The sequence below is a fragment of the Cupressus sempervirens genome, chromosome 6 (genome assembly GCF_028749045.1).
Source record: "Cupressus sempervirens isolate cs-2001-9-10 chromosome 6, ASM2874904v1, whole genome shotgun sequence".
NCBI lineage: Eukaryota > Viridiplantae > Streptophyta > Pinopsida > Cupressales > Cupressaceae > Cupressus > Cupressus sempervirens.
In genome coordinates this window covers 624,462,029-624,534,117 of record NC_143123.1, presented here as the reverse complement: position 1 = coordinate 624,534,117, position 72,089 = coordinate 624,462,029, and the positions used below count along the sequence as shown (strand labels likewise).

General features: G+C 35.3%; 1 protein-coding gene across 2 annotated transcripts; it reads right to left on the bottom strand.

The window, feature by feature from the left end:
• Positions 1 to 22,391: 22,391 nt before the first annotated feature.
• LOC149553778 (uncharacterized) lies at positions 22,392 to 54,241 on the bottom strand. 2 transcript variants are annotated; one of them, XM_089789134.1, is made up of 2 exons: positions 54,161 to 54,241; positions 22,392 to 23,602 (listed from the first exon to the last, which is right to left on the bottom strand). In XM_089789134.1, exon 2 carries the CDS (start codon positions 23,525 to 23,527, stop codon positions 22,664 to 22,666), a length of 864 nt encoding a protein of 287 aa, XP_089645260.1. In that variant the 5' UTR covers positions 23,528 to 23,602; positions 54,161 to 54,241; the 3' UTR covers positions 22,392 to 22,663. The 2 variants fall into 2 exon arrangements, with proteins under 2 accessions (XP_089645260.1, XP_089645261.1); XM_089789135.1 differs by lacking the exon at positions 54,161 to 54,241 and adding an exon at positions 24,227 to 24,338.
• Positions 54,242 to 72,089: the final 17,848 nt, after the last annotated feature.

Genomic DNA, 72,089 nt, shown 5'->3' with positions numbered 1-72,089 from the left:
TACTAATCCAAAAGAAAATCATGTGATGGCAATAAAGATAATCATGAGGTATCTAAAGGGTACTAAAGATTATGGTTTGTGGTATAAGAAAGGAGACAACTTTGAATTAAAAGAATTCATTGATGTTGATTGGGTAGGAATCATTGATGATAGAAAGAACACTAATAGTGAAGCATCTTTCTTGGAAAGAGACTACTGTCTTGGAAAAGCAAGAAGTAGAACTATATCTCTTAGTCTGTAGGAGAAGAAAAATATGTTGTAGTAGCAGTCAATTGTTCAAATATTGTTTGGTTCAAACAACTATTGACAGGTATGAAGGAAGAAATCAAGGATCTAGTTGTTGTTTTCTATGATAACACCAGTGAAATTAACATTTCCAAGAATCTTGTGATGCATACCAAAACCAATCACATTGCAATAAAGTATCATTTCTTGAGAGAATTGGTGCAAGACAAAGAGGTAAGATTGGAATATGTGAATAGAAAAGAACATATTGCAGACATATTCACCAAGCCATTACCTAAGGATGAATCTTTGTATCTAAGAGATAAGCTAGGGCTCATTCCCCTATCTGAAGCTCACTAAAAAATATTTAGTGATGCATCAATTGAGCATTTGAAGATCAATTAAGGTGACGTAGTATTGTAAAGAGCAGATTGCATATGAATCGATACATTAGGTACATGGGAAGTTCACTTAATGTTGTCTTTAGCATGAGATATCAAAGAGGGAGAGTTCGCTATCAATATCAGGAAATTTTGTGATTGTTTATGCTTTTGGCATAAGTTGTCAAAAAGGGAGAGTTTGTTGATAGACTGAGAAACTACAATCAGAGAATCATTCTAGAGGGAGAGATTGATGTTAGAGGGAGTTCTCGTAAATGAGAATCAAAGTGAAACTAAAGATATTATCCTTACTTTTATTTTTCTCTAAAATTTCATTATATTATGACATGTTGTGTTGCCATCAATGCCAAAGAGGGATATTTTTGAAAATAATTTTTCAATTGTATATTGTCTTTGATGTTACATAAAATGTCAAGTATTTACCATTCAATGTCTACTGATCTCACTTTGGCAATGAAGATAGTTTCTAGGGCCTATTGAGCATTCTAGAGATAATCAAGTTTAGAGTCAGTGTCTTCTGAGTTCACTCAGGCACCAAAGGGAGTTTGTAGGAAGACAGTGTCTACCGAGTTCACTTGGGCACCAAAGAGAAGTTGTCATGGAATCAGTGTTAACCGAGCTCACTCAGTTACCAAAGGTAATTTAGTGCAGGATGCAATGTTAACCAAGTTCACTTGGTTACCAAAGGAAGTCTGAAGAAAGTCTTTTATGAGTTAGTATTGACTTAGCTGGGTCAGCTAATGAAGGATTTTCTTGAGTCAGCATATTTAGTTTGATGAATTTATTTGTTAAGTCTAGCTGACTTAAGAGATGAATATTGATTATTTGAAAGTGAATTCAAGCTGACTTGACAAGGTAAATTATATAAGTATAAGGTCAAGTTGTGGGATTGAATGAGAGAAGAAAGGGATTGAAAAGATAAATCAAGGAAGTGAATTAGAAGGATATCAGAGTATCCTAACTTGACCAAGATGCAAAGTTTAATCTAATCAAGGAGGATCAAGTAATTGAGCCAGATTAGAGATCTTAAATCATCAAGTCAGTTGCATCTGCAATCAGATCGTATTATTTTTACTCTCTAATAATTGTAGCAGTGAATCAAATCTCTTAATAGAGTTAGCCTAATAGCTATTTGCCAAATCCTCTAACAAGGTGGTATTTCTAGATTGAAGTGTTTAAAGACCTCTAACAAGACCACTCCTAACAAGGTGAACTAAATCCTTTAACAGTGTCACACCTAATAGTGTGTTTTGTAACCTTTAACAGGGTTGGCTCCTAACTACGCTCACTTCAAAAGAGTGAAAAACAATAACTAGTTGCAATTGGTGGTTTTTCCAAATTGGGTTTCCACATTAAATCCTAGTGTCACATGTGCTCATATTATTTTCTATATGGTTTTGCAACTAAGTTAATTAAGGTTAATCACATTTAATATCATAAGATTTGCATGTTCAATGTTAACCAAATAACTATGTATACATTCAATATTAACCAAGTGTTTACCGAGTGACAATTATTCTTAGTGTAAACCAAGTTACTGTGTTAACTGAGTGAATCAATGCTAATCGAGTTACAACAATATAATCAAAAGATTTTAGTTTAAAATTATATTGACATTTTAAGGGATCTTGGATTTGTTTTAGTGGTAACTGATTCACCCCTCCCTTCTTTAGGCCAAGAGGCATCTACAATGGCAGAAAGCATTCCTAGCACAGGAATATGCCGATAGAATCTTCGTGTAAACAAAAAAGAATGTCATGCAATTACAAAAGGTTGTTCATTTCCAACGATGGAGGAAGGTTGTCCATTTCCATTTCCATGTGTTCGAATGGATGTTGATTTCTAGTGGTGGAGGAAGGTTGTCCATTTCTATTTCCATGCATTCATATTCTTTTTGAAACCAAGAGTCACATTTGTCTTTTACAAATTATGTTAGTTTACAATGCTTGGATATATGAATAGCAAGGAGAAAATGAAATGAATGCAAATGAAGAAGAAGACTGATGTTACTTGCCAATTATTCAATGAGACTGATGTTACAAGGAGACTGATTTATGTTGGTTAATGAATCGAGTAATGCTTTAAGCTTCTATATATATGAAGTTCTCAAATGGTATTTTCCATTTCTTAGCTTTCGGCATCAAAGTTTTCATACAGGTTTGTTGTTTGAAAATTATTTTTTTACTTATTCTTAATGTTGTTTGCAGACAGTGTATTCCATTCTACATAATCTTACTGCCTTTTCATCCATGTGCATGGCAGTGTAGAAGAGAGTCAATATTGAATCGTTGATCAACATAAGCAAGAGGAGAACATTGTATTTGGAGGTATAACCTGTTTTCATCTTTTTGAATCTTAAAGAATCCATTTTTATTCATACCTTCGGTTGGCTTTTGTGGGATACCAATTTCTCTCATATTACTAATGAATTCAGAAACAAAATGAATATTCAAACAACACAATAAGAAACAATTTTTGAAATAGGAAATAGTCATAATAGAATAGGGCAATAATAAAATATGAAGTTGTAGGCCAATTGTGAGGATAATTCAAAAGTACTAAGTAGAAAATATAGAATACCAAGAAAAAAAGACATGTGTTTATCATTATTCAAGAATCACATCACATCAAGTGGAGGGGAAAATAGTAAAATATAAAAAATTTAGGTTTTAGTCATAGATCTCAACGACAAATCTCCTGTTTCTAGGTAAAAATGATAACTAGACTTGGATTTTCTTATGGCTAGACAAGATCTAGCACCATGGACAATTAATTAATGTACTCATTTATATTTCATTGCATATCGATAAACTAATATTTATATTGTTTACTAGTACAAAGAAATCACAAATAATGCAAATGGAACATACAGATTTAAAAAAATACATCTGTTTTGACTTTTAAATCTAAATGATAAAACCAATTAATCTAAATAAGACATTCTATTCTATCAAATAAGAAAAATTCAATTAAACTAAATGATATGCAAATGCTAATAATGAATAAAAATCAATAAGCAATGATCTAAGTAGCTTGAGCACAAATTCTGCATAGTTTCAATCCTCAAATTTGCACTTGTCAAATGAGAGGCAAGAGCCCTTCTTTTATAGAAATCTCAGATAAATCAATGGTTGATATTGATCTTGATAGACAATTGAGATGTTGAGTTGAAAAATAAGCAATTTCTATTGAGAGTGAGTTAACTTTCCTGATTTTGGAGTGAATGTAGGAGTTAATTAATAAGATGAGTTTTAGTTAACAACAATTTTTCCTTTTCTAATTTAAGTTAACTAATTCATTTCCCTTCTTTAACTCAAGAGATGATTTTTCAAATTTTGGAAGATAAATTATTTATTTATCTCATTTTAATATAGTTATTTACAATTTTATATTATGTTGTGCTTTATGAAAATTTAGTAATAGATTACATTTATTTATTATATATTATTTTTTGTATATTATATATATTTTTAAGGATTCTATGAAAAATTAATCATGGGAATAATTCAAAGCATTAAATAGAATATTACTTTAAAATTCAAAAACTTATTTAGAAACATTCTATTCTAATTCTATAGATGTGTTGGCACTTTAATTTTTCTTCATGCCAAAATTATATGTTATTTTTTTTTAAAAATTGCATATGATTATTAGATTTATTATGAAATGCTAAATTTTAGTGTCATTTTTTAAAATTGTAATCATATTTCAATTAATGTTATATTAGATTAACCTTTTAATATTGTTATAGAAGTCATTTTATAGTTATTTTAAAATTATTAATTGAAAACTCAATTTCATTGTATTCATATTTAAGGAAGGTAGAATGGAGGAACTCATTAGCAATGGAATTGATTAACTTTTTAACCTTTCTATGTTCACATGCATCACCTTATATAGAGATATATCATTTCTTATTATCATTATTTTTGTATTATAGATGAGATAATACTTCTTAGATTTTATGAATATGTAATTGTTCTCTATATAAATAAAAGTTCTCTTTCATGTTCTTACATTTTCGAATCACTCATATTTTTCTACATTATAAGTTGATTTTATAATATTCTTTATAATATTTTACAAATATCTTAAAATTATTTATTGAAATATCAATTTTTTTGTAATCATATTTAAGGAAGATACAATGGACAAATAAATTGGCACGAAGGTTGAAATGTCCTCTTCTGAAGAAGGGTATCAGGGTGCATGTTTCGAGGGAACAATAATAGGATTTGTGCAAAATAGAGATGATAGAACTTTTTATTTTCAGCACAATCATTTCGTTATAGATGAGAGGACTAAAGAACCACTTATGGAGCAAGTTACTATACATTGTATCAGACCCCTGCTACCTGTCATTCCATTATCGAAACATATAAAGGTGGGGGACTCTGTTGAAGTGAGAGAGAATGATTGTTGGTAGAAAGGGACTGTCTAGGCTACATTTCAAACCCCACTAAGCCATGAAGAATTCTGTGAAGTTTATTTTCCAGACATTATAACTTTGAAAGCATATTCACGGTCAAACTTGCGCCTAGGGTTGGATTGGGTAGATGGCAAATGGAGGCCTCAAGAATGGAACTGATTTGTTGTTTGGCCTTTCTATTTTCCATCCTATGATCTTATAAATGATGATATCATTCATTAGTATCATTAAAAAAAATTTGTAAATAAGAGAATTTTTTTTGGATTTTACAACTATGTAATTGTTCTCTACAAATATGAGGTGTCTTTCATTTTATTGCAAAATTGCAAAGATCTTTTTATTGTACATTGTGAGTTAGTTTCTAAGTTTTATTCATCTAATTATTATTAATTTTTGTATAAATTTGTGTTATCTTCAACAAAGAAATATACATATAAGGATCATATTTAACTCCATATTTCATTTATATTATTTAAGTCCATGTTTAAATATGAACATGACCTACATACATACATTTATTTAACATAATTATTTACTTCAGATTACAATGCAATACTTCACAAAGAAATTACATTTTTCATTTATTTTGCTAACTTAACTCATTTTTTTAAATATAATTAGCTATGGTGAGACCGAGGTTGAACTTTCAATCAAAGGAAGAGAGAATAGAATACCAAAGAGAATATAATAGACAATACCAAAGAGATTATCGTAGATGTCAAATAGAACAAATGACAAAAGCTCATACAGAGGAACAAAGGACAATGTGTAACCAAGTTGATAGAGAGAGACGTGCTAGGAGAAGGGCTCAAGAAACAGTGGAAGAATTGGAAATCCAACATAAAGATGGAAGAAATGTAGAAGGAAATAGACAATGTCGAAATAGTCCACAAATCCTCCTTCAAAATGAACCAAAACATGATCGTCAAGTAAATGATGCCCAAGGAACTAAAAGGTACAACCAACAACGTAATGGAAATATTCAGTTAAACATTGAACATGGAAATTCTAGCTCAGTACAATGAGTTTCTACAACTCCACAACATGAAATTTTTTTGAGAATGAATGATGGTGTTGAAGAAACTATGGAAAATGTTACAAACCCAAATGGTCTTCTTGATAGTGAATTTAGAAGATTTTAGATGCAATTTAGGCATCAAATAGATAGTTTGAAGACTCCAAATATGTGTCATGTTTGTCAAGAATCATATCTTTTTATGAAATTTAATCGTACTTCTGAAGGTCCTATATGTAATAAGTGTTGACAAGAGATAGGTATCCATAGATTTTCTTCTCTAAACCATATGGATCCTGGGTCTTAGCCACAAGTGCTTACAAATTTGACCCAAGTTGAAGAGATGTTGATTGCACATGTTAGTCCTATACTTCAAGTTACACATGCAACTGGTGGTCAATACAAGTACAAGTGACACAGTATATGTTTTTCCCAACATGTAGAAGAAGTATCCAACGTTTTGCCACATTTAATTGACAAGTTGCCCATAATTATGGTCTGTAGATGGGATCAACGTGGCACCTATTATAACTTTACTATAAATATGGAGTGTGTGTATAGAGCATTAAGGTACAGAGTAGAAAATTATCCCTTTTATGCAAATGTTACAATCGATGAAGGTGCTCTCAATGAGTTGACCAAAAATTCTGATGATAATATTTTAAATATGTTGAAGACAGTGTAGACAGAGTGTGATTCTAATGCAAATGAGGTAATTTTTGTTGGTCCACTCATGGAGGCTGATGAAGGTAATTTTTGTTGGTCCTCCTGAACCACCAGCCTTTGTCACTATTGCATTTGATAATTATTCTAGAATACCATTTGATGACCACCATCCAAAAGTAGTTCCTATAGCTCCATTACAGAGGGGAAGTACCTTCCAACTACCATTAAGATTGGCATGGGCATTGACAATTCACAAATCACGAGGACTAACTCTTCAAAAAAAACAATTGATATAGGTCCAAAGGAAAGAGCTGGATTAACATTTGTGGCTATTTCTCGTGTAAGGTCTATTGAAGGATTGGGAATAATGCCACCATTTACATATGATCGCTATGAAAAAATGAAAAGTGGGAAGCAACTTTCAATTAGGAAGGCAGAGGAAATAAGATTGAGAAGCCTTGAACATCAATCATGTAATACTTCATAATTAATTGGTCTTCTTTTTTGTGTCAAATTTGTGCTTTATTACTTTGAAAGATACATTGGTAGTAGATGCTACAAAATTATGTTTTCTTATTCTTTAATGTATATGAATGGTCATTATAATGTCATGTTTTCATACACTAAATTTCATTGCATTTTTTAACGCAATATGGTTTTTACATTGATATACTCTACACTTCATAATGTTACTTAACTTATTATGTTATGTAAAACACTTTGATTTCAAATTTATATCCCTCAAATTAAGTATCATTCACATGATTCTAATTTTAAATATATATCATATTTTCTTTCAGCAATGGTAGCTTCTGATAGAGAGTCAAGGATCGCTGACATGAGCCCAATAGCTTCCACAAGCTTGAACCATTTTTTTGAGATAGACTTTGATAGCTGCAAGTGGATAATTAAAGAGTCATGTATAACTATGCTCATAGCTCTTGAGAATGCAACTCTGGCAATTGATGATGTACAAGAAGTTGGCATAATTGAGATGGAAGATATTACGAGATTTGTCCATAATGCATTTGCAAAAGTAGACGCGTTTCTATCCATGATGAAAGAAGTGTACAATGATAAATTAATAAATGAAGGTCACAATTCAAATTATATCTCTAAAGAATATGTCATGTACTTACATCATTATGGAGAAATGTTTTCCATGTAGTGAATTTAGATCTTCTAATTTTGTCATTTTACTTTATCTAAATAATTGTACTATGAGATATAATTCTCCTTTAATCTATGTATGAGAATAATAACATCCATCTTCAATACATCCCTAATGCTAACCCCGCCTCTAACCCTAACCTTGATTCTAATTCTAACTCTAATTATAACTCTAACCCTAACCCTAATTCTAACCCTAACTCGAGCACTAATTCTAACTCAAACTCTAACTCTAACCCCAACTCTAACCCTATTAATAACCCTAACCCTAATTCTAAACCTAACCCTAACCCCAAATCTAACCCTAACTCTAACTCTAACTCTAATCATAATCTTGACCCTAATCCCAACTCTCTCTAATTCTAACCCTAACCCTAACATTGACACTAACTCCAACTATACTCTAACCCAAATCCTAACCCTACCCCTAACCCTAACTCTTACTCTAACCCTAATCCTAACCCTAACTATAAAATAAACAAATAAATCAATAGTAACTTTCAAAAAAAATTTAAAAATTAGAAAAACACCTATATATATATATATATATATATATATATATATATATATATATATATACTGAGAGTCATCCTTCTTGAGGCACCTATTTTAATTTAAATCATATCCAACACAAAGAAACCCTTACGATTTGAATTAAAATAGGTGCCTCGAGAAGGATGACTCTTGGCATTATATTTATATATATATATATATATAAGCTAGTAGTTACTCCTTTTATATTTCCAACACTTGTGTCATTATTACCTTGGCATTTTTTTGTTGTTCAAATCTTAATGATGGCAAAGAGTGGAGGATGGGTCAAGAAAGAGATTTCATTTGTATGTATTTGTTGGCATTATGTGTGAGTGACTTGACACGTTTAGGTATGGGGTTTATTTTCTTGTTTGAAATGTTCATTGTGAAAATATTTAACTTGTAAAGCATTGCAACACCTTTACACCAACTATATATTTCAAAACTTAACCATATGCATCCACAAATAAGAATATTGAAAAGTAAAGTGCATAACCATGAAACACTCATAACACCATGATTTATTTTTGAGGAAACCCTAGCAAAGGGAAAATCCTATTGGGGGTGGTACCCACAACCATGTATTAATATCAAAATACTTGTTAGGGATTTTTGACCCTATTAGAAGTTATTAGATAAATGTAGCACATTAGCCCTTGTAAGAGGACTAGACCTTCTTAGAGGTCTCAACCATGTTAGGAGTTGTTTTACAATGGGAGATCATTGCTCAATAATAACTTATAATCAATACAAAAGGTAATGGATATATACCAAAATTGATTGTATTGATAACTCAATACTTGATCAGTCCTTTGAGTAGCTCACATTTGATTCTTCCAATTCATCAAAAACTAACAGTTGATCATCAATACAAATGCATATCATCATTCACAAAGCTTGCATATTGAGTCCATACCATAACCATACTTTGCATATGAAAACTTATTCCTTTATACACCTTCCTAATTTACTTTGTCCATTCAACCTTCAAACTATCTTGATAAAATAAAAGGCATATCTCCAACACTAAATATTGAGACATGATAATTGAAAGTTAACATCTATGATATCATCCCTACATTGTTGAGTAATTGAATTGACAAGGCAATCCAATTCTCTAGACCAAATTGCTCAATCACTACTACTTGCCCTATACTTTGTGATATAAATCAATCTTTATATTCTTCATTGAAAACATGTGCCAATGACTTAACATAAGTGAACACACTTGCATCATGTTCAGACATTACTATAACCATATCCAAAATTGTGGCCAATAATATTTTCTCTGCTTAGCTTGTTAATAAAAATAATCTGGCCATTAATTGTTTTACTATAATATACTTAGTCATTTTGCTTGATTAACCATTTCCAAAAATGATTATTAAACCAGGCGACCTTACTTGATGATTATGTTTCCATCAATTACAACATTCATGTCCTTAGTTTTGGTCACTTTCCAACAACATTATCAAGAGTAGTTTCATGCTTAGATAGTTATGACGAGTGAAAGACTCGTTTCTAAAGGGTTTTTTAGTTACTACTACCTAACCTACTTTTTTTAGTAAATCAAATGTGGACATTGACAAATTTCTTTGGCATACTTGCGATTTTTAGTATTTTTTAAAGCTTTTAGTTTTGATGATCATCTCAAATTGTGACATAATTTGAGACTTTGAATTAAATTATAATAATTATTAAGAAAATAAATCATATTAAAGGCTTAACTTTATCATTATTTTTTAGTTATCTAATTAATAACTATAAATGAGACTAGTTATAAAGTGAAGCAAAACATTTAAACACATGGCCCCTTTAATTTAATGTCATTTTGGGGAAATAAAAGGAAATAACTTCATTTAATAAAGTTGATTGAGAGAAAGGGGTCAACCCTTAGAGAGAGTCTCATCTTTGGTTGTGAGGACAAAAACTATTGTAGACAACATTCTCTATGTTGTTGAGAGATACAATCTAGATAGTGCTTGATGATTTCATTCAAAGGTACCATTTGGGCATATTGAAGAGTACACATTAGACTTTAAGAGCTTATTATATATCAAGTTCAAAGAAAGTATATTTGAGAGGTTTATTTATATTTCTTCATTTTATCTTCTCCCTAGCTATCCATATCATTCCTTGCCAACTATACAAGTTCTTGAAGGGCCCAACAAGGTTTCTAAAATAGTCATTGGGCTTTGCAAGAGATGGAATTTGCATTTATTGGAATACTTCGCTAGAGTCACACCCTTCTAAATCGATCCATCTATTCAAAAGCATCTTGGCACCTCAAAAATGCATACTTTGTGAGTAGCTTCTGTTATTTCGTAGTTGCATTTTGTGGGTAATGTGAGATTTAGACATGTTATGCCATTTTATGTTCTAAATTTTCATTATATTTGAGAAGTATTGATAAAAAATCAAGAATAAAATTGGAATTTCTAGTTGTATAATTAATAAAATATTATGTATTTTTCTTGTATTAAAGTGTTGCAATATTTCTTATTTATTTATACTATATTTTTCATTGAAACATTTCAAAAATAGTTCTTAAAAAATTACACTCTAAATCACAAACAAGTTTGAATATTACACTAGTTTAAGTGAAACCTTTGATCTATGTCTATCAACTAAAAGTGATTTCTTGATATCATCCATAATGTTGAAGTTATAGAGCTACAATTCCATGTTGAGTTGTGTAACATAAGTACCTACAAGATCAAATGACAAAACAAGAACACCTTCCACACACAACTCTTGGTGATCTATAAGATTTGCACTTTCATAAGAAGGCGATACTTGCATAAAGTCAATTCTATTAACATCCTAAAAAGTGGGTTTCTCATTAATGCATGTTGTAATTAGAAAAAATAATAAGGACACACGAATCACAAACACAAACTAATATGCATTAAAATTATAATCAAATGATGTGAAATACCATAGTTTACATTACCTTAATAAGCTCCACAAGTGGAGATACATTATAATATTCAATTTTATTATTCACATTATCCATATTCCTCACTTAAAATTACAAAGGGGCAAAGCCTTCAATTATAGAAATTTAATTTAAACTTAGTAAAAATCCTATTGGCTTTATTACTTCAAACTTAAATAAGAAATGAAGATTGATTATGGGTTTAATGTACAAAGTTTTTGGTAAAAAAAGTGGTCACATATGACAAAAAATACCCAAAATTGTTAATAACACAATCAGGGTATCTAATATTTGAGATAATTTGACCAAGTTATGACTTGGTGAAGATCGAGCCTAAGTCCTTAAAAACCTAATCAAGTTTTGAAGAAATATAAATGCATATGGGTTATTTCTAGTCAAAGCTTGATCGAGTTCTATATAGCTAAATGGGCAACATTCATATTGGTGTTGAATGCAACATATTCACAGTCTTGTAGAATCCATTAACAATTTTATTATGTAAATATGTTATTTCTCCCTAAGACAAACCCTAAACAACATTTATGATGTAAGTGAGGATAGATTAGGAAGATTGGGGGGGGGAGGGAATTAGGGCTCATAATAGAAATAGATGGTGATGGGGGAAGGAATACATGATAGAGAAGGAATGGGGAGAGGGCAAGAGAGAGAGAGAGAGAGAGAGAGAGAGACACACACACACACACGTATTATATATGTAACTATATACATATGTGTTGTGTATATTAAGTTTACATGCATATATTTTTTAGTTTGCAAAACTCGATTGCATTCTTTACAATTAAAAACATATACAAAATCCAATCTATCTATGAAGCTTTCCTAGTTCTACAAAACCTAATAGGGTTTATAGTTTTTAGGATCATTATTGGGCTATAAAGATCTAGGAAAGCATGCACAAAGTTTTGCATAACCTTATCGAGTTTTGAAAAGTTAAAAATTTGATTGTGTTATGGTTAGGTAAAAGAGTTGGATAATGACCCAAAGACTTAGGAGCCTTTTCCCCTCCATTTCTCCCCCTTTACATGTCTTTTGTTCTTCCAAGCTGATTTTTCAACTTCTTCATCATTGTGTTTACACATCATCAAGTGAGAATTTGTAAAATTACCACTCTAATTTTTTGTGTCCTCTCAACTTTCAAAATATATATAGTTTTCTAATTTTGGATAACATTAGCATGAAAAACACTAATTTTCTTTTCCAATATTTTGATAGCTCTAAAAGACACATGCCTACCATTTTCTTAATAAATTTTGATCTACTCAACCAAATTTAGAAGAATTTATACAATATTCTTCTAGACTTGATTCTATGCACTTAATTTATGCACCTTGTGTCTAGGTTATGAACATACACTTGATTTTTATGATGCAATCATTTTAAAAATTCATACAAAAAAAAAATTACTAAACAAAAAATCACAAAAAAAATGTGCAACTTCTAACTATCACTCTTACCTATCATTCTACCAAAGGGTTTGTCAAACTAATATACCTAACTATATCTTTATTTATCCACACAACATACACTACATAATGTTTTTCTAAAAAAATCAAGAACATTTTTTTGTGCATAAGGATTTGACCCTCTTAATCTTATTGATTTTATAAAAAGTTAATTAACTTAGAAACTAGACTTAGAGTACTACAATTCTTGTTCTTTGTACATATCCTAATTTTAAGTGCACAAATCTCATTTCTCTACGAAGTTTGTATTTATTTGGTTTCATAAACAAATACCCACATATATCCTCCTTTTTACACACCATCTTAGTTAAGTTACCCTATGATTAATTGGGTTGCACAAATACCTTCTCCTTACATCCTAATTAATCAAAAAGGGAAAATAATTAATAAACCTAAGTTCTTGCATAAAGTCAACTCTATTACCATCTTTAAGATTTGGGTTTCTCATTTCATGCCACAATTAGAAAAACACTTAGGATTCTAACAAAGCATTATGATCACAAATTAATATGTATAAAATTGTATTCAAATGACATAAAATAACATATTTTATGTTACCTTGATAAGCTCAAAGTGGAGATAAAATATCATATTCAATTGTATCCTTATTTTTGTCACTATTACTCATTATGGAGGGCCTTTATTTATATAAAATCAAATTAAACCTTGAAAACTATTGATTCAAATAGGGATTGATTATGATTGGCAAATTTGCACAACTTATCTTTTCCTAAGATCCTAATTACTAAAACAAGGAAAATATCTAATAATCCTACCTTCAAATATAACCTATCTAAGATATCTCAAATAGGGGAAACGACCCAATAGTTGCCCAGGGTAACCTCACACACCTATTGTTCCTAATTGGTATATCAAAATGTGCTATTTTTTTGGTGAACCTCTATAGGTGAGTGAACAGCTTAGAGCTAACCTTTCAACTTTCCCACATTTATAGAGCTCTTTGTAGAATTCATAGAGTGTGAGGTGGTCTAAAAGTGTCATTTAAAACATTCACCCGATACCCACCACTAAGACCCCCCAATAGCCGCTATAGTGCTTTTTGCACAAATGGACCAATCAACAACTAAGAAAATTTTAAAATGATCAACTATTAGTACATGTGTGATTGACTTTTAGTACATGTGCGATCATTTTTTGGGGCTTTTATGGTAGTAATTAGGGGGAAAGGTAGTTGTAATTGAGGGTTTGGACGTGGAAGCAATGTGTACATTGGTGACAATTGCCTCGTTTCCCCTACATAATGAATATACAACTATATCTACACTCATTTTTTTTTAAACCTCGTATGTTTTATAGAAAAATAACTCAAAATGGAACATGCCAATAATACATGATAAAACAACAAAGAGATTTCTAGTCACTTAGGTAGGTTGCTAAGGTGGGACTAGTGGGGTTGCCCGTAACATGCCTATGTGCCTTTTGTTTATGTGATTACTACAATATCTTGCACAAGTTCTTTGGAGGCAAGGGTTTTGGTGGGTCAGTGGCTAACTAGCCAACCGAATCATCTTTATTATATTTTGTTTATTAAATTAAAAAAAATAGAAACAATTGTATAATAATTTTAAAATTGATTATTAAATTATGAAAAAACATTTAATCAGAGAATTTAGTTGGCTGCATAGACACTGGCTTTTGGTGGGGGGTGTTGTGTCGGGGTCTGCTTCCACGAGGCACGTGGATCTCAGAACTACTATGCATCCCACATTTGTACAAAATACCCATCTTTTCCCTAAGGGCCCATTTGGTTGGAGGAATATGATTTGAGAATTAGCATTTCAAATATTTGATTTGGGATTCTGGGACTTGGAGTCTAGATTATGGTTTCTGGATTTTATTTTGAGACCATTTGGTTCAAACCAAAAAACATTTGATATTCAGAATTTGTAATTCCACACCTGTTTGGTTAAAAAAATGGGCACTAATGTCATTGTTGTTGTAGAATCAATGAAGAGTAGGAGAATGAAAAACAAGAAAAGAAAAAGAAAACTCAAGGGCAACTTTGATAATGGCTCTGAGGAAAATCCTCGACCAGCAGAAGAAGAAATTTCTAAAATATCCTCAAGGAAAAGAAAAAGAAGGCGAAAGTCTACAAATGTAACTCATTCTCCTGTCGAATCAGAACATAATGTTATGAAACCATTCAAATCCGTTCAAGAGCAATCTTAGAATGCAGTGACGAGAAAACTTTCAAAGCCTCCAATGTCTTCATCGAAACCCAACAACTTCCTTGATAAGGTAAGAAATTTTCAATGCAATCCAATTTAACAACGTGTTTTCATTCCCCACGAATCAACGGAAGGGTGAAGCAGAGAAAATGGAGAGCAAAATGACAATGGAAATATATTTTAGTAGATCAAAAGTGAGCTCCAAAAAATGGAGGACATGAAAAAAGTTTCTCTTTCATTAATTTGGAATGCTTGTTTTTCCAAAATTGGAATTAAAATGGGTATTTGAGCAATACCAACTATTTGGAAGGAAGGCAGAATCCTCAAATTGGGGGATAAACGAGAATACAAAATTCTAATTTTTTTGTATTCCACTTCTCATTTTGTCGACCCAAACAATGGATTACAATTTTTTTAGAATTTGCAATTCTAATTCCTGTTGATATCCACGAACCAAACGGGCCCTAAGAGTTGCTTCAAATTTATTTAGTAACTAATGATGTGGGTTGTGACATTTTTGCTTTTTGATTTGTATTAGTTATTGTATTTTATATTTACAATTGTGTAGCGTCAATTTTCTTGCTCTCCTTCATCTCTTTTAGCGTCTGTTGCCAATGCAGACACCTGGGTACCTGTGGAGTTAGAGGTGGGTTGGTTGGGGGTTCCCTTCCTTCGAAGCTGGTAGAAAACCTGCTAGCTTCCATGTCTTTTTTTATTCCTCTGGCTTCCAAGCCTATTGTAGGTTCTAATGGCCCTTTTGTATCAAGGGATGTAGTTGTAAAGAAGAAATTTTTGGTTAATGTGTCTTTTCCCATCTCCAAATCCATTGCTATTTCCTTGGATGAGGAAATGGTGCCTGAAATTGATCAGATTACTTCAAATTTTTTAGCCTGTGGAGTTATTTGCAGATTTAGGGGTTTTGTTCCAATATTTTGGAGCTACATGCCTAGATCTCCAAACATTGGGAGCCTATCATAGTTGGTACAATCTATATTTCTCAATGACTAAAGGATTCTTTATAGCCAAAACCAACAATGCTGTGAAAAGAAATTATAATCTATGGGATCACTTTTTTTAGTTGGGATGATCGATTTGTGCTGATAGTAAAACCATGGCATGAAGACTCCAATCCCTCTTTTGAAACTTTCAATAAGATGCCTATTTGGATCAGGCTCTGAAATCTCCTACTTCATCTTAGAGTGGATCCTCTTCTTGAAGAAATGGTTGAGACTCTTGGAGACTTTTTGATAGTGCATGTTGAGTCTTCACGGACATTTTTTCACTCTATCTATGCTTGTATTGTAGTGGACATTAAGGGTGTGTCTGTCAAGATCAAGCTAATTTCGCCCAAGGGTAGCTACATTCAACATTTGGTTCCTCCCAAGCGTAGTTGGACTGGTAGCTAGATTCAGCATTTGGACTATGAAGACCCTTAAGTAGTAGAAGGTTTTTTAAAACAAGTCATGTTGCGGGTAAGTATGATCAAGGTAAATCTAAGTGATTTGTGTCTTGGTGGAAAAGTGTCTCTTCTCACCATTATGCAGTTGAGAAGAACTCATCCCAACCGATCTTTACCCAAGTGGTTGCATAGGATCGACTTGCTTCTTTACCCCTAGATTGTTCATTATTGATGGTTGATGCGGTTTCCTCCCATGAGGGTGGTGATGGTTTGGGTTGAGATATGGTACCTCAAGTTGTTGGTTCTTTTGAGTTGTTTGTTCCTGTTGCGCCTCAAATACTTTCAACAGGTTTTAGTGTTGTGGCTAGTGTTTCTTGTGAGCTTAGTGGGGTTGGTGCTATCTCTTTGGCTATTGCTGGCCCTGCAAGTTTGGGGGCCCTATTTTAGGTCATTCTTTTGGCTCTAGCTCGAGGTGTGGGGAACTTCTTCACTAGATTCGATTTCTTGGCAAGATGAGGTTGTGAAGGTGGAAGAGGGATGGATTACTATAAAAGGGAAAAAACTAAATCCCTACACTCTTTTGACATGACTCTTTGATTCCATATGGAGAAGAAGAAAGGTAATTCTTAGTCTATTGGTTTTGGGTGTAAAGGGTTGTTGATTCCCAAGATGAAACTCTAAGGCTATGGGCCTGTGAGGAAAAGCCGGATGCACATAGGTGTGGAGTAGGCGAGGCATGGTATCGAGCTCAGGAGTATGATGGAGCTATGTCATGTGTTGGGCACACGTAGTTGTGGCATAGAGTCTTGTCCCAGACATAATCCAAGGAGTATCCAATGGGGTTGTGTTGTGAGTTGTTCCCTCCAACATAGTTGTGGTGTAGGCACGGTGTGGAACTGAGCCAAGGTGTAACTTGGGGTTGCACTATGTGTTGTTCCCACTAGCATAGTTATGGTGTAGGTGAGGTGTGGAGCCGAGCTAAGGTGTAACCGCAGAGGGTAAGTGTCGACATGCATCAAGGGTGGCTTAGCTCCCTCAAGAGGGATGAAGAAGAGTAGTCCTTCCCTCTAGTCCCCAAATGAGATAAAGGTGATGCATAGTCATAGGAGCAAAGAAGAGTAGCTCCACCTTATCATGATGTGGTGAGGTTTGGCGACAAGACAAGGGTCCCTAACTTAGTGAAGCAGAGTAGCTAAGCCAATGTTGGTGATGACCCAATAGGAGTTATCTAATGTCTTAACGTTGGGGAAGCAAAGTACCTAGTCATGTGGTAGGAGGCAAATGGTTTGTCCGAGTACGAGCATTGGGGGCTTATGGTTAGTTGTGTGGGGGATGTGTTGCAGAGCCATTTATCTATGCAGAGTAGTATCAAAGGGCGTGGCACTAGGTGCACATCTAGGTTACTTGGTTGGTTGGATTTGCATTGGGATGGGATCTCAAAGGCCGTAGAGCTCTAGTATGGTGATCGAGATATGGTGTTCTGGGGAAGTGCTCAAGGTGAACCGAGTCATGTGGCAGATTTGTATCAAGTATCTAAAGAGGCAGTTGTTGGACATGAATCGAGGAGGTGAGTCACGACGGATGGCTAGAAGTGACAGCTTGTTGTCCATGACTGAAATGGGTGAAGTGATTCATAGGTGAAGCTATGATGGCGTAGCTGAGTTGGAAATGGAGTACATCGTCCAAGGGATTGGGTGGATCATGGAACAAGGGTTTGGAACTCAAGTAAGTCTTGTATTACAAATGAATCCGTGGGTTGAGTAAGATTGCATAGATACATGAAGGGTTGGTTTGAGTGCATCAGATGCATGAGAAACAAGGTGTTCACCAACGAGGGCATGTAGACATAAACATGGTGTTGAGGCAGTTGGGGCTCAATGTTTGGATTCAGAATTTGGCTAAGGCACTCAACAATTCCCTAGGAAGCAAGATTGGACTTCAAGGTTTATGGTGAGCTAAGGGAGACCAACAAGAAGTGGAATGCCATGGAGAAAGAGGCGTGTTAAGGTAACATGCAAGTCTAGATTGGAGGACTCTAAGATGTTCTGAAGTTCTTTGGTAGTGTTAAGTATGCTTTGGCAATATGCATAGTGAGCACGAGAGGACTCAGTGGTCTAAGTCACTCAGTGTGGATGCAATGTTCAGTAAGGGAGTTATGGTGATTCTCAATATAGTGGTACAGTGCTTGGCTTTGGTAGTCAACAGAGTTGAACAAAAGGAGTTGTGGTAGTTTTGGGCATTCATGGAGTGGCTCTATTAAGATTAATAGTGGTCAAGAGACTCGGGGAGTTGAGGTCACATATGGCTAGTATTGGAGTAAGGTTGTCTTATGGGGGACGCCGAGGCAAAGATATCAAAGGGCTAAGAAGGGGGTCAACATGGGTTGAATAGGAGTAGAGCTTTAAGATCAAGGATGCATGCATGGAGTAGCAAAGGATTGGAACAACAGGAGTAGAGCTTTGAGCTCGAGGATGCATGTGTGGAGCAACAAAGGATTGGAACCAAGGTGGTTCAACATACTCTTCTATTTCATAGGAGTGTATGTTTAGGCAGTCAGGTGTGTGGACACTTGATGAAGTTTGAGGTAAGGCGTAATATGGGTGAACGAAAATGGCTTAGACCATATGGGGAGTCAAAAGTAGGGATCAACAATGCCACGCATGGTTGGAGATTCTAAGGGAGAAGGCTCAACCTGGGCATGAGCTAAATCTAGCCCCGTGACAATGGGCATGGACTGGAATTTTCTAGCCTTGTCTACACCCCTTTGGTTACATTTGGTCCTCCTTGTAGGAATCTGCTAACCCTTTCATTGATTAATAGTAATTATTAAATAAACTAAAAATAAAAAGAGCATTGTTTTTTATTTTTATGTTTAGTTATCAAATATTATAAAAAGGTTAAAATTAATTGAAAGAGTTAGCGGCACCTATTTGGCTTTCACACTCAATTTTGTCTTGTTCTAGTCTTGTCTTGTTTCATGTTGTGGGCTATCTTGAATATCTTTTTGCCCTGGTCTTGGGTTTCTGGTAACCTGCTTTGTACATAGTTTCAAGTCCCTTCAAAACTTGTATTTTCACATAATAAAAAACAATACATGATAAGATACTCATATAAAGAGTTCCCAATGAACAATAAAAGGCTTAATCTTACAATCATCTTAAACAAACTACATTTTGTACAAAAATAACTAAATAATGTGTCATGCCAATAATTTTTTGGTTTTGAAGAGAGCGTTCTAGATTTACTTAAAGAGAGAAGTTTGTGTGGTGTTACACACAATGCAAGCTAGCTAACTTATTTAGAAAGGTTTACAAATTATTTTCTAATTTCAATTCATTAGAAAAATAGAAAAAGATATATTACTATGCAAGCAAGGCTAATCATATTCAAGAGTAAGTAAGGCTAATTGATTTTTTTGTTTAGCACACATTTTGCCCATATTTCCACAAATAAAAGTACCCTCTTTTATAATTTGAAGAGTAAGAAATGTTAAAAATATTAATGAATGTGCGATTTTGCTAGTTTATCTCCATTTGAGGGCCTTATTTAGGAGCTTAGTTGAAGAGTTTATTTATGCAATATAATTATAATTTTTATATTGTTATTTGAATATAATATTGGAACATATTGATTTATACTCACCTTATTTTTTGAACAAATATTATTTTGTGTTTGTCACATGGCATGAGAAATCCTACCCAGATTCACTTTTCAAGTCGTGGAACAACAATACTTAAACATTTTCAATTGCATGACGAAAAAAATATATATGCTATATGTAATCACCTCTTGATGAAGAGACCGGAACCCTAAAAAATGGGAATGCATGTGGATTTCCCTCTTTGTAACTCCTCTCTTAGGTCAAGAATGATTGAGTAGGACCAGGGTGATGAGTATATGAAAAAGGGGAAAGTACTCTACAAGAAATGTATTCCCACATAAAGACATCTATGCACTTGACATGTTGATTGATGGCCTCATCAATTCCCCCAAGAAGTGCATTTCCATGCAAAGCATTTATGCACTTGCTATGAAGGTCGAGGAGATGGCTCAAGGACATATTTCTACAAGCCAAACCTTTCTTCTATTTCTTCAAAGCCCAATCTTATAAAATCTCTCTTCTTATTGTTGACCATGATTAACACACCTCTCTATCATTCAACACCTTGTTAGACGTGATTGTGATAAGGAGATTCTCTTTTGTGTTAAGATAAGTTGGCTCGATCAAAGTATGAAGGAAATGGAAACAGGATGGGTGAATGAACAACAGTATAACGCCAAAAGCAATCCAGATAACCAATTTATTTACAAAAGCGTACTTAACTAATTAGAAGAACTAACAACCTCTTCGGCATGAAAGCTACTTTGAGAAATATCTACTTGGTTAAGTTAGCATAATGCATGGGGAAAAAACACACACCACAACCTGCAATGAGAGAGTAGGCCTCACTGCATCTCTTTGTGGACCTTAACTTGTACCTTTATTGCAATTTCAGATGGTTAAAATTTATGTAGCGTCTTCTTTTTAGAATTCACCTTTTTTTTTTTCCGCTTTCCTTGTTAAGAATCGTCTTGCACTCTCTCTCTCTGTGGTTGGTTTAAGTCTCGGTCACTTTGATCATTACCAGATCTCAATATTTTATTTTTCTGTATTTAGTCTTCATCGTTATTTAGCAAATAACCTTGTATCTTTGTTGATTTATTGTTGCATCTTAAAATATTCTGTCAGATCAACTGTAGAGATAGGCTAATGATTGTCGAGAATCAATGATCTAGTTGGCCTCTTAGCTGATGCATGCAAAATCGATTAAATTAAAATCTTCTTTGGAAAGGAACATAGTAAACTTAATAAATGCAAGCAGAATGGTCTGTACTTAATAACTTTGTCATCATAATCAAGTCCATCATGCAAATCACTTCATTACAACTACTGATTGTATTTACCATTATCGTCATTCTCAATCGTTATTGCTATTGCTAGCATGATTCTTACAAATGTCACTAGGATCTTATAAATCTAGTGTTTGGAATGGATTTTTGGATTCTATTGTTGGATCGTTTAAGGCTATTAAACGAATTTTGTTATCAAGTAACAATGAAAGGTGGACATCATCTGAAAAATAGGAAAGTCACATATGACTTGGACATCATCTAAAAATTAGCAACAGTAGAGGTTTGGAACCCTGGTCTGCATAGCATAAAATCTAATAATAATAAAAAATAGTGAAACATTCAATACTGGTAGTAAGTGCACATAAAACATTTACAACATCATTCCAGACCAATTTGTGGGTACTTGAGGAAATTTGTGGGCAACTGAGAAAAATTGTATGGGGATTGATAAACTTGACTGGTACAAAGCAACCTGAAGTAGGAGTGTTGACACACAAACTAGAATAAATCATCACGCAATGCTCTCATTAATTTTGGTTAGATTAACAAATTGATACTAAAAACACTGCTAGATGATTCCCAAATGCCAAAAAAGATTTGCTTAAACATCAAAATGAATTGTGCAGTATCAAGTACTATCAGATGCATACTTCTAACACGAGATGGATGTGTAGAGAATAACTGAAATTGATAAGTTAGTTTTTGCCCTAGGTCTTCTGGCATAATTAATATTACTTGATATGTATTCACAAATGAATATCTAAGTTTGTTATTATACCAATTGCTACATTAGTTGAAGCAGATTTTCTATCTTTAGGTATGCATACAAAAGTGAAACAAGAGTTAAGAGCTAATACAATGCTATTCACATTAATTATAAGATTATTCACCTTTAATTAGTTCTTTAATATTTTAGTTTTATTTAGCCTGTAAAATTCAGAAAACTGGTTCAAATAGTAGAAATTGTTCAAAACAAATAACAGATACTGTATATCTAAGTAAATCCTTAGGAATGTGAAAAGAAGTGATACATACGAACAAATTGAGATTTATCAATGAAATTACAGCATGTTTTATTTTAATAGCTTTCTTCCATACTTGTCTCTACAAATACTGTTGCCTGTCTTTCTAGACTACAAATTACAAGACTCCTTGAAAGCCAAGCTAGCTTCAAATTTTAAATGAATCATATACTAGCCTTTGAAAATAGACCATCAAAATGTCTTGTACCTAACATAGCTGATCATGGATCTTTTAATATAGTTGTAATGCAAAGTCTGAAGAACAATATCAACTCTAAAAAGATACAATGACAGCTGCCTAATTAGGTTTCATATTTTCACCAACCGAACTGCTGTCTTTCAGTGGCTGGGGCTTATCTTCTACCGTAACCTCCTTGAATGTTTCAGTAACATGCTCCACAGAATGAATAATAGAGGCACTGTTTTCTTCTGCAGGCTTTTGAATCTCTTCAGCTTCTTTAAGACTTTGCATGAGCAGTTTTTTCTTTTCAAGTATTTCTGTCAACTTAGTGTCCAACTTCACTAGTTTTTTCTTAATCTTCTCTACATTATTTACTTCTCCACTCTCTCCACCTTTATCCTTCTTTTTATCCTTTCCCTCCCCTTTTTCTTTCTCTTTTTTAGTCTTCTTTTCCTTCTTGTTATTTTCTTTTATCTCTTCAATACATTGATCATTGTCAATATCTTTCTTCTCATTATCGTTTTCCTTATCTATCCCTTTCTCCTTGCTTTTGTCCTTAACTTTCATCTTTTCTTTGTCTTTCTTTTTCTCTTTGCTTTGGTCCTCATTTTCCTTATCTTTCTTTTTTTCCTTGCTTTTACCCTCATCTTTATTCTTTTCCTTTTCTTTCTTTTTATCCTTGCTTTCATCCACATCTTCATCATTGTCTTTACTTTCCTTGTCTTTCCTTTTCTCCTTGCTTTTATCCTCATCTTTATTCTTGTCCTTCTTTTTCTTTTTATCCTTGCTTTCATCCTCATCTTTATTTTTATCTTTATTGTTTTCCTCATCTTTTTCTCTCTTATCACGGGCATCATCTCTTTCCATTGTCTTCTCTTCCTTTTCTATATTACTCATTATATCAGATTTTTCTTTTTGCCCGACTTGTTCAATTTTCTTTTCTTTTTCCTCTTCCAAGTGCTCCCTCATTTCTTTTTCCATAGTTTCTAGACTGTTTGGTTCCTCCTGTGCTTCTTCTGTGGTAATGAAATGGCTGTTCTAGTCTTCCTTGTGTTCCTGTCAAAGTAATATACAGATCAAAGTTTGCTAGGGGTGACATTTTCAATAACATAAATATACAAAACACATATCTGCAAACGAAACACAAGGTCAGCCAGAAAGGAACAAGCTAAGCACGAATAAAAAGGCATCCCAAGACATTATGAAAGTAAAGTGAAACTGCAAACCCCAAATAAAATATTAAATACCCAAGGACTACTGGTCCATCAAATAAAGAAATGCATCAGCATCTGAATCAGATAAATAAAAGCTGTTTGTATTTTACTGTCTCGCTATCTTGTCCTAAATTTCCACAGTTTATCTGAGTCACTTTTCAACTTGTAAAGTTCCTTCCTTTTGCACTATTCTTTGACTGTAACAGGCTGTCCTTTTGAGTGCCGACAGCCCACTTTCAGTGTCCTTTTGGAATACATTTATAGACACTACGACTACAATAATCTTCTTCCTAGATATTTAAAAACCAAGCATAAGGAAAAAAGAATCATAGCATGCAATAACAATAGCTACAATGTTAACCCTTGTTGGTTGAATACTAGGTCAATTATGCATTGGCAAATAGTGAGGTTTTCATAAACCATAAAAATAAACTGAACATTAAAGCAGGAATGCAGTCAAGCTTACTCGTGTCACGCATTTAATCTTCTTTTTGGCTTTGAATTTACAACAATTATTAAGGAATCACAATTGCTTTGAGAACTTCTTGTTCTGCTCCCTTCTTTGATATGATCAATATCTAGTTCAGCGATATGAAACAAGAAATATGATCGATTATCCTCTATGTTAGACATTCAAGAGTGAAAATGAAATCATAACTACACCTAGCATGCTCATTTATAGAGAAGGAGATGATCTTTGTGGGGCTATTTTACTTTTTTCTCTGTTTGGTGGAGAAATTTGTGAAATTAGTCTTGTCCTTTGGACCCCCGAAGAAAATAATAGCAACACCATCAGCTGCAGTGGCTTCCAATGTATGTGGAAAGTGCCAAGCCAAACACTTCATCTCTTGGTAGGGTCTTTGATCTCTACCGTGAATAGACCCAAGGGCCTCTTCCTCAATCCCTTATAACGAACTCCTTAGCCATATTTATTCTAAGCCATGGCCAATGGAACTTACAAAATTGGGTGGATTGGTTTATCAACATATAGATCACTTTCTTGTAGATGCACCTGAAATGATCGAATCTGGCTCATATACCATTTAATCAAATCATTTTGTCAATTGGGGGAACAATACCAAAAGAAGAATTGGTAGTATTGTAAACACACAATAAAACATGAGAAAGATTCATTTTATTTACAATATAAAAAATCTGCACAACTGTGGTAAATTTGTAAGAGAGATGTATGTTGTTAAAAACTTAAATCCATCCAATCCGAAAAAATTTGTAGGAGAGATGTATTGCCTAGTCCATTAAAGTTGACAAATCTGGTGGGAGATACATATGCTTGTGGGAGTCCATTTTTGGTAGCTGACACAAATTGGCAAACTCAACAAACAAGATGTCAAAAATTGACAAACTCATCCTAAGAGATGTATTCCTATCACTCTGCTTATTGGCTTTGAATTTTGCCTCCTTATACAAATCGAAGGAAACAAAAAGTCACCATGGCTATGTCTTCATTAGAAGTTGAATGGACAATCCAAAATTGACAAAATCATTACAATTTGACTGGAGATAAAATGAATTAAAATATCTCATTTCATTGAGAACCCCAACTTATTTCTGATCAGTTACAGAAATATTCAATAAAATGAGTCCTTAACAATGATGGAGGTTGTTTAAGGAGGATGGGGGGGAGATCATACCAAGGTTGAACCTTTTAATTGTGTTAGGGTCCGTTGCTAACCTCGAGTGTGGAATGTTTTGAAAGAAGGTGGCTTCATCCCATACATGAAAAAATCCCATGTCATGACTAAAGTCTTTGTTTGTGGCTTGAAGAGCATAAAGGCTTTAAGATTCCAGTAAAAGAATATTGTTAATGAAGAATCCATAGCTCAAGAAATTGGCCTTTCCATAGACCGCTAGATTGTGGAAGATGCTTTACAAAGTTTCTTCAAGGACAATGAGAGAATAAGTTTATTAAACTACACTTGGGGTACAGTTGCATGTCCATACAGCTTTTTCTGTCTATGCTAACGAAAATTGTGATGAGGTACAGGATTTTCAAGTCTTATGGGGTATTATTTTACTTTGTCAAGCTATTTCAAGCATTAATTGCATGTTTCTTTTCCTTTTATATCTATCAAACTCCCTAGAGCACTCCATCAGTAGAACAATAGAAATCCTTGAGTTCAATCATCCGTGGATCATTAATTGTATGAAAGCCATGATTCCTAGTGGAGATACCTTGGACAAATATCAAGAAGTACATGGTTAAAGATATTTTGGACAGTGATTTGTCAAAATATTGGGAGGAGACTATTGAGAACTAGGGTGATGCAGATGATTCAAGGAATTCGATCTAAGTTGTTCATGACAATCCTTCTGACTCTGTGTTCATGGAGTATGAAGAGAATATTACTCCTAGGAATAATGGGAAGAGTAGGGATGATACTCCTAAAATTGATATCAAAATGGGAAGGGGAATCTAATGTCTTGGTCTAGTGACTAGAGGGTTAGGAAAGAGAAAGGCGATGAAAAGGATAAATGGGTTGTTAGTAAAGTGGAGACTATGGTGATATTTAGCACTAAGGGAAAAGGAAGATCCTAGTCTATGAGGATACTTCAAGAGAAAATTGTTAGTCCTAAATGGTTGGAAACATATAAAGACATCACAAGTGATGGAACTAAGATGAATGAGGAGAATGACAAGATCAACAAGATTGACAAATATAGAGTTAAAGGAAAACCTATAGTGGAGTAGAAAATAGGAAAAAAAAAATTCCTCCTATTCCTGACCCTACCCTAAATGTTCCTATGGAGTTTCCCCTTCTTGTTTGTACAACTGCGTATAGGAAGGAATTATCAAAGGAATAGTTTGCAGATTCAGACTTGGAGAATACTTGGCAAGCCCAGAATTCTCAACTCGGCAAAAAAAATCAGCAAATACTTGATAGACAATTGGCAACATAGAAAGTACTTGAAAATAAATTATCTTAATGAAATATATATCTTTTGAAAAATTCAATTACAAAATGTATTAAATTAAAATTTGACATCACAAAAAGAGAGTGTTGTTTTATAGAAAAACAAACATGTGAAATATACATACTAACAACATTTTACCTGTGTTGATATTTTTACCTATGTATTTTTTGTGTTTATAAACTTGCCCAACAACATTGGCTCATGGGAACTCACCAAACAAAATAAGAAAATCTATCTTTTAGTGTATCACCTTTGGATAATAAATTGTGTTGGATTTGTATCAACACAAATTGCACTAAAGACAATTGGGAGACCAAAATCAATAAACATTGATTTAGTCTATCCTATGATTTAAAATTTTCTGTCCCTTTTATAAAATTTTCTGGATTCATAGCAACATAGGAGTATGCTATAAATTTTGTATTTTTTTCCTTTTTACAAACTTGCAATTTTAACAGCCTGTAAAATTGAATAGTAATTTGTTATTTTAATTGCAGTGAATTTTTTTTGGACAAAATATTAAAATGTAAGTGTTAAATCATAAAGCCAAATCCTCCAAAAAAAAAGGCAGAATGCAATCACATCCTAAAGTCAGATTAACAAAGTTGGTATCAAAATTACACATCTCCAAAAAATGAAAAAAAGGAACAAATTGAGAAAGTTTGTGGCCCCATAGTCATAACCACCACCATATCAACAAAACAATATAATGATATTTGGAAATCAAAACAGCTAAGCCACAACAGCAGACCAATAATGTGAAGGGGTCTTGCCCAGTGGAGTTACCTCACCCATCACCAAGCAATCCTTTTCAATGTACATAGGTTCCCAGTGCCCGCCCATCATGAGAAAAATTGTCACCATCCACAGTATCCTCCTAGGCTCGATTTTGAGCAAACAAGTCTAGCCAAACTGTTGCCTTGTTGGCAGTGGTGGAAATAGAGTGGCAGCTCTTTGATAATGCCAGGAAATGATGTGAAGGATTGGGGAATTCAATACCACATGACATGGAAGGAAAAACCTTTGTCATAGTGCAAGGTTCATTACACCAATGATCAAGAGGGATCTAAAAATGGTGGAGATCCAACAGAAACTTACTAGCTTGAACTTGAAGCTACATGAGAACATAAGAGATTGCTAATGATTAAAAAATAATAGAACAATTAGTATCCATAATAAAAATAGAAAAAATAGTATAATTTGTATCTTTCCAAATGAAAAAAAGACACTCTTATTCAACAGCATGTCATAGCTCACAAAAATCAACAAGAAATTTGACCCCATCTCCTAGCAAGATGTGAACAATTCAGGGCATAAAGGCTAGATAGAATAATTAAATAAAGGGAGGGAAAAAGGATTTTAGTTTGCCCACAAGGATACTTGGGATTGGAAATGCCAAGATGAATCAAATGGGTACCAATTGGAAGACCTTGGTAAAAAAACATTGAGCAAAATGAGTATCTAGAAACATTTCAAACTGTTTGGCCCAGGTGAAGTTAAGTGATTGTACGGACCATCTCCTCTTATTATTTCAAACCATGGAAGATGAGAAGAAAGACATCTTCAAAATATAATTAATTGACAAACAACTTCCAATCATTTCAAAAAGGATTGAGGTATATGCAAATACTAAGAATGTTGATATTGCTTCTTAGTATAGTTAATGTAGTTAAATATAATAGATAATATTATAATTGATTGTATAAAGTACAAAATAATGAGCAAGAAGTCAACTCTACCTTATAGAGCACAAGATGCCAAACAGTTCTAATTTAACAACATTGATGATTAGGCAAGTAGAAGCATCAACAAAGAGCATTTGGACTAACTAAATAAGTCTAGACCAGATACAAGAGCCTTAAGCATGGAAAGAATGAAAAGTTGTTCAATCCTATCATTAGAATTTTCAAAATCTTTTTTTACAAAATAACACTTATTGGTTGATTTTTTTTCTCACTCCAAACCCTCCTATACTACAATGACAATGCCAAAATTTACCTACTTTGAATAAATCTAATCTATGAAAGGTGAATCAGCAAAAAGAGGAGGTTTTCCGCTTGTATTTAGAAAGTCTTGGCAATAGTTCTATTAGGGACAATTTGTTAGAATAATATCTATATAAAATTAATGGCATTTAAATAAATTTTGTTAGAATATATATAAAATATATATATACTTGATGTGCACTATTCAAGCACTATATCCCTCAGTTATCTTGGAAGAGGTTCATTGTTGGCCTACTAGAGATCCAAAGTCATTATAGTGGAGTTTCTGGAGCTTGTCAGGCTGGGAAGCAGCACCGAACACCATTCATGAATGGCAATTCTTGGCGAGCCTCCAAGGCAGTTCAATCGGTTCGCACTTATCCATGTGGGCCAATGAGCAGTCCTTTTGTTACTGGTTCCAACTACTTTTTTATTGTTCGTTGATGATTTCAATAGAAACACGTGGGTGTATTTTCTTAAGAATATTAAGAATAAATGAGAATGTTTTCTATACATTTCAGCAGTATAAGACCTTAGTTGAGATAATGTCGAGTTCTTCAATTATTACTCTAAGGTTACATAATGTGGGTATGGCAGGGAGGCAATTTTTTGTAATAACCCTAATTGGCCCCCAAATGCTCACCTAACAAAAAATTGCCCCTTGGTTATGTCTTAGTGAATTTGCAATGTTTGTCTCATGAAATGCATAAATGTATTGAAAGGAAATATGATACCAAAATAAACAGCAGGGCTTGTGCATTTAATAATTTATTCAAATAAGTCCCTCTGCTCATACATCATATGCAAAAGAAGTGCAACTTCTCTGTTCTTCTAAAATTAATGCTGCAACATAATAAATGTTTTACAATTAATGAACCTGGTAATACTCCAGCTTACAGAATGATTGCAGCAGTGTTGGCTTTACTCACACCAACGTCACTTAACAAACCAAAATTCTGCAAATGTCTGATGGAGGCAGCCACTAATGATGCTCTAACAACCAACAGCCAATGTGAAGTCCTAGTATTGCAATGATGGCCCAACAATCTCCCTTAGTTAACTCACAGCAACTCCCAAACTATGATCGCAGGCCTCATATATATAAAATGCAGCCTGTCTAGATTTACTTGCAGCCACCAAGAGATTATTGTAGGTTCCTCAAGATGAATCACAGCGCCTGCAAATTGCAACTGCAGCCCACAAAACACACAGGCAATTGCTATGTCTGATTTTCATGCCCAGATTTAGCAATCTAGGGCCTTCAATTTCCCCAGCATGAGTCTGTAGAAACTCACACGGGCTCAGAATGTAAATGCCAAGTATATCCTTCCAGCCAGTCGATCTCTCAGAATCAAATCACTTCTTAGACACAGTGATAAATAGTAAAGAAGTGAAGGCAAAGTGTTTTACCTATGTAACAGATTGCAAATGCAACTTTCAGAGTTCAAAGCACAATACCTCAGCTGTGGAAAAAACAATCAACTTCAAACCCTTATCCTTCAGCAAGGGCGCAAAATCAACCACAGGAAAAACTGTTCTCAAGTAAAAAAGGAAAATAATCAACTGGATAATGAATTCTCATAATGGGAGCCATATTTATAATCTCTATTGTGCAACTTAGCTTCAACTTCACACTTTTCACTTACAAGCCTTTTTTCTTTATAATTAGGTACATACTATAATTTATTGATTTCCTTTTGGCTACCAAAAATGACCTTTTTGACCATATCATGATATTCTTACATGCAAGGTCATTATATCTTGTGCCAAGATTTAAAAATTTTCAAACCGGTTCCAACAAGCTATGATACGGAGGTGGCCAACATACAATACCGACAAAAAAAGCAACCTCGACATAATTAGTTGAAAAATAATAATAATTCACCCGTCTTGCAAAAATGAATGAAGAAGTGTTAGAATCGAAATCTAACAACATAGGAGTGATCCTAATGAAAAAATACGATGAATGAACCTGATAGGGGTGACTTACTATAAATAAACACTACCTCCAAGATTTTTGGAGCCCAAACTAAAAGCCAAAAATAAAAAACTGAGAGCATCACTCAACTTCTCTAATTGAATTGAGCTCATCAGAACGAACTGATTGACTTATATAGATAGAAGTCCCTCAAAATGGAGCCACAACTCGCCATAGGCCACCAGAAAGCCTAATAAATCCATAACTGAGACCCTCAAATCTCACTATCAACTCACGAGGGTCACAATGATGAATTGACCAAGCCAACTGCTGAAACCTACTAAAAATGGGGACATTACCATCTTCCCTCCCTAAGATTGTTTGTCCCCAAGCAATCCTAGAGCCAAAAATGTACACCATGGTCCACCTAGATCCCAAGGGTGAAATTACACAATATCTTTGACGCACACAACTAGCTCTGGTAGCACTAACACCCATATAATGGATATCAATGACAAAATTGTCTGTAAACTGACTATAGGCACTGATGACGACAACAACTCATTCAAACTCAACCCAACTAAAATGCCAACTCTATCAACAGTTGAGTCCCCACAAAATTGATACTCACACCCAATTGCACTGTGGAGATGATAACAACCATAGGTACTTGAATCACTATCACAAACATCAACCTTTGATAAATTGTCTTGGATGTGTCAATAGTGCAAGTGGTCTAACTTGTAGTTGCCAATCCCATTTGCAAAAGATGGTGTTAACCCATCCCATAATAGATGGTATGAAACTGACCAACCCACGCTGATGTGAAACCAAATCTTCTACCTGTGGGTCAAAAGAGACGTGATGGACAATCCTCACAATGTAATGCTAATAAAAATTCCCAATCTTTGTCAAGGGCTCATCAGTATCATATTGGGAACTAAGAGACAACTCCAATCTTTAACTCCAAACTACTAGCTGGGTAGGATCTTGGGTAACCCGCTCAGCAAACCCAACCTCGTAATCCCTACTAGGAAACATTGTAGCCAAGGTTTCTATAATCTTCCCCACCAATCATCGTATAGCACGAGAGCCTTGAATGAGTCCTCCCGCAAATCCAAACTCTCAAGTAAATGATCCATGAATGACTCAGTGCACTAGAAATTATATGTGGAAGCATCAATGCGCTCCCCCATGACCCATAGTTGATCCCTCTAAAAACATAGCACTGCCAACTATCCAATGCTACCAGTTGTATGAGATAAAGAAATAGATTTACTTCCAGCAAAAGGAAGCAAATCACCATAAGAGCTCATCTCCACTAATTTTCTCACCTCCTCTATACCTATTGCATCCATATCCTACATGGATGTAACTGCCACATCATCACGTCCCTCATCCTCAACTGTGGAAGCAAACTCACCACCAACCACCACAATATGCATCTAAACTAGATTTAGGGTTGGTCTCGATTATACCTTTTCCAACTCCACACTAACCTCAACTAAATGTTATTGTGACTCCTAGAGAGCCAACTGAGTATAATGAAGAGAGTCAACAGTCACCTCAAGCTCATGGGTGAGCTCAACTACCTCCTCCTCTTTCCCTGACAATGTCTTGTTTAGGTGCTACCCCATTCCAGAAGGTAATCCCTATTTGCAACTAACTATGAATAAATATACTCCAAGATCCTGAGAGCCTCTTGAAACACATGAACCTTTGCTAGGGAAAGACTACTATCATCATGCTCATCTAACATAGGAGTACTCCAACCATATCCAGCTAATATGTGACTAATCACATCATAATGCTTAAAAGCTGAAAAGATGTCACTACCACTCACCTTTAATTGACTGGCCACATGATGCCTCTGTAACCCCTGCCTCAAATGCAAGCTCTCTATCTCACTAACTGCACTATGATAGGAGACTGAATCAAAACTATTCACCACAAGATCGCTCACCACATGTGTGCTAGCTTCCTTGCACACCTCTACGATTGAGATACAACCACCCAGTCTCTCATCCATATCCTCATCTAAACAAGTAGATGCCTTCACAGTACCGAACCCCTCGCGTAAACATCAATCCTGGGACCCATCCAAAACCTCCTCGGAGTCATTACCTGGTATTAGGCAAGGAATATCATACACACTACAACTCATAGCATCCTCAAATGGATCATTAGATGTGTCCATACTATGTGCATCCACATCTCCTAATAGAGCCTTTTCACCTAACTCTACACACATGACTCTATGTTACTGTGAATCAACAATGCTAGAGCCTAAACAAACATCCACTAACTCCATTGTAACACCTAGATCACTAATATCATAGTTGGAAAGCTCCATACTCTCATTTAGCTCACTTGAGAAGATGTTGCCTCCTGCATGTGAGCAACACTACGACAACTGACATATAAATCTCCAATAATAATCCCCTCCTCGAGATAGTCTAAACAGTGAGTCGTAACTACTGCCCCAATAATATCTACACTATCCACAACAACTTTAAAACCCTCAACTTACTGAAGTTTAGTGTTGTTGTCCACCAATGGCATTGACACATCTACATGTCTCTATGAAATAAGTCCATCATCAATAGTGCAAATAGGACTAGTGGGTATTGTACTAAACACAATGATCAAAATTGATGGGCATATTAGATTAAATCAGATATTTTAATTAATTATTATCCCTATTCAATTGCAAAGACTTTTCAACTTCTAATGAAGATGTAGATAAAGTGACCTTTCAACTTCCATGAAGATGTAGATGAAGTGACCTTTCAACTTCCATGAAGATGTATAAATAGACTCAAGATGAATTGAACAATAGAGAATTATATGGACATACATCTCATTTGCTGAGATTGTCAATTTGTATAAGATTTTATATACGGAGTTCATGGGCAGACATCTCAACCACAGGATTGCCCAACTCCTATAGAGTTCATGGGCATACATACATCTCATTCACGGGATAGCCCAACTTTTATGAGCTCGAACACACAACTCCTCCACAAGTTTGTCCAAATTTGATTGATTTGCAAGCATACATCTCACTTACGAGATTGTCCACAATTGTACGAAATTCTATTTAATATTATGAGTAAATTGAATTCTTGATATTGTTTATTATGTGTTGACAATAACATAATTTTTCTTTCGGAATTGTCGTCTAAATTGTGAAAATAATTCAGATCAGTGGTATCAGAGCCAAGTTTGATCATTTTAATTGTATCAACAAGAAAGCGACATGTTTTGTATCTTTGTGTTGATAAGCTTATGTGGTATTTCAGTTTGAGAAGTTCAGATTGATGGTTGAAGCTTCTTTTTCAAAAATTTACAAGGTGGTGATCCGCTTTCCCTGAATTAAATTTCTAGTTTTTGCATCTCGCAATAGATGAGGCAATTAAAGAACATGGTAAAGCTTCTCCGTTGATGAATCCTTTTGTGTTGGCTTCTTCCACCAGCCTGGTATGTTCCGTAGTATGAATATAGATTAACCAACCTTCAAGTGATAAGAACTGAGAAGTACGTGTATTGCCTAGCTAAGGAAGGATATAGAAAAGACATTCCAATAAGGCACATCATACTTAGAATGAATGCCACAATCTGATGAGCACAACCACCGCTTGAGTGCTGATTGAAAAACTCTTTGCCTTTATGTGGTCCCCAAGGTAGGATCCACAGTCCATATCTAAACTTGCTTTAATGGTGTCAGCAATTGCATATTCAGAGCTGGATGTATAGTGCTGATGTTTGTATAATACATCAAGGGAATCACAATCGGAGACTATGTACTCTTTCAAGTTCCTACCACCCCTCACAGTCCTAGAGAGGAGATTTTTGTCGGTGTAGTTTAATTTGTTGTAAGATCACATCATGTACTCGCTACTTTGTGTTTGACATGCAGCTCTTGAATGGCGGATTGAGTGTGTCTTCCAAATCTTGCTTTGAAACCTGGGCATTGAATGTATAATTTTGAACATCGTTCCAACTGTCGACATCATATGCAACATAGAGCTTACATCAAGCGGTGACCTTGAGCCTATTGGGATCTGCACTGTTGGTTTTCTACAACGGGATGCTCTCCAGGAGTCCCCTACCCTCTTCCCCATCTCAGATCCCAAAATATTTTTACATTGGGGCTCTAGTAGATTAGCCCCGCCTACCCCACATTATACATTTCCCGCGCTTTTGTCGACACCACAATTGATTAGATAGGTTTCCAACGGTTAGGGAAAGGAAGAATTAATATATGACATAACGCTCACTTTCAAGCAGCTTGGTAGAATTATCATTGACAACATATCTTTATTCTATCTCAAAGGTGATAAGACAATGGGGCCCATTGCCTCCTAAGAGGGGAGGAACGATCAGAATTGATGGGCATATTAGATTAATTCAGATCTTTTAATTAATTATTATCCCTATTCAATTGCAAAGACTTTTCAACTTCTAATGAAGATGTAGATGAAGTGACCTTTCAACTTCCATGAAGATGTAGATAAAAGACCTTTCAACTTCCATGAAGATGTATAAATTGACTCAAGATGAATTGAACAACAGAGAATTATATGGACATAAATCTCGTTTGCTGAGATTGTCAATTTGTATCAGATTTTATATATGGAGTTCATGGGCAGACATCTCAACCACAGGATTGCCCAACTCCTATAGAGTTCATGGGCATACATACATCTCATTCACGGGATAGCCCAACTTTTATGAGCTTTGCACAACTCCTCCACAGGTTTGTCCAAATTTGATTGATTTGCAGGCATACATCTCACTTGTGAGATTGCCCACAATTATATGAAATTCTATTTAATATTATGAGTAAATTGAATTCTTGAGATTGTTTATTATGTGTTTCCAATACCATTATTTTTTCTTTTAGTGTTGTCCTCTGAATTGACAAAACAATTTAGATCACACAACTACCTCTGCATCACAATCACTTGTCAGGGAAAACTCAAGCCACCTTCCTTGCATCCTCAATGTACGGGTAAAAGCAAAAACCATCTATCTCGCTGCCCTATCCACCATCGCCGGCTTTGATAGCCTCGCCGCCAACCTCTTTTGATTGAGCTTAAGTTTTTCCATACTCTCCTGCAAAGCATTCATTTTCCTACTGTCTTTCTCACTACTCCTCTAGCTCTTGGAACACCTAGTCCTCTTAGGTCTGTCCATAACTGGAAAATGCGAGAGTGTTGCTCACTCCAAATACAACAACAGATCTGAAATAAAAATGAATTTCCTATCTCCAAAAGATGGCAGGAAAAAGCTCCGATACCACTGTAAGAACCCAAATTGGCCCCTAGCTGCTCAGCTAACAAATAATAGTCCCTTGGTTATGTCTTAGTGAATTTGCAATGTTTGTCTCATGAAATGCATATTGGTATTGAAAGGAAATATGATACCAAACAGTGAGCAATTAACAATTTATTCAAATAAGTCCCTATGCTCATACATCATATGCAAAAGAAGTGCAACTTGTCTATTTTTCCAAAATTAATGCTGCAACATTATAAATGTTTTACAATTAATGAACCTAGTAATACTCCATCTTACAGAACGGTTGCAACAGTGTTGTTTTAGTCACACCAATGTCACTTAACAAATCAAAATTCTGCAAATGGAGGCAACCACTAATTATGCTCTAACAACTAACACCCAATGTGGAGTTCTGGTATTGCAGCGTTGGCCAAACAATCTCCCTTAGTTAACTCACCACAACTCTCAAACTATGATCGCAAACCTCATATATATAAGTGTGGCCTGTCTAGACTTACTTACACCACCAAGAAATGATTGCAGGTTCCTCAAGATGAATCACAACCCCTGTAAATTGCAACTGCAGTCCACAAAACACATAGGCAATTGCTATGTCTGATTCTCACACCCAGATTAGCAATCTAGGGCCTCCAATTTCTCCAGCACGAGACTGTAGAAACTCACACAGGCTCAGAATTCAAACCACAATACCTCAGCTACGGAAAGAACAATCAGTTTCAAACCCTTATACTTCAGCAAGAGCACAAAATCAACCACAAGAAAAACCCTTCACAAGTAACAAAAGAAAATAATCAATTGGATAATGAATTCTTGTAATGGGAGCCATATTTGTAAACTCCATCGTACAACTTACCTCAGCTACACACCTTTCACTGACAAGCCTTTTCCTTTATACTAGTCACATAATATAATTTATTAGTTTCCTTTTGGCTCCCAAAAATAACCCTTTTGACCATATCATGATATTCTTACATGTGAGGCCATTGTTTCTTGTGCCCAAGATTTAAAACTTTTCAACCTAGTTCCAACAAGCTATGCACTGAGGTGGCCAACATACAATACCAGTAAAAATAGCAACCTCAACATATTTAGTTGAATAACAATAATAATTCAACTATCTTGCAAAATGACTGAAGAAGAATCATAATCAAAATTTAGCAACACATGAGTGGTTTTGATGAAGAAAAACAATGAATGAATCTGACACGGTGACTTGCTAAAAATAGACACTCTCTCCAAGATTCTTGGAGCCCAATCCAAAAGCCAAGAATAAAAACTAAGAGCTCAACCCTCTAAGTGAATTGAGCTCATCGAAACCATCTGTTGACTTACTATTAATAGTAAGTCGCTCAACATGGAGCCAAAACTCACCATAGGCCACCAAAAAGCCTAATAACTCCATAATTGAGACCCTCAAATCCCACTGTCAACTCACGAGGATCGCGGTGATGAACTGACCAAGCCAATTGCTGTGACCAGCTAAAAATGGGACATTACATTTTGTTCATCTAACTTCTCCACCTTTTGTGCTACACATGGCATTAAGTGTTGACTCGCCACACCATACATCCCTCAACGGAATGGGGTCGTTGAAAGTATAAATCAAAGCATTATGAAAATGGCTCGTTCTATGATAAAACATAGAAATGTTCCTAAGAAATATTGGGCTGGAGTAGTGTATACTGCAATCTATCTTCTCATTCAATCACCTACATTGGCTATTAAGAAGATGAATTTTGAAGAAGCCTAATTAGAAGGCAAGGCTAAGGCAGGCTATCTAAAAGTTTTTGGTTATACAGGTCATGTATGGATTCTAGAGGCCAAGCGTACTAAGCTAGATTCCAAAATTGAAAACCTTAATCTTATTGGTTATAATAACAATCACAAGGAATGCATGTTGATTTAATGTGGAGATAGATCATCTCATATACAATCATGATGTTGTGGTTGATGAGACTACTGGTCAATTTATTTCTAGCACCAGTCTTGAGGATCAGCCTATGAAGGTTTCTGATGTGGTTTTTTCCCTCTTGGTTCCCTGATGGGAGGTCTCCAAATCATTCTAACTCTACGATTAAGAGTCTTCCAATCATGATATAGCACCGTCTAATTTTTCCTCAGGATCAACATATAGACGATTTTGTTCCAACTTGCCTAGGAGATGTTTCTCCTATACTTGATGTTGGTATCTCCTATACGAAATGTTGGTGTACTTCTACCCACCAGCTTAGGTGGTGGGCCAAGAGTATATGAGATTTTTAAAAGGATGAGCTCATTGAAGGCAAGTCAATTTGTAGAAAGAACAATCAACAAGACACTGTCATTTTTTCTCTTATGGCCAAGATCCACAATATAAATGAGCCTTAAACATATTTTAAGCCTAAAAGCATTCCAGAGTGGGAAAAGACTATGAAGGTAGAATACCATTATCTTCTAAAGAATAACATGTGGGTCCTTTCTAATCTTCCTCTTGGGAAGACACCTATCAGCTACAAATGGGTTTGTAAGGTCAAGTATTATCTTGATGGCACTTTGGATTAATATGAGGCCAAATTAGTAGCTTGAGAATTCACCTAGTAGGTCTTGCCAAGATAAGAAACATTCATCTTCTTCTCAGTATTGTATCCTAGTTTGGATGGAGACTCCATCAAAAATATGTCAAGAGTGCTGTTGTGAGGTTTTCACACCATCGCCCCAAAATTTTGGGGACCCCCTTTTTTTTATTGCCTTAGCAATTTTTCGGTCTAGAGGTTTCAAATTTGAAGATTTCACATCTTGGACACCTTTAGGGCCAATAGGGAGAGGATTAGATTTATTTTCACCCGATTTCAACTTGATTTTCCAGAGCCACCAATTTCATCCTTAGGCTGAACAAATTTTAAAAGAGCAACACTTGGCAGGATAAAATTGTAAATTTTGTACTTAGACATTTTCTTTTGAAAATTTGGATATAATTGTATAAAATTGGATAATTTTTTAAAAATGAAAATTTTGTTAAATCTGGCTTTTGGAAAATCTTGATTATTTTTGGTGAAAAGGATTAATTTTTGTGATGGTGAAATAAAATTGCAAAATCGATTTTAGGCTCTAGAGAAATAATTTTATTTGTGTTAAAAAGCTAAAATTGCTTAGCTAAATCGATTTGGAGAGAAATTGCGAAAAAATTGGTTTTAATAGATTAAAGTTGCCTTGAAAACTTTTTGCCTTTAATGAAATTGGTAATTTAATATTGAAAAAATGGCTTTTGGTTAGCCAAAATCCAAATTTAATGATGTATTAATTTCTAAACCCCCATTAAATGGAAATATTTAACACCCTCAAGGCATTATCTAATTTTTTTTTGCAATTTAGAACTAATTGGCAATTTAGAAAGTTAATTTTCATCATGGCAAAATTAATTTTGGTTAAGTATTTAATTGTGGGCCATAATTTTGCATTAATTATTTGTTTTTCTTTCCCCCAAGGTCCAAGTCGGCCAGCTTGGAGGAAATTAGAAAGTTGGGTATAAGAGGAGGCCTCTCTCCCATTTCTTCCGCACTTCTCACTTCTCCTTCTCAAGGCATCGGTGATTTTGCAAGAGCAGATCTGCACTCTTCTTGCTTGGAAAATTTTGTGGAAGGCGAAATTTGTGGGAGCCAAAATTTGTGGGAGCCGAAATTTGTGGAGGGCGAAATTTGTGGAAGATAAAATTCTAATTTTTTTCAAGAGGTTGCGATTTTTGTCCTAGGTTGGGTAATTTTATTTGGAGGTGAATTGCATGATAAATTTCTGATTTGCAAAGGGATTTGAAATTCTTGAAGTCATATCCTAGGTTCCGAAAAGTCACTGTAAGATTATTAGTTAAGTTGAATTTTCATCATCTAGAGTTGCAAGGGGTCCTTAAGCTAACATCCATCTTTCGTTCTAGTCTAAAGATTGCTCCTCTTGATTCTTCTTGCCTTCTAGTCCACCACTCTACCATCCCGTAATAGGGCAACGAGCATGGAGGATGGTAGTGCAAGTAAGAATCCCAAGCGGGCAAATACTAAGAAAGACAAAGAGGATATGATGCCCAAAACTCCCTTCTCCTCGAAAATGAAGAGAATAACCGACACCAATATCGCTACAGTGGACATGATACGGATGAGGGACAGACTAAAGGAAGGGCAATCCCCCTTGGCTATAGGTAGAGGTAATTTCAAATCATTTAGAGTTGCAAGGGGTCCTTAAGCTGACATCCTTCTTTCGTTCTAGTCTAAGGATTGCTCCTCTTGGTTCTTCTTGCCTTTTGGTCCACCACTCTACCATCCCGTAATAAGGCGACGAGCATGGAGAATGTTAGTGCAAGTAAGAATCCCAAGCAGGCAAACACTAAGAAAGACAAAGAGGATATGATGCCCAAAACTCCCTTCTTCTCAAAAAATGAGGCAAATAACCAATACCAATGGTGGTACCATAAAAGGATATACAAAAGGCAGTTGCACATCACAACCCAAGCATTGACACTTCCATTTCAACCATGATGAGCAACATTGAGGTGGCACTTGATTTTGAGGATATCAGAGAAGAGGATGTCAATGAAACAGATTTTGGATCGAGGTTGGATGAGTTGGAGAACGTTGCTATCAAGAAGAAGCATTTGGGCACCCTTTTCTCTCTCAATGCTTTTATTGGATTTGAGAAAGAATATGAGAAGGATCACGAAAGGATACTACAAGCAACAAGTGGCGTGGCGAAGTCAGTGGAACTCAGGGCGAAGCACACACCTTGTCCTCCTATGGAAGAAGTTAACGAAAGGCTAGCTAAGTTCATTGCTTTAGCTAAGAAGATGAAAGAAAAGGGAAGACTTATATTAGAAGATCATTTGATGTAAGCCCAAGTGGCAATTTCCCTTTCTTCTAGAATAGGACAAGTGTCTATTTCTGATTGGCCACCATTTTGGTGTCTTTTCATTGGTTGCCACTTTTTGCACTTTTTTCATTGGTCCATTGATGAGGTGGTGGCTTCTCATTGGCCGATGGGGTGGCAACCCTAATTAGGGTTTTGAGGATCCAATCTAGATCATTGATCTTGTTTTGATCTCCACCGTTTGTTGTATTTCTGGCCCCTATAAAAGGCCATTTGCTCTCATTTGTAAAGGGGTTGGAGAAATTGTTGCAAAGATAATACCAAAATTGCTCTCTTTTTCATTGTTGCAATTTGCATGTTGATTAAGAACATTGGGTATTATTGCATGTTTTCTACTCCCACTTACTTAGATTTCCTTTCAAGTTGTTAAAGTTGGTTTCATTTCAAGTTGTTTAAGTGAGGTTAAAGTAGATGAATAGTCATATGGTAGCATTGGTAAATGTTTGATAGGGATCATACTAGGCCACTAGCATCCTAGCGTCTGGTTGGGAAGCTTTGTGTGGTAAACTAGTTTATTATTCCTTCGAATCATTGCACCTGTGGAAGTGAGGCCGCTGGTCAACTCTCATTAGGTTCGGTCCCCGTCCATTTGCTAACCTTTCATTCATAGGAGTAGGAGTAGAATAGTGAGTAGTTGGGTAGTTGAAGTTTAGAGAGAAGGAAGTTAGGAGTAGGTCAAGCATTAAAACACACCCATTCACCCTCCACCACCATCGCTTTCCCATCAACATCACCATTGGCAGACACATCCCTCCATCATCACTACCATCAACATTATCTGCCACCCTCACATTTCACAAACCGAGCCACCATCACCTTCATCCCACCAAAGTCCAAGTCATCCTTGAATGAATAGTGTAAGGCCGCCTACGTGATTACCAACAAATCACATCGATAAAACTGAGTGAGTATCCACAAGAGTAAGGAACATTGGAGCTATTACTTATGTTTTCATAGGTAATAACTTTTCAAGAGAGAAGTTGCATGTTTGATATCCCATATTGAATATTCAAATCCTAATATGTTATGTAAGTGATACAAAATTCGCATCAACAAGTGCCTTTTCAATAATGAGTCGTAGGAAGAAGTTTACATGAGACAACCTCCTCATTTCAAGGTTGTGATAAAGATTATCAAGTTCATGGACTCCTAAAAGAACTATATGGATTGAAATAGGTTTCTTAGACGCAATACATCAAGATTGAGCGATACTTGGTTTATCATGGTTTTTAGCGCAACCATTTTGATACTAATTTGTATGTCAAACACCCTAGTGGTGATATTCTTTTTCTGTTGTCTATATTGTTGACTTGATTATTACTAGCAATTCAACACATTTGATTGCAACAATAAAACATGATTTATGTTGGACCTTTGACATGAGATATTTGGGGCTTCTCCATTAGTGCCTGGATATTGAGGTTTGGCAGACAGTTGGCAGTATTTTTATCTCTCATCCTAAGTATATTTTAATTTTTCTTACAAGTTTTGGATGCAAGACTATAACTCTAACTCCACACTTATGAAGGGGTTGAAGTTGTTAGCCAAATCCAATTCACCTGAGGTGAATGAAATCGCATTCATGCAACTAGTGTGCAGCCTCATCTACCTCACTACACTAGACCTAATCTCAAATTTTCCACAAGCAACATTTCATGCTTCATAACAGCCCCAAAAGTTGATCATTGAGTTGCTACAAAGCAAGTGTTGAGATATGTGAAAGGCACTTTACATTTTGGCATTCTATATAGAAAGTGCAAGGATCCAAAGCTGGTTAGTTATATAGATTCAGATTGAGAAGGTTTGGTGGATGACGAAAAATCCACCTCTAGGTATGTATTCAATTTGGGTACGAGTATGGTCACATAGATCCGTAAGAAGCAGTGGGCAATGGCTCTTTCCTCAACTAAGAAGAATATCGAGGAATAGTTAAGGCAGCATGTGAGACAGTTTGGCTTCAAAGGATTCTTTATGACATACATATATCACAAGCAAACCTTCTCCCTTGTACATAGATAATCAAAGGGTGCTCAAACAAGCAAAAAATCCAATCTTCCATGAATGTACCAAGCATGCTGAGCTTCATTGTCATTACACTTGCTTTTGACAGAGGATCGAAATGCAGATAATCACACCAAGTCTATGAGCCTATAGATAAGTTTTACAAATTCAAGGGGCAACTTGGTATGGTTGACAAATTGAACATTAAGGGAAAGTGTTAGAATAATATATCTATATATAATTAATGCTCAAGCATTATTTTAAATACTTTTCAGTTTAGTTTAGTTAGATTCCTTAGAATATTTCTATTCATATTATCAGTAATCTTCAATTTCTTTTTAGAAACTCTTGCTATGTAATTGCCTTTAAATATTTTTTATTTCTTGGTAAAAAATGATGAGCCACTAATTGTATATCAGCTCCAAAGCCCTAATCTTAGGCATGAACTTGATGTTTCCTTTGTTGATTATACAACATAGAGAGTTGAAATGTTATGCTTCAAGATAAACTTTAAATAGGTCACAACCAATATTATACCAAAAGATCTTGCAAAATCCATAAAAGAACCATTGTGGATAGGTGCTTCATTATTAACCATCCCAAGCATATCTTGATGTAGGAGTTTGTCACAAGCTATAAATTGGCTACAGGCCATTCTACAATGGCTAATGTCTAGGAAAGTCTCAAGAGCTACTTCCACCTCCAAGAAGGGAATTCCATCTTGAAAAATGTCAATATAATGCCAAACAAATGCATGGACTTTTGGAATTATGGGTAAAAAATAGCCAACCTCTTTGATGGACTTGATTTTTGGGATAAAGTTTTTGGTTTTCATGCCTAAGATCATTTTGAAACCCAATCATTGAATTTTAACCAGTCCAACTTAGTTTTAATCGAATTATCCTTGGTAGCTTGGCATCAACCACATGTGCAAGTTGGTGTTTCTTAGCCACTCGAATTTGGAAGAATGTATGAGAACACCCCTTTGAATTGAGCAATGAGTTGGTGAGATCCAATTGCATGACCACATAAGATTTGTAAAATATTTTGGTCAATTAATGCCCAGATATTGTCAAAAAGTAATCTCTATGAGTGATGGTATTGGATGACCATGAATTCATCAGCTATCTCCCTTTGGACATGTCACAAAATTCTAGATGTGTTGGATATTAATCAAAGTGGACTTATGCTAGAGAAATCACGCCTTCAAAAGAAATAGATCATTTCATCCTTCAAAGTTTGAAACACTATAGGCCCTCCCTATTCAATTTTGGAACAAATTGGCAAATCATCGAAAAGGATACTAGACTACTTGGGTTCCACCAAAAATAAATAACTGGAGGAGAAGAAAAATTGCAGCAACATCATAGCATAATAAAGTTTCTTAATAACTCATTTCGACCCTCTATACAAATCAAACAAAATGTAACACATCAAAGACGTGATGTTCCTATACAAGTCACTACCAAAGCAATGTCCTTTTAGACAAATAATTTGAGCCATAAGCATTGACAAATTTTTAGGCTTGATTAGAAACATTTCAAGGACCCACAAGGCTTTGTTAGATGGGTTAGGACTACTAGTAACATAGTCACAATGTCATTCGCCATTAATAAACATTACAATGCCACCCTAACCTTGCTCATGATTAATATTGAGATAGATACCTTCATCTCTTAATGACAAAGAACATCTAGAAGGGCAAATCTCTTTCAAAAATCTCACACCATAAAATTAGTTGTTCAGGTCTATCATAACACATTGAAATGAAGCAAGATACACAAAAATGCTTCATTCACCAATCTAACAAGGACAATATCATGAAAAGTCTTTAATCTTTATAATTATAGAAAGAACAAACACATGTGCATAAAATAGGAAATGTAGAATAATGCAATACATACACTCGCCTATGTTACAATAAATAATTAATTATTAATTATTTATTCTATTACTTAAGCTTACTTAGGTTAATGCATTTAGTATTTAATAGTTGTAGTGGTTAGTTGTTGACAACACGGGAGTTTGTTCCCTTCTAGCAGGTGCCACCTTTTTGTGGAAGTGTGCTTAGTTGTCAACCTTATCTTCTACCACCTTCTAACTTGTTCTACAAGCTTCCTTGAGGCCTTTATAAGCGGTCTCTCTCTCATTGTAAATTCATCTACTGACATAGCAATTTCATTTTTCCTATTGTGAAATATTTTCTCTTGCTTTGTTTCCTTCAAGCTCCACCTCTTCCTTCTTGGTTTCCCTTCGACAAGTTATTTGCATGCAGGTGATCTTGGTGAGTTGTGGATTTGGATTTCATCAACTCCTACATGGTATCAGAGCCTCCCTGTTGCTTCTTGGTTGAAGGATTTTTGAAGCCGCGATTCGGAGACACAAACCCTAGTTTGTTTGTGATTTTTTCTTCAATCGAGAGGAAGATCATTTTTTCAGTATTTGGAGAAAAATGAGAAAGAGGGTTTGACATAACAGATCTATCATTTTTTAAGCTTTTTTCTTTATTTTTTGGAGGTGCAACGATGGCGATTCAGAAAAAATAACTACAGAGGTGATTTTCAAACAACGATATCTCCCTCATACAAACTTATTTTTTCGAGCAATTTCTTTTGTTTTGGGGTAGAATTTTGTGATCTACACATTGGTGCAGGTGGTTTGACATCTCTATTCCTAAATTTTTCTGCAACTCGCAAATTCTGATTTTTGCCACTTGAAATGCTTTGTACGGGCTCATCTGGACACATAATCAAGTTCCATTTTTTTTTAAAGTGCATTTTTTTTTATTTACTTTCTAGATCTGCAATTAGATTATAAGTTCTGTGGATAGAAATATTACTTTTAGAAATAGGCCCTAAATTGGCTATTGTAGTCGCACTAAGTATAGAGTGCCCAAATCATACATTGGAGGGGTTAATTGATCTCTTTTGCATTTTGGGGGAGCATTTTCTTTTCTGTAATTTGCTTCAGATAAGACCCTTCTACTTCAATCTTTTCTTTCTCTCAATGGCGGATCCATCTGTGACTCGTCTCACACCACACAACTACCACACCTGGAAGGCACAAATGACTAAGCTTCTCATGTCAAAAGGCTTATGGTCTTGTCTGGATGAGCACCAACCTACTCTTGCGCGCCTTTTTGAGGTTCTACAACACGGGAACAAAATGGATGAAGCCATGGGATTAATTGCACTCAACATTTCAGACAGTCTGCTATTTCACTTGGATGGTTTGACTACTCCATGGGCTTATTGGCTCAAATTTCAGACTTTGTTTGGCACAATGAATGAGTTCCGGGCACTTCAGCTTGATGCAGAGTTGACTTCTTTGACACCTGACAGCTTTCTCACCATTGAGGACTTCTTAATGAAGTTCAAATCTTTGCGTACACTTTTGCAGGGATGTGGGAAAACCAAGACAGATGATGAGTGTATCTTTTTGATACTCTCAATGTTGAGGGGACAATATCAGATCTTCTCTTCCACTTTCTACTCCACTATGGATGCCTTGGATGACAGACACAGGATGCCTTCATTTGAGATATTTTGTGATCGGTTAACTCGTGAATAGTCCAAAATCAATCAGATGGATTCACTTTCAGGTTCACAGTCGCAGGCATTGCTTGTCAAGGATACACAGGAGCAGAAGTCGAAGCAGTTATCAAATCCCTTTTCTATTGGTTCATCATCTTCTAAGAAGGAGAAAAAGAAGACTGAGACTCCTACTTGTTCCTATTGTCGAAAAGGATCTCATGATGAGGCACATTGTTTTCAGAAGAGATTTGATGGCTATGAGAAACAAATTGCAGATTTCCAAGCTCTTCTTCAGAAAACACTATTTCTTCTCCATCCTCTTCTACCTCATAGGGGTCTGCCTTTCAATCTTCTTCCACATCTTCACCATCTACATCAAATCTTGGAAAGGGTCATGCATTATAGGATTCCATTGCATCTCCTTCATAGCTTCCTTGGATACTGGATTCAGGTGCTTCTCACCATATGGCATCTTCTCAAGGAGTCTTCACTACTCTTGAGGATTCTCCTATTCTTCATATTCTCATGGGGAATAACATTGCCCTACCAATCTGCGGGAAAGGTTCAGTTCACATCCAAGATGGTATATTCAATGACGTATTGTATGTTCCATCTTTGTTTGCCAACCTTCTCTCGATTTCTCAAATTACATGCAGCGGATCAGGGAAGAAAGTTGAGTTCATTGCTGATTCAGTCCTCATTCGAGATCATGTCATAGGAAGTCTTATTGCTACAGGGACAGTTGATTCTTCCACCCGTCTCTACACCTTCTCGCACTTTTGCCCATCATCTCCATTTTTAGAGCATGGCTCTCCTCTTTCGCAAGAGCATCATGTGGTGCAGTCAAGATACTTGAACCTTTGTATTGTTCCTGAGATCCCTATTTTGACTGCCACACCACATCTAGTTGAGGGCTTTTCTCTTTTGCAGAATTCTGCTTCCACTCTGCCTGATCCTCCAGCTTCATTCATTAAGCCTCCAGATGAACTTGTTGCAGATACACCTTCCTTGGTGATTCCCTTTCCAGTTCCTCATACATTCTCCTCCAAGCATCAGCTAGGCTTTCCAGTTTCACCTCTCATTCAGGGACTCCCTTGTTATGTACCCTTGTTTCTTCCACATTGGAGTTGCATTGGTTCGATCCCTCCTTCAGGGGCTCCATCATTCTAGGGGGGCTTTGGTATCTATTCTCATGGGGGGGCTGGTGGTACTTATGGCTTTGAGTGGGTCTCTTGACTCTTTTCTGGCGGAAGTTGTCCTTGGGGGGATTGGTTGAGGCCTTCCTTCTTTCACTCCATGTTTTTTTCAGCATGTTTTTTACCTCTTTTTGGGGGAGGGTTTTTTCCCATGAGGTTTTCCCTCTTTCCCCATTTTCAAAGGTTGCATTTCTTTGCATTGTAAATAGGTACCTAACATGGCCTTGTTGCCGGGACCCATTCTGCATTTCATCTTAGTTTTAGTGAGCTTAAGGCATTCCCCTAAGTTGCACTTAAGGGGGGCTGTTAGAGTAAATAATTAATTATTAATTATTTATTCTATTACTTAAGCTTACTTAGGTTAATGCATTTAGTATTTAATAGTTGTAGTGGTTAGTTGTTGACAACATGGGAGTTTGTTGCCTTCTAGCATGTTCCACCTTTTTGTGGAAGTGTTCTTAGTTGTCAACCTTATCTTTTACCACCTTCCAACTTGTTCTACAAGCTTTCTTGAGGCCTTTATAAGCGGTCTCTCTCTCATTGTAAATTCATCCATTCACATAACAATTTCATTTTTCCTATTGTAAAATATTTTCTCTTGGTTTGTTTCCTTCAAGCTCCACCTCTTCCTTCTTGGTTTCCCTTCGACAAGTTATTTGCATGCAAGTGATCTTGGTGAGCTGTGGAGTTGGATTTCATCAACTCCTACAGCCTAGAGTTTCCATTTCTCATTCCTATGAAGTTACATGATACTCTTAAGCATAGGGTAAGCCCTTTCAAGAGAAAGGGCCCACACTCCAAAGCAGGTCAATGTATTATTCAGTATATCAAACAATTCAGAATACACATGTAGACTCACCAACATAGAAATATAGAGTAAATTTGGAAGGGTAATAATTCTTGTCAATCAACCATACAAACAACAACTCCAAGCAACAATAAATAGATGAATCTCTGGCACATTCCTTACACCTCTTGTTAAGAAATAAAGTGAACACACAACTGAGAGGAGGGAGCAAGGGGGGTGAATCGATTGTGACCAATTAAACTTAAACCCAAACTCATAAATTTGAACTCCAATAATTAAAACTTTGATGCAAAGCAATAGGAAATCATACACCATAGCACAATGATTTGTTGGCTAGGGAAACCCTTGATTAGGGTGAAAACCTCGATGGGGATGGTACCCACAAGATAGTGTACTAATATATAAGCTCCTTGTGAAAGGATGTGATCTTGTTAGGAGACAATTACAATGCATTCAATACAACAATCCTTGTTATAGGAAAAAAAACCCTATTAGGAGACCTTGAACCCTTGTTAACCCTGTTAAAGGTTGATAAAGAAACAAATAGACCCACTTCCCAACAAGAGTGAAGAACACATGTTCAAGATAACATATCCAGATCAATGAACTAATTCATCTGCAACTTACTTGCCAAAACAATTAATTTGAAGGCCACCACTAACAACCAACTTAATCACATCTCTTCTCTGATCATCTAGCACGAAAGATTGCATCCACAATATCCATGATGACCATTACAACTGATACTAAACCAAGGAAAAGAACTTTCCTTTACACCCTTACAAACAATTAATTAGGTCATCTTATTAAGGCTTCCCTAATATACAATTAATTACATAGGTCCATGTTAAGGCATGCATGCCTTCATAAGCATCATTACAAATATTACAATATAGTTCACACGTTACTATACAAATATTACATTTTACAATAATGATTTACACTCTTCCTAAACATTGTTGGTTGCCAGTGAAATATACTGCACATTACACAAAAATGACCTTTCCAAAACAATCCCAAAGCCTTACAGGAACAAGTCTTCTCACATGATCCAAGCTTGTTGAGATTTATTCCACCTCGCAAATAAGATACAACAGATATACGATCACCTATCTCTGGCATTAATTCCTTGCACATTGGTTTGCTACCAATCCTCACCAAACATATTGCAACTTATCCATAACTCAACATAAGATCCAACAAACATAAACATGATGTCTAAACTCACTCTTCTACATAAATCTTAACTCACATAGCTCAACTTGTCATGTGCCAACTTCATTGTGCTAACAAACATCTTGCAATATACATAATCTATGTTTGTCATGATCACATAAACATATGTTGTCATCAATGGCAAAACTTGTCATCAATACAACACATAAACGATACATCCAAGTGTCAACCAAACCTCTATTTCTAACACCTGTTACATCACCTTACTTTTCATATTCCCAAGCTTGGACACCCCAATTTGTCTTCATTCTAACATTCAAAGGTTTTCCATGACAAGTGTACCAGCCTATCATAAAAATTGTCAACATTTCAATATAATCTCCAAAGCCTTACAGGAACAAGTCTTCTCACATGATCCAAGCTTGTTGAGATTTATTCCACCTCGCAAATAAGATACAACAGATATACGACCACCTATCTCTGGCATTAATTCCTTGCACATTGGTTTGCTACCAATCCTCACCAAACATATTGCAACTTATCCATAACTCAACATAAGATCCAACAAACATAAACATGATGTCTAAACTCACTCTTCTACATAAATCTTAACTCACATAGCTCAACTTGTCATGTGCCAACTTCGTTGTGCTAACAAACATCTTGCAATACACATAATCTATGTTTGTCATGATCACATAAACATATGTTGTCATCAATGGCAAAACTTGTCATCAATACAACACATAAACGATACATCCAAGTGTCAACCAAACCTCTATTTCTAACACCTGTTACATCACCTTACTTTTCATGTTCCCAAGCTTGGACACCCCAATTTGTCTTCATTCTGACATTCAAAGGTTTTCCATGAAAAGTGTACCAGCCTATCATAAAAATTGTCAACATTTCAATATAATCTCCCTCTTAAGTGCTCCTGCATGTCATAGAGTCTGTCATACATAACTCGCTTATGATGACCTTACACTAAAAGACATTGACACAAGGCCAAACCATGCCACCTCAAAGTGGGACACCTGCTCCTCATGTGTGAAACAAAAACTCAAAAAAGGAGAAAGCTAGTCATTCTCCAAATGGTATACCAAATCTCCCACAAAAAGCCAAAATCACTATAAGTTGAACAATCTTTCTAAATGCAACTAAGCAAATTGCCGTGGATGCACAGACTTTTAGAGAAAAAATCAGGATTTAAGGATAATCACAATTGGATGGAGTTAGTTCGGAGCAACGTTGTAGGTCCATCAGTTTCTTCTCTAGCTGCAATTTCAATTTAAAGATAATTGTGATTTTGCATGGCCCAATGGTCCAAATTTTTTCAGAGATATCATACTATATGTGCGTCGTGAAGTCCCTTATTCAACCCAGGCTAAGGATTATTGAAATGGTTCCCCTTTGGATTTGTTTCTGTTGCTCTGAGTCTTAAAAAATCTCTCTTTGTCAAACTACTTTTCAAGAAGTATGGTGTTTGTGTAAAATTTGAGTATGAGGATAAAAGCTTCCAGAACAGTTTTGTGTGAGTTTTTATTATTTCAACTATTTCCACCAATGCAAGGATTGTAGGTTTAAAAAGTGAACTATGAAGCTTTGATCATTCAAATATTTCAGATGCAATAAGTCCGGTCACAGATGCTCTGATTGTAACTCTTCTCATTCAATGGGTTCCCATTTGCTTTAGCTCCAACATTGGGTCAAACAGGCAGGCACTCTAGATGGCGACTTCTTATGGAGGAATCATGGTTATTTATTCTGGCACATGATAAAAGTTTTAGCAGGAAGTCAAAAGATTCTGAAGGCTAGGAAGGTAGTTGAGATGGATTCACATTGTATGACTTTCTCATTAGTGATGACAGAGGTATGGATTCTAAATGTTCTAAGAAGGTTGAGGTAGATCTTTTTCTGCCCACAGAATTTCATACCAGTCTTCCCAGAAAACAAAGGCAAATTCTGGCCCCCAACAGCAATTGTGAGAAAAGTGTGGAAAGTTAAAACTACAAGAAGGACTTACATGATAATCAATCTTCTATTGGCAGGTATTTTACTCTTTAGGACTTTATTTTTTTGTTTGCAAATGGTAGTGTGGAGGCAGCTGTGGAGATAACTGAGAGGAATAAGAATTCTGAGGCTGAGAACCTTGAGATTCAAACTTTCTTGTGCTCAGGAGTTCAGTGATAGCTTGGGTTGTCTTTCTCTGTGAATTCAGGAGGTACTCAGCCCTTTCTCATAAGAAATGCACAGGTGGGCAATCAGAAGCAGAAACATTGTGATTAGAAGCTAGAGACGCAAGCACTGATGACTCTATGTTAACTATTGAGGCCCTTTTTTCCCATAAGGGGAGGAGGTTGACTTCAAAGCATGCTTATATTAGTATCCCCTTTCCTTTGGAGCTACACATTTTGTTAGTAATAGAGTAATTCTTGGTAGGAAGTTTGAAGTTGCCTCAAGTCCCTTGGCTCTTTTAAGTAGTTTAGTTATGCTGGTTTGATGCTCTGCATCTTTGTTGTTTTCATTGCATCCAAGAGTTATTTGTTCAGAGGGCCCTAATAGATTCCTTACTTAACTATAAAAGAACGAAGATTAGTCTGTTTTCATTTTTAGTTTCGTTAAGCATGTCTTCTATATTGAACATCAAAAAAAAAAGTATCATCCAATTTTTTTGGCACTACTTCTGGATCCATAATCATAGAAAATCTTGAAGTCATAATTTTCAAGGCATAAAACTAACACCCCCATAAATAAACATCTTAACAATGACAAGGAAAAGTAGGTTATAACTTGTTTAGGGGCAAGGGAAGTATCTAAAATAATAAGGAAAAGTAAAGGCACAAAAGTTTAATTATGACAAGTTTGATCTAAGTTAAGACTAAGTTTGGGATAAGTGGCTTCCAAGATTAACTAAGTTTCCAAAGATTATCCTGATTAAGATGTTTTGATCACTTCTCAAATACCTCTCATCAGATAAAAATATTGGCAATCTGGTTTGTGTTATATCATATGTGTGGTATATCATATTCCCAACTACCCATATCAATTTCCGATGTAGAAAATCTTATTCATTTTTTGGCCTTGTCAGAGGGTTTCTTAAGTTGCCAATCACAATAGCTATTTCGCTTGATGACTTTCATTTGTTATTTCTCTTTTACCTTGAGGTGAACAGGGTTAAAGATTCTATCTGCCTTAGTAGACAGAATATCATCGCTCTATTTGTGAGACAGATGGTGGTGAGAATCAGCTCTGACATATACAGCTGTCTTTTGTATTTCTATTAACTCTTTGAGAGAGGCATGCAAGTGATTAATGTCTGAAAATTGTAGAAACCGGTTTTCTTATACCTTCACAGTGAATCGAATATGCTCTGAGTATGATTTCAGGCATACCAAGAAATCATTGATCACCTTCACATTGGTGTTCTTAACATACTGAAACCACCACTTCGGTTTCACCAGGGATAAGTTAGTTCATTCTCCTCAAGTTTCTCCATGAATTTTTTTTGCCACGTTTGGACAGAGGAGATTTTACAAATCAATCAGCCCACTTCCTTGGATTTTATATGGTGGCCTCTTGTTAGTAAGAAAAGAAAAACCAATCTAAACGACTCTGGATATAACATTTTTATGCGATACCTGGAACCGTTCTCCACTCATGCTATGATAGGATACACTCGACTAAAGATTTGATAGATACTTCTAGTCCTCGGGCCAAAGCTGAATGTGTTGCCAAATTGATCAGCTGCCCTCCTGGACAACTGGATTCACATGGTCCTGACAAATGCCACTTAAGGGCGAAAATATTTGCGATAATATTTTAACACACTAATGTATGGTGAAAACAGAATGGCTTCAAATATATAATGGAAAAACAAGAGAGTCAAGTATACCATATAACCTAAATTTGATCCAATTGACAACTATTTCATTGTTTCTTCCCAACTGCCACCACTTTGCTAAGCTTTAAGGGAAGTACTGTTTTAGATGTTGTGACTAGCTAACGTGAGCTCCATGATCAAATAAAATAAGTCTCACAGATTTTCCCAATTCGCCCCCATTCAGACATGGGTGATGGAGGATCCAGTCCAATCGTCCTTTCCTTGTCATCCATTCTGTAAAATACTTTGCCGGAGCCTTCCCCGCTATCTCACCAAGAAAGCTGAAGATATTTTTTGATACATGGGAATAATGATCTCGGCAAGTAGATGCACTTTAATAGAGTCTATAGCCCAATATAATCTAAAACATTCAAGTTCTCTTTACCTCATCTAATGGATAAAGTCAAAACTTATACCAAAGTTTCAGGTCCTATTTCGCGTTATCATCGAATCTTTGGGTAAAACCATTTAAAATATTGCGTTATAAAGAAACTTGAAAACTTATTATTTATAATTTATAATATCTCCTCTAAAATGCATACATACACAAAACTACTGAACAGTAATCTAATATATTTTCCTCTTCGAGTTCTTGCATAGATTGCATTCAGATCTCGATTCTTAATCCTATGACAAACTGATAAATGCAAATGTCCAGCAACCACAGATTTTAGATTTGGGGATTTTCTAAAACAAGCTAAAGAAAATGATAAATTACAAAACAAGTAAAGAAGACGGAATTCTTAGTAGATTGGTGGTGGAGATTTTTACTCACCTTGCGATGAAGCCAATCTGGTTTCTCGCCTTCAAATTTTGAAAAAGCTGTTACCAAGATCAACGAAAACGCGGATGATGTGATTCATCAGCTTCAACCGGAGATATATATATTGTCACCCTTGACCGACCGCCTCCTTCTAATAATACATGTCAGACGCTGTTCAGACGCGTAAAAAGGAGTATATCGAAATTACAGCAAACCAGAAATTACTGATTATTGTTGATTATATTTGTCTGCTTTTTGCCACCTACTTGATGGCCCCCGGGGCCCCCTTGAGATTAGAAAAATGATAGCTCTAACAAAATTTATTGTACATCAGTCACTAGGATTATTTTTAGTGTATATTACTTTTCATAAATTATTTTTAATATACTAATTTCTAGAATTGTATGTATTTATATCTTTAATTTTATATATTATTAGTTTTTATTGATAAATTTATTGTCTTTTTAATTTTTATTAATTAATATATTATATTATATTTAATATTAGTTCTTTATCTTTGGAGGTTTCATTTTTCATAATACATTTATATATTTCTTTGCTTAAAGGGATTACACTTCCCACCAAATTAATAATTAATCAATTTTAAAATCTAAGACAACTAGAAATTCATTTATTTAGATCAATATACTATTTCTTAAAAGCAACAATATTAATTTTTATATTTCATAGTAGAGTTGAAAATTCAAAAATATATTTATTTTGGATGAGAAAAAAGTATGGTTTGTCTTCTTTCTTTTTAATTTAACATGTATTTTTAATTTTGATATTCAAGATGTTTGTTTTAGTATTTAATTCTTATGTTTTTTCATAAGTTGGTTGCAACCTTACATTTATTACTTATAATGATGCAATCTTACAATTTGACTATAATCTATCAACTTAGATGTCAATAGAAGTCCAATTGAGCACTTGTGGCATTGTATCTAAGGAGAAGACTTTGACACAAAGAATCTCAAACACATTGCTAGTTGGATCCATTATACTAGTATCAACATCAATATATAATGTAGGAACCTACTAGAACACACACATATATATTATTCATATTTGTCTTGCATGTCCTTGATCTTTACACATCGACGAAAGGGTTTGACATGGTTTCAAGGAAGTTGGATACTTCCCTCCACTTACAATATACACCTAAGGTGTGTACCAACACCTCAAAGGTCTCAAAAATATACAATTTGTAAGTCTATAGATGCATATAACACAATTTGCATGCAAGGACATGACCAAACCATTTGTATGAGATCATAGGAGTAGGCTTGACCTAGACATCTGTGTAAGTTTATATTTGCTACCTACAAATCTATAGGTGCATAACATAATCTGCATGCAAGGACATGGCCAAACCATTTGTATGAGATCATAGGAGCAAGCTTGACCTAGATATTTGTGTAAGTTTATATTTGCTACCTACAAATAATTATATATGATTTTATTTTATTAAACTTAATACATCATCTAATTTGAATGAAAAATCAAAGTGCATTGATAAAGCTAAGGTCTTCTTTATAATCTTGTTTCCATTTATCATATTGAATTATCTCAATTTTCAATTAATCAATGTATGATCTAATTAAATATACACATTTCTCTATCATTGAATAAATTATAGAGGGTGGATTTTATTCCTCTACATTTTGGTGAACTGCATTCCATTACACCACCGAAGGTTTCTCTCCATGCCATCATTTATCCTTATCCATATTCATTAATTATTGTTACTCTATGTATTATTGATTGAGTTGAAACCTTATCCTTATTCTCTAATCATATTTATACAAATAATTTAATGTGGTTTTGCTAATTGTTGCATTGGATCCATTAGTTTTTTATGTTGGAATAGTCTTGAGGATGAGCCTTTTAATAAAATCTAAAGGTTATGCATTCTTTATAAGTATTATTTTATATACAAATAAAGTGCAAGTTAATGCCAGTATCTTCAACTGACCCTAACTGTAACATCTGGATTTCTTATAACTACTTTTAATTTTTAACTAACTGAATTGTTTTCTTTTCATTCCTAATCAAATTTCATAATCAGCTGAAAATAAGTCTAGTCTAAATTGTTGAGATTAAATTTAAACTAAAAATTGAAATTATACTTAATCAATTTACTGATATTCAAACTTAATCTAATTACTGAAAATTGATCCTAATCTAAATGTTGAAATTTAATTCTAGGCTAAGCACTGGAATGAAAGGATGCATTTAACATGTTACAAAAAAGCTAACAACTATCTATTCCAAAGAAAAATCTTTCAGCTAAAAAAAATATGAACTTTTAAGATAAGATACATACTGATTTACTTGAGAGACTTTTTCCAATTAATTGTTCAAGCTTGACTTTGGTGAGCAGAGAAGCATTATCATGGGCTTAACCTCCCAACCACAGACCTTTTATCTATCCCCACATGTTCTAATTTAATAGAACGACCCTCCCTACCCTAAGGTCAAGCACGGGATGTTCATTGATCTAGCCATCAGAGTATTCAGGTGGGTTGAGGTCCCAACAGCTATTCGAATGAATAACTAAAGCATCAGGACAACAACGTGATCCATTTGTTGTGGCAAGTCTACCTATTATCGCCTTGGCCAAGGATTTTCAGAAGTGGGTTTAGAAACTCGATCTCCACCACTCAGCTTGACAACTAATTTTCAAAGTAAAAACCACATGAGCTAAATATATTTAATCTATTTATGTAATTTTTAAGTTACTAATTTCCTTCTTGTTTTTCAATTGATAATAGGTTGATTAACTCCTTATCACCATTTTTTGAGCCATCGGCCGATGACTCACTAGTACATGAACCTACATTTGATATTGTAGGAAATGCACCTACATCACCTTTTATGGCATTGGCCAAATGAGTTTCTTGGTGATCTTTTACAGTTATCTGTTATTGACTCTCTTTTTCACAGTTAAATGAGAGTTTAAAAGATGCTCTTTATTAGACTTTAATCACAAGGAATAGGCATACGTTTTAATTCATTCAAACAGTTGGATATTATTGACCTTTGACTTACACAGCAGAGAATTTAATCTTTATGCCACTTACATGGATAGATATCACAAGCCTTAAGAAGGACTAAGACTAATCAAGTAATTACAGAGAGGAATTCGACTTGCTATAATTGTAATAAGAAGACATGACAAAAGAGATATCAACTTTTGATGCTGACTTAGCTAGACGTGATAAAAGAAAAGAGATTTAAATAAATCACAACTATTCCTTACATGACATAGCTATGAAGATGGTTGCTCTTTCTGTAATCAAACTTCCTTTCCAGACTCCCACGGCTTCCAAGATGTAATGTTGCAATCACAAAGGATACATAGGTTCTGTCGTCTACTTAGAAACTCAAGAGGTAACATTGGGAATTTGTATGGAGTCGAGTTCAAATGATAAAAGGTTCTGAAACTAAACAGAGTGATAAATGTGAACAAGGCAATGAACGATAATTGCAAAATGGATGTGAGTCGACTATCCCAGGTTGCTCGATAGACGACAAGGCCAGTCTATTTATCTTTTTGAACCTGGCCTTACAGCTTCCTCCGTTACAAGATCATTTTCAACTTATGAAATTGAAAGGAAGAATAGGAAAAAGAAAATGAAAAGAGGAAGAAAGATGAAGGGTCAATTTTAATAATATTATTTTATGTTATTTTATTGTCTTTGTTAGGTTTATCAATATGTACGCATAAGGTGGCTATGTTTGATTAGAAAAATTTAATGTAAAGGTGCCATTTTATGTTTATATATTTATAATCTTAATTAAGAGAGTAAAATAATATCAAATGATATTATTATTTGATAAATTTATTGAAGGTAATAATTTTTTTGTTTATCTTTATTATTTAATTAATTTTTAGCTTTAGTTCTAACTCATGCGGATTCACCAAGAAAATTTGTTGTCAAGCCCAAATAAACTTGCCAAGGCGGTTTTAGGTCAAACCTGTCATTTCTAATGACTAAATCTTATGACCATCCCATTCTGATGACTTCATTTCGTAATGCTTCCCCTCTTTCTTCAATCTTCCTCCTGTAACCTTTAAGAACAACAATCTTGCCAAAACATCTTTTCATGTTTCATAATTTGTTATATAATATTGTTAGGAAGATTCATCATAAATACTAGTTGATTCATAAGAAAATAAACTATCTTCATTTTCATATACTTACAACAGCTAACTTTAACTTACTCAATTTCACATGATTGATGCAATGGCTAAAGATTGTTAGAGTAAATAATTAATAATTAATTATTTATTCTATTACTTAAGCTTACTTAGGTTAATGCATTTATTTAATATTTAGCATTCAATGCATGTAGTGCTTAGTTGTTGACAACTCGGGAGTTTGCTCCTTTTTTAGCATATTCCACTTTTTGTGGATATGTGCTGAGTTGTCATTTTTGTCCTCTACCTCCTTCCAGCTTGTTCTACAAGCTTCCATGAGGCCTTTTTAAATGGTCTCTCTCTCATTGCAAATCAATCCATTCACATAGCAATTTCATTTTCCTATTGTGAAATATTTTCTCTTGCATTGTTTGCTTCATGCTCTTGCTCTTTCGGTTTCTCTTCAGCAAGCTATTTGCATGTAGGTGATCTTGGCGACTGCAGAGTTGGATTTCATCAACTCCTACATGGTATCAGAGCCTCCCTGTTGCTTCTTGTTTGAAGGATTTTTGAAGCCGTGATTTGAAGTCACAAACCCTAGTTTGTCTGTGCAATTTTTTTTCAAATCAGGGGTAGAGAAAATTTTCAGAGCGCTTTCAGCCCAAATGGACATCACCATTGGATCCGGAAGGTCATTTACAATCAAAATTCATATAAAACTTGTCGAATTTGGAGACAGAGCTCCGGGAGGCAAAAATTTTTTACATCAGGAGCTGCCGTACGGACTGTACGGACGATTTGCGATTTTTTAAATAAAAAAAAAAACTTTTTTAGGGCGCTCCGCCAGGGCACGGTCGGCGGGCCAACCCGACACCGCCAGCGCTCCACCACCAGCGGAGCATCCGCTGTCATCCGCCCGCATCCGGCGTTCTTTCCACCGGCGCACTGCCCTCCGCCTGTTTTCGGCCGCCGCAGCTCCTCCCACCGCGGTGACACCCGATCTCCACTCGAGCGCCTCCGACAGGCCACTTCGCCAGCGGCTCCCGCCGCGGCGCCACCCTAAACACCTACCGCCCGGGCGCAACTGCCTCCGCCACCGCAGACAGCGGCGCCGCCGGGTTTTCCTCCCGGGCGCCATCGCCACCGGCGGTTTTCATCGCTCCGCCGCCCTGCGGCCTATCCAACCACATAGCGACACGTGGTGCTGTCTGCTTCCACTCATTGATCGCCACGTGGCTGCTGACAAAGATTTGCTGACGTCATATTTCGGTCGGCTGACGTCACTTTCCCGACGTCTGACATCACCTTGCTGTGATGGATTTTTTTTGTCGGCGACAGGTTTGTGATGGGCATACGGCCGTCAAATTTATGCCAGTGTCTGTAATTTTCCAGCAAGTGCTTTTTTGGAGCAGCAGTCGGTTTTTTGGCTATAACTTGAGCATACGGAGGTCTTTTTTCGATCCGAAAGAAGCGTCGGAAAGCTGACTCAGAGACAGACACATTGGTGCTAGTTTTTCATGATTTTGAGTTCTTTTGAGCTTCCATTTTTGGTGTCAAAGTAGAGGCTTTTGTTTCCTCTTATTCTGCATCAACAAATCCAGGTTCCTTTCCAGTTTTTTGCCTTCCTTAGTTGTTTTTTTTGTGGTATTTGGGAGATATTTTTGTACGATTGTGGGGGGGTGTCTTTCTTTTTTGTAATTTACTTCAGTTAAGACCCTTCTACCTCCGTCTTCTTCTTTCTCTCAATGGTGGATCCATCTATATCCCGTCTCACACCACACAACTACCACACGTGGAAGGCACAAATGACTAGACTTCTCATGTCAAGGGGTTTATGGTCATGTTTGGATGAGAATCAACCTGTTCTTACATGAGCTTTTGAAGTTCTTCAGCATAGGAACAAAATGGATGAGGCCATGGGGCTTATTGCACTCAACATTTCAGACAGCTTGTTGTTTCACCTGGATGGTTTGACTACTCCACGGGCTTATTGGCTGATATTTCAGACTTTGTTTGGACAAGTGAATTAGTTTTGGGCACTTCAACTAGATGCAGAATTGACTTCTTTGACACCTGATAACTTTCCCACCATTGAGGACTTCTTGATGAAGTTCAAATCTCTACGTACACTTTTGCAGGGATGTGGGAAGAACAAAATAGATGATGAGTGTATCTTTTTGATACTCTTAAAGTTAAAGGGACAGTATCAGATCTTCTCTTCCACTTTCTACTCCACTATGGATGCCTTGGGTGATAGACATAGGATGCCTTCATTTGAGATATTTTGTAATCGGTTAACCCGTGAACAGTAGAAGATTACTCAAATGGATTCACTTTCAAGTTCTCAGTCACAGGCATTGCTTTCCAAGGATACACAGGAACAGAAGTTGAAGCAGATATTAGATCCCTCTTCTACTAGTTCATCATCTTCTAACAAGAAGGAGAAAAAGAAGACCGCAACTCCTACCTGTTCCTATTGTGGGAAAGGATCTCATGATGAGGCACGTTGTTTTCAGAAGAGATGTGATGGTTATGAGAAACAGATTGTTGATTTGCACGCTCTCCTTCAGAAGAGCACTATTTCCTCTCCATTCTCTTCTACCTCACAAGGGTCTTCTTTTCAGGCTTCTTCCACCTCTTCAACATCTACATCAGATCTTGGAAAGGGTCATGCATTACAGGATTCCATTGCATCTTCTTCACAGGTTCCTTGGATACCGGATTCAGGTGCTTCTCACCATATGACATCTTCTCAAGGTGTCTTCTCCACTCTTGAGGCTTCTCCTATTCCTCACATTCTCATGGGGAATAACACTGCATTACCAGTCTATGGGAAAGGTTCAGTTCACATCCAAGATGGTATATTCAATGATGTATTGTATGTTCCATCTTTGTCTGCCAACCTTCTCTCAATTTCTCAGATTACACGCAGTCGATCAGGGAAGACAGTTGAGTTCACTATTGATTCAGTCTTCATTCGAGATTGTGCTACAGGAGATCTTATTGCTACAGGGGCAGTTGATCCTTCCACTCATCTCTATACCTTCTCACACTTTGGTCCACCATCTCCATTGTTGGAGCACACTACTTCTCTTTTGCAGGAGCATCATGTGGTGCAGTCAGGATACTTGAACCTTTGTATTGTTCCTGAGATCCCTATTTTGACTGCCACGCCACATCCAGTTGAGGGCTTTTCTTCTCTACAAAATTCTCCTTCCGCTCTACCTAATCTTCCAGCTTCATTTATTGAGACTCCAGGTACACTTGTTGCAGCTACTTCAGTGGACATTCATGACAATGTCATCACACCTGCCTTGGGGATTCCCGTTTCGGTTCCTCATACATTCTCTTCTGGACCTCAGCTAGGCTTTCCAATTGCTCCTCTCACGCAGGGATTTCCTTGTTACGTGCCTTTTTTCCTTTCGAATTGGAGTTTCATTGGTTCGATCACTTCTACAGGAGCTCCATCATTATGGGGGGGCCTTGGTGTCTATTCTCATGGGGGGGCTAGTTGTACTTATGGTTTGGAGAGAGTCTCTTGAAACATTTCTGGTGGAATTTGTCCTTGGGGGGATTGGTTGAGGCCTTCCTTCCTTCACTTCATGTTTTTTTTAGCCTATTGTTTTTACCTCTTTTTGGAGGAGGTTTTTTCCCATAGGGTTTTCCCTCTTTCTCCGTTTTACAGAGGTTGCATTGTACATGGGTACCTAACATGGCCTCATTGCCGGGACCCATTATGCATTTCATCTTAGTTTTAGGAGCTTAAGGCATTCCCCTAAGTTGCACTTAAGGGGGGGTGTTAGAGTAAATAATTAATAATTATTTATTTATTCTATTACTTAAGCTTACTTAGGTTAATGCATTTATTTAATATTTAGCATTCAATGCATGTAGTGGTTAGTTGTTGACAACTCAAGAGTTTGCTCCTTTTTTAGCATATTCCACTTTTTGTGGATATGTGCTGAGTTGTCATTTTTGTCCTCTACCTCCTTCCAGCTTGTTCTACAAGCTTCCATGAGGCCTTTTTAAACGGTCTCTCTCTCATTGTAAATCAATCCATTCACATAGCAATTTCATTTTCCTATTGTGAAATATTTTCTCTTGCATTGTTTGCTTCATGCTCTTGCTCTTTCGGTTTCTCTTCAGCAAGCTATTTGCATGTAGGTGATCTTGGCGACTGCGGAGTTGGATTTCATCAACTCCTACAAAGATAACTGCTTCAATTTCACATGAATAAGAATAAGTAAAACAACGGTTATAACTTTAACTGACTCAATTTCACATGATCGATGCAACAGCTAAAGATAATTGCTTCAATTTCACATGAACAAGAATAAGTAAAACAATGGCTATAACTTTAACTGACTGAATTTCACAACGGCTAAAGATAACTCCTTCAATTTCACATGAACAAGAATAAGTAAAACAACGGCTATAACTTCCTTGATAAATCAATGACTAATTTCAACTGAGCATGAGAAATTATTTTGGTTCAACGACTATATTAGCTTTAAAAAAAATTGAGGCAAAAATTGGGATGTAACACTAACACTAATTTACAACCACGTAAACTAAGATTGATGACTAGGCTAAAACTCATAAATTGTAAAAATTGGAAGCGTCCTTGAGAAAATCATATTTCGAAACTATCAATGAAATATGTAGCTAATTGGATCTAAAAAAATAAGGTTGAGAAATGCAAAAAGGCATACACTCACCAATATTTTTTTTTATTGAATAAAATAAAGAAAAAACATGAATAAATCATTCATTGCAAATCTAAGTTACTAAAGTCACACCCTAGGACTAATATATTTGGTGTTGAATTCTGACAACAATTTTTGGTGCAGAAGGCATTTTTGAGTGAAACTTGTTTTATTGTTATTTTTTTTGTTTGTGTTCATTAAAATTCTTATGCTAATGTGAAGTTCTAATTCCGATGAATGTGAGCGAGTAAAACTTTTTAACAAAATGCAATCGATAAGGCTTGATAACGCATCTATGACCAAAAACAAATCAATTCCTCTTTGTGTAGATAAGGTGTGCAACACACTTTATCTTGCAAAAATATTTTCCCTCTTATTTTTATGTGCTTGTGAGTGTCCATTGTGATATGAAACAAATAAGAGAGAGAAAATGAAGTGTCAGGAGGTGGGAGCAGATCATTCAAGGCTTTTGGGTAAGTTTTTTACAAGTCTTTGTATTTTTATGGGCTTTTCTATGCATCTAATATACACATCTCTAACATTCTTGTTAGCTCTAGAAATTGCCTTTACAACGAAAAAGCAATCAATTCCTCTTTGTGTAGATAAGGTGTGCAACACACTTTATCTTGCAAAAATATTTTCCTTCTTAATTTTTATGTGCTTGTGGGCGTCCATTGCAATATGAAACAAAGAAGAGGGAGAAAATGAAGTGTCAGGAGGTGGGAGCAGATCATTCAAGTTTTTTGGGTTTTTTATTTACAAGTCTTTGTATTTTTAATGGGATTTTCTATGTATTTAATATACACATCTCTAACATTCTTGTTAGCTCTATAAATTGTACCCTTTCTTTGTATCAAAATACTAGAGATTTCTGGAGAACATGGGATTAGTCCAATGTGTGGGTGACTACTGACATGAAAGTTTTCACCCTTGCCTAAAGTTTTTACCTAAAGCCAACTTGTGTAACATGGAAACAACTTCAAAAGTGTGGGACTTTGCAATTAGAAATTGAGTCTTTGGAGAAGGCTGACTTCCTTGCTATCAGGGTGCACCTAACTATTTCTTGAAAGGAAAAGGGAGAAGGAATGCATGAAAGAAAACTACCTATTCTAATCTAGAGGGGGTGATACACCAAAATAGTATTGTTCAATCTTATCCCTATCCAAGGAAGAATAATTCATAAACATAATTCTTAGATACACAGATTCAATGTTAGTTTTGACTCAACAATCATGCATAGATCAAAAATCAATGAAATGGTATAAGGGACTTCACTCTATATCATCCAAAGACAAATAGATACAACATATAACCGAAGAATGAAAGCAATACATCAATATAAGGCAAAACATGTTGCATGATATATTAATGGAAGAAGGAGATACAATTGAGAATTATATTCATTCAAAAGAAAAAGGAGAATTACAGTAACAGAGCATAGAATACTATACTGCTATAGAATCAAAGAAAAGACCGACCCTTGGAGGGATTACAAAACTTGTTTTTATAGTTCAAGCATGACTGAGAAAACTTCTACATGAAGCCAAGCTCAACTACTGCCATTAAATTCTCAAAGAAAAATCACTACTGATCCAAAGAAAATTTGATCGAGTGTGTGCCCATATGTAGAAAATCATGCCTTTCATTTTAATTCTAACCTCAAAGAGACAAAAACGACAGTCATAACTGCATAGCTAGATAAGAAAGCTAACTCAGAGTGGTGATCGGGTGTCCTTTGTATCAAATAGGCATGTAGATCATCAAAAAGTAGTTATTGATGATCAAGGAATTAGTTCGCCATTAAAGAGCTACCTTTGAGAGTGTTTTTTAATGTGCTAGATCAGATATGTCATCAATTTGACCGTCAAACCTACCACATGGCCCAATAACACTAAAGCATTTTTCAACCTTGTTTAGACATTCAACTGTATGTTGAACTATGCTTATCACCTTGTTTCGCAAATTCATGACTTATTTCCTTCATTAGCTATCTAACCCTGCGAAATTGTGAACAACTTCATTTCATGTTTGATCATTGGATTGCAACTTACCTTCACTTTATTCCCTTAACTATTGTGACCCTATGAGCAATGTGTAATTAGCTCTTCACACCATCACTGCAGTTAGGGACCTTGCATCTTTATCCTTGCAATATTGTGAAAGTCATTAGTTTTCCCTTAGTTGCCCCTTCACAATCTATTTCCTGGTTAGTATCAAATACTTGTGACCCTATGACTAATGTTATCTTCATTGCATGTACTTCCTTCACATGGTCGCAACTTAAGATTTGACCACACCCTTAATAAATGTGACCTTGCGAAGATTGTTTTCTTAACTGCTTGGTCCTTTGTTCACAACTTTGTAACTAAAAATTAATACTTGCCACTGGCCACTATGACCATGCAAAGCCATCATACTGACTGTGATCACACCATCGTGACTTGATATCTTAACCCTGATGCTAACTCAACAATGATGCATTAGAGGTGTTTCACTACTTTGTAACCTTAACTCCAGTTAGCCCATAACCTCCTATAATTGTGTGATCCACAGTATTTCATAGCTTTACTTCCATGACCATAGGTTAGCAATTTAACCTTGCAAATGAGTGATCAAGGCAATTGCAACATCACCAACTTAACTCCAAATTAGACTTGACCCTTTGTAAGCTTGGAAGAATATGTAAATTAGATTGTTGGAGTTAATCTTTACATGGTCACAGCTTGAAACTACCTAAGCTTGAAGCTACCTACAATCATGTGACCAATGGTTAATCATATGGTCACCACTAAATTCTAATTGTTAGCCTTTCAAGCTACAAAGTCACGCTAACCATTAACTTGACCATTTTGCACCATCGTAGCCCATCAGACGGTTAAGTCTTAACTGCATGCGACCGAGCAAAAAGGGGTAATTGCATCATTGTAGCTTATATCCCTTCCTTTGATATAACTTTCTAAGGCTTAGGGATAGAAGGAAAAATCAAATAATTTTGTCGTATCCCTGCTAGTATGCATGGACATTATGAATAATAGTCAAATGAATGTGAGCATGGGTTGTCACCCTGGATAAATTGGACTTTTAGGAAGGGGGCAAAAATGGTGAACAGTGACCTATAATAGGACTAAACCTCTAGATTCTAGGTTAGTTCCTATTGGATTTGCAATGGTATATTACTTAATAATAGGTGACTAGAAATGAAACTCATGAGGAAAAGGGATAAGAAAGATTGATAATAAATAAATGCATAGGTAAAATGGTGATACACTAAAAGGATTCTGATTAAAATGGTATTTCCTTGAATACAAGCTGAAAACTCTTAGTAATTGGTAAACTAGTACAATTTTTGACACATTGATCTGCACATAAGTATTTCAAAAGAAGACCAAATACTTGAAGTTATTAAAAGGAACCTAATCACATTTAACACATACAACAAACTAGTACAACTTTTGACCTGTATAGAACAATAACAATCACGAAAAGATGCTTAACGAGACAAATCTTAAAGGTTTCAGGGTAAACGCTATAAGAAATATCAACCATTAATCTACATACAAAGACATGACACCAAAAAAAGATCTCCAATGCTCAATATATTTCTTCAAGTTTCTGAAAACACAATTCCAATCTAAAACAATATTGAAGACACAATGAATAGTAACCAAAGGTCTCTACTCAATACTGAATAGTTTTTTAAGTACAAGTGATAGAATATATCAAAAACCTCCTTGACCAGCCAATAAATGACCCTCAAAATGAGGAACCACCTTGGGTCGAAATCATGGGAAAACACTCCAACAAGGGAGTCAATACTCATGAAAAATGATGACAACTGACTGATAAACTACACTAAGTCATAAATGAACCTATAAATCACTCCTAACCGCCCTAAAAATGCTCCAAATGGCCATAAAGATCCCCAAATAGAATAGACAATGTTAAATTTGACTTTGAATCTCCTCAAAATACTCTTTAAATGACAAGTCAAAAGGCTCCTAATTGATTCATTCTTACTAAGTCAATCCATAATCTTTTAGAATCGAACATTATGAAACATGTCACTTTGACCCATAACAAGGTGAAGACATAAGTTTCTTACTTTTCTGCTAGAATAAATGATGTTAAATGATTCATAATTGTATCATTTAATATTTTTATTTTACAAATCATACCTAAGGAAAACAATGTGTTAGAAATAACACTTGGTTCAAAATAAACATCAAGGCATATTTGCTATGGCAAAAAACAAAATAAAAACCCACCAAAAAGCATTCAGGCTCCAAAGAATATAGAAAACAAATAAGGGCAAAATATATCACACTTTAACCCTAAATTTATGCATTTTTCACATTGTGTGAGCATTTTGGAGATTTTGGATAAGGTAAAAGCATAAGGTTTTCTGCATTTTCTTTGTAGCCACCATTATTGGGTATTGCTCCATCTTTTTGCATTCTCTTAATCTAGAGTTAGTCTCTTGGGCTGGAGTGAGTCTATTGAGTATTTCCTTTTTATCTTGGAGCTGCCATGATTTTGGAGAGATTTGTATTAATCATATTTTATGTTGTCATTTTGGGCTTTCTTACAACCAAGGTATGATATTGTGATCATCATTTGTAATTGGCATGAGTTTTTCTAGAGTATTTGAAAGGAATATGAAGGCATAGGGTTTCTTTGTTGCACTTGCAGCCGCCATGCAATTTTATTGAAACTATGGAGTTCTGAGCTGTTTTGTGCCTCTATGGAGTCATGTCCCTATGATTTTTTGGGTCTTCTATCATTCTCATAGAGGTAATGCTTATTATGTTATCGACATTAAATGGTTAACACTTGCCTTTTTTACACTCTCTTGCTTATACTGTAGCCGTGACCTTCTAGAGTGATTTTTTGTACTTTGGAAATGTGAAAATGGAAGTATTTCTAGTTTCTCCTAGGATTTTCTGCCTGGTATTCGACAACTATATGAATCAAAGTTTTATTTAGATTTGGCTTGTTGTATATGTTGTTTGATATTTTCAACATCATTCCTAGGCTTTGATGTGAGCATTTTTGCATCCCTCATGTGTGCCACGACTTCCAAAATTTCTTGCTTGCCGCCATACCTGAGATTATAAGTGTGAGAAGTTGGGGCTTTTTGTGGTGTTTTTCTTTCCTACTATGACCCTGAGCTTCTTCTGGGCTGTTGGCTTTTCTGATAATTAAAAGTTGATGTCATAGTTGGAAGTTTGTTTGCATCAACATGACCTTTCTCAAACTATAGAAGGCACATGTGAAATCTTCTTGCCATGATTTGGTCTTAATGTGAAGCTGTTAGGTATCTTTGAGTGTTGTTGTTTCTCATCATCTTGATTTTCATACTGTTGTAGTTGCTTATTACTAGTTCATACTCCTTCATTTGTTCAGCATTTTTGGTTGTAACTACATATGGAATCTTCTTTCTTTTTTGTTGTTATCTATCTTCTTCAAATGCATAAAACCCTTATATTATTCTTATGTTATTTTAAGGGTTTTGTCTGTATTTGAAGCATCTCTTGGTAAAGGATAGAAAAAACCATCATGCTAAGATGAAGTCATTCCTTTGTCTACTATATTGGATGGATCTGTTTATATATTTTTAGATTGGATCTTCCTGTAACTTTTTGATTTACTTCATCACTAAAAGTACTTTTATTTTTCAATTTCACATGTTTGTCCATTGTTTTTCCCTACTATATTGTTAGATATGCAGTAGTTGAATAATGAACCTCTTCTTAGACTAGTTGAATACCATTTCAATGTGCTTTGATAGATTTTATTGCTTTATAAATTATCAAAACATTGAATATCATTTCTTAATTTATTTGAATTTTTGCCATAATTTCTTTTTGGTCTCAACATTATTGTTATTTTCAACTTGATTTGCACTTATGAACTCACCATTTTCACAATTGCAGGGTTACTTTGCATTCATACTATGACTACAGTAACACCTTTTAGCTATTTCCACACACTTATTTTACATTTCTCTTCAATGTGACTGCTCATTTAGGAATCACCTTATGATACATTTGTTGATATTGTTTTTCTTGTTGTTGATTCACTCATTAGTACCTCCAAATCATTAAGCATAAAATGCAATTTCTTATGCACTTTGCTAATACTACTTGTCTTATATTTCACATCACCATTCTTGTCACTTCATATCACATTTTCCTTCTTGTTGTTCTCTATGACTACTGTATTACTCTCTGCTTTCATGATATTTTTCCTTTTTGTACTGAATGTTGAACATGAATGACTATCCATCATCCTCTTTCTATCTATGAGTTATTAATTGATACGTAGCATTTTTCATCTTGTCATTATAGTTCTGAAAATTGTTTCAATTTGACTGTTTTCTCTTCCTTTGAATACATATATAACTTTGTCTATTGTTATTTTCTCTCTATTTAAAAATGAACTAGTACTTTCAACCAAAAATTAAAGCTTTTGTCCCTCTTATTTACTTTTCTTTTGCTATACTATATTTGCTACATTAGCTTCATAGGTTCTATCTCTAATAAGTACATCAAGCTCAATAACCCTTGTGGGAGCCTATAGTTATATACATTTACTTATTAGACGCATGTTGCTGTAAAGTAAACAAGACATGTTAGTAATAAGAGTCTTGTTATGATTGCTTGCTTCCTTTACTATTGGTATGCATTTCTATTTCATGAAAATATGTAGCATTTTAGGAATATGAAAGTGATGGAAAGATGAGATACTAGCATTGCTTAGATCTATTGGATATAACATTTTCCCTCTTATCATGCTAGATTTGGAGGCTTGAAGGGAATGTGATGTAGAACAACAATCAAGTGGGAACAAGAAGACACAACTTGACTAGTCATTACAGGCAATGATTGGTGCCCATGACCCTTTCCTTGCTCTTTTAATTTTATCATGTTATTTATTTTCAAAGAGTAGGAACTTATAACAGGAGTCTAGGGGCTTCTCTCACAGTCAATTTGTGTGAGAGACATTTTACTTCCAACTTTTAAATCATTTCATTGTTCAATGAATGTAAATATAAATTATATTATTTTGATGAATAATACAAGGACATTATTTATTCTTTTGGCACATAATGAAAATGATTGCAATATGCATGAAATGAATTAAGATGTAAAATGCTTATATATTTGAATGAAACCATTGCAATCAAAACTAAATTTTAGCATGTGTAGAAATTTAGTAACAATTCTATCATACTTTCCTCAAATAAATCAAAGACCTTTGTGGTGATAAACACTATCAATTCTTCATTGGAATGAAAGAACAATAACATGATTAGGTACTCACGGAAGGGGACCTATTCACCGTTAACACCATTAGTATCCTATTGATAAATCATTAAATATTAAACATGAGGGTTATTTTATTATAGAGGAATGTTAATTATTTTTTGAATGATAAATTTGTTGCTAAACACATTGTCCTTTTTAAATTAACTCTTTGAATGCCCAATATACATGAACAATGATTGATTACAATAGTTGGGAAACCACACTAAGCAACTAATTTCCCTCTGAATTTGAAGGTAGAGCTCCCTTGAATTTGTGATTTGTAATGAATTTGTTTGTTCCTAATTCTAAAATGAGGTATGTTCTTGACTAGAGAACATGAGAGGAAAACCAAGTTAGGCCTAGACAGGAACAAACTCAGGATAGAATTTGGGTCTTAAAACTAACCAAATTTGTGAATCCACACCTCTTATCAATCTGCAGAGTTTGATGATATAGTAATGAAACCTATTAAAGCGGAAAAAGGTGCCTCAAGATCCTAAATACGTTTCCCCTTCTTTGGGAAATCCTTTCTCCTCATCATCAAAGGCCCAAACTCCTATTAAGAGAAAAATGTTAAGTGTGGATACACTAGGGACTGCATCCAAGGTGATCAGCATTGAGTCATGGCTCAAGAATACTTTAGAGAGGAAGAGAATAAGAAAAGAAAATGGAGCCCCAGATAAAGAGACTATGTCTCTGGCCATCCACTTTAGATTAACATTGAGCAAAGTAAAGAAGCAGAAGATTTTGTCTATCCTCGGCCAAGACCCAGACACAGGGAACCTGACTATGGAAATTGCCAAACTTTCACCAAGGATGGTAGAATTGAAGATCTAACTACAACTGACTTCACATTGGAGTCTTTAGATATGGGAGAGGTCAGACATGACACCAAGGTGGGTTTGTGGAAATCAACTAATGAAGTAATAAAAGAGGAACTTGAGGGCCTCAAGCTAGCCAAAGTTAGGATGAAGGTAGAGATCCATGAGCTCAACTATTTCATTAGGCAATTGGTTGTCCTATTAACAAGTATCTTGGGAGTGCCACCTACATTTGATCCTACAACTACATATATTGAAGCAATCATCTCTTAGTTATAGGAGGATAAACATTTTGGACAAATCAGTAGGAAGTGGAGTGAAAAAATCAAGTCTGAAGGACTTGTAGTTATAGAACAATTAGGCAATGTAGTGGTAAGGCTCAAAATAGAGAAAGATAACATCCTAGCTAATCAAGCTATTCTGTCAACAAAAAAATAAAAGAGTGAATATTGCATCTCTCTCTTGCATATGGTCATACAAATGAAGTCCAAAGAAGCGGTGGAAGAAAAGATTCTGCAGAAAGGAGACAAGCCCTTGTTTGAATGGCAACAGAACTTGCAATTCAAAGATGAGATGATTTTGATAGCGGAGGAAGGATTAAAGGAGACACAAAGAAAAGTTAATGAAGAATAAGATAAGAATTATGAGTTTCTAAAAGGCCTACACACTAACTCCCAAGCCAGTGGACATGGTAAATGAGTAGTAGGAGTTGTTGTCATGCACAATACTTTCTCTAATTATTTGGAAAAATTAACAGAGAAATCTACTAGCCCTTTGGACAAAGTGTCAAACCTCCAACGTCTCAGTGGATGCATACACATGGAAACATAGGAAATGAAAGAACAGTTGAGTGTAATCAAAGACTTAGCCAGATAACACTCCAAGTGGCTCCTCGGATACACCAACATCCATGTTCATAGACATGAGGAGCTCATTCCAATAATTGTTGATGCCAAAGCCTAT

What these genes read in the sequence shown, in the direction of transcription:
- LOC149553778 (XM_089789134.1), bottom strand. Translation starts at nt 23,527, where the DNA reads ATGGAAAAAGAAATGAGGGAGCACTTGGAAGAGGAAAAAGAAAAGAAA.